This window comes from Protopterus annectens, chromosome 9.part0 (assembly GCF_019279795.1).
Source record: "Protopterus annectens isolate FY-2018-M chromosome 9.part0, PAN1.0, whole genome shotgun sequence".
NCBI lineage: Eukaryota > Metazoa > Chordata > Ceratodontiformes > Protopteridae > Protopterus > Protopterus annectens.
In genome coordinates, this window is record NC_056743.1 from 1,569,768,568 (window position 1) to 1,569,840,656 (window position 72,089).

The window sequence follows — 72,089 nt, forward strand, 5'->3', positions numbered from 1 at the left end:
CATTAGTATGAGAGTATGGGTTGTATTGGTTTTTATATGTATTCTTATGAATGCTTATTCACAACTGACAAGATTCAGAACCTTGATAAGTGTTATATGATTTAATTTAATGTAGTATGGAGTGATGTGTTTTGAATATAACACATTCATACTGCTATACATATGATAACCACTTCATAAGATTTTATCTATTATATATTCAATGTTTTTAGTATGTGTATTTGAATGCTGGATAACCTTGAGCAATGGTTTTTATTCTTAAATATTCATTGATTTACTGATGCTATCTTGAGGTTAATACATCTTTAAATGAATGTATCATGTTAATTGATTGATTGCCTTTGATTAGTTTGAAATGCATATATATATATGGGAGTGTATCCCAAGTAGAAGTGTCATAGATCTGATGAAGCCTTGTTGCGAAAGCGCTTATCTTTCTTTATAATAAACAGTATTTTTGATATCAGTTCCTAATGGCTGGATGCTTATTTCATTGGACTTTGCCTTTGAAGAGATTTGAGACTAGCACTTGCTTACGCTGGGGTCTGCTGGATTTTGGTTTGATAAAAAACAGTCCGACAAAAATATAGTTCTAAAACAATCCAGCCACAGGGGAAGGATGCCAATAATTTATTAAAATGCAGATAAAACCGGGTCTATATGACGCTATCGAATGGACTAAATAGTGCATGCTATTAAGTTGATCTGATACTGTCGAAATGGCAAAATAGCAAAGTCATGAAACATCGAATTTTTTCCCAGGGAAAAAATTTGGTGGGCCATCTTCAGGACTTTGTCATTTCCTCCACTATGGTGCGATCTCGAAGTTGGTATATTTAAGTAGGAGGGTGTGGGGGGGGGGGCAAAGTCCCCCACTTAAATTTGTGTTTAAGTTTATTTTTTTTTTTTACGGAGCAGCAAATTTTTTCCTTGGGAAAAAATTTGCTGTTCTGTTTGTTCTATATTTTGTTGTTTTGATATTATCGGTACGATGAAATAGTGTTCGCTATTTACATTGTACGATAATATGATATAGACACGATAAAACTATACAATGATGAGTACTTTCTTCTCATACTAGAGACTTTATCAGATAATGAATACCCTTAAATCCACTCTTTATATACCTTATACCAATTTCCTGCCATTCAATTAATCACTTGCACCACTTTATTAACCACTTGAGAAACCACTAAAGTCACTTGAAAGTTAAAGTGACACTTAATTACATTTTAAGAAACTTTCAAATGATGGCAGCCTTTTCCTTCAAAATGGGTTTCACTGACACACATTCATTCAAACCAGGAGAAAAAGTAGCATTTAATCTAAGCTGTCAAATTAATTCTTTCTTTAATAAAATTAACTTCCAGTCACCACCTCTAGGATTCTTTTTAATGATTTCAAGAATTCCAAGCTGAAATCCTGTATAGTTGGCACAATGTATGGAGTGTTTGTACAAAGTGTTGGTCTCCTTTTATATTTTTTTATCATGAAGATGTTCATAAATTCTGTTCTTTAAAGCCCTCTCTGTTTTTCCTATATAAAAAGCTGAACACCTTCTACATTTAGCTAAATAAACTAATTTATTTGTACTACAGTTCCCATTACTGAAATACACCTTACTGCCCAACCCATTTAATAAGGTTGTATAATCAGATCTTATAATAAATGGGCATTGTTTACATCTCCACAAGGAGTTGTTCCCTTCCTCAACCTGGACCTGGAAAATGTCCCCCTTTCCAATATCGGTTTGAAGTTTGTTCCAGTCTTGAAAGAGAATATAGGTTCATTTCCCACTAACTCATACAATTCCTTATTCACTTTAAAAATACTCCAGTTGGTCTTGACAATGTGATGACTGGACTTTGTATATTGATTGTATTCCATGATAAAGGCCTTTTCATACCTTCCATTCCTTAATGTCCTGTGGATCTCATCTAATCCTACAACTTTGTACCCTGTCCCTGATACACCTCTTCAATAATGTCTGTAACCAACTTGTTTGGGTATGCTCTGCTGAGGAATATCCCTTTCAAAATAGCCAATTCTGCCCATAGATCTTCTCTTTTTGATGTCATTCTAGCAGTATGAATGACTTGTCTCCTTACCAAGTTTTTTTTTCAGGAAATGGGGATGGTTGCTGGAGTAATGAAGATACCCATTGCAGAGTGTATCTTTCCTATAGATGTTAGACTTAAAACCTCCTATGGTGTGGGAAATAGAAACAACCAAGTAATTGATGTTGTCCCTCCTTGAAGGTAAACTTGAAATAATTCGAGCAACCATTCAAATAATCCATAAAACTGATGATACCTTCTGTGCCCCATCCCATAAAATAAATATGTCATCCAAAAATCTGACATATAGATATAGAAACTTCTTTACATGAAGATTTAGCCATGAGTAAGAACTATTTATATGCACACCCTGAAGAGACACCAGCCTGCTTAACAACAGGAAAAACAATACTCCTCCTTAAGAGTGAACCTGCAAGCTATCCTAAAAATTATAGACGAATAACTTGCCTTCCGACAGTGTATAAACTATACAATGGAACTTATGCCGACAAAGTTTATAGTCATTTAGAAGAAAGGTCTATTGTGGCAATAGAATAAAAGGATAGCAAAAGAAAGTCATTTGGAACAAAGAATAGTTTATTATTAAATAAAGTTATAATGGAAAACTGTAAAAAGGAGAATAATCTAAGTATGGCAAGGATAGACTACAAAAAAGCATTTGACAATATTCCACATTCATAGATAAAAGAGTGTTTAAAAATGTATAAGATATACCCTATACTGATCAGTTACATTACAGTGACCATGGAACAGTGGCAAACTACTTTGCAGTTAAGCCATGGTAGAGGACAAATTATTGTTTCAGGGATAAAAATTCAAAGGGGGATTTTCCAGAGTGACTCTGTCACTGTTACTCTTTTGTCTTGCCCTTAACCCATTAAGCTGTCTGCTTAACAGATTAGGTCATGGCTACAATTTGGCAACCAGAAAACAACAAAGTGTAAAGGCTTCTCATCTTCTTTTTGTGGATGACTTAAAACTGGTATTCAGATACTGCCCTCAGCTCCGAGTCACTGTATCCTCTGAGTCACTGTATTCTTTAAGATGAAGTGACCTCAGAAGGTAGTAGTAATTTAACATTCCTTGACAACTGATGATGAATATATGCTACACATAAATGTATGATATTGGTTAGATTGCGGCTGTATGAAAAATTGCTGAACACTAGACATATTAGTTTTTTTTAAAGATAAATATTTCTTCAAAGGAAAATGAGTCAGAAGTGAAAACTTTGCTTGGGTTACAAGAAAGATCAAAGACAAATTAAATGTAGGGATCAGTTGGGATGAACTTTTAAATGTATATAGCAAAAACACAAGACTGCCACCAAAGCTTTAGAACTCACTTGTCCTGCACAAAACAGATCCAGAATGAAAAGCAAAACACCAGGACTTGGGAGACGGCTGTAGAATCCAGTATGAAAATCTTTATTCAACACAAGCGCTTTCATGGGTAACCCCACTTCTTCAGATGTCTAATACATTTTAAAAACAGCTCTTAGTTTAAATATCCTCTTGAGACATATGATTAAAACCAATACATTGTTGTAGTGTGAACAAGCAAATTTAAAGCAACATCCTACAAGGTACATGCCATTAACTGAACTAGAAATCTGAATATGTATGTATACACTTTTAAAAGCCTATTTGTAAAGTAACTAGATTCAAATTTCCTTAACATTTCAATTTGCAGTCACAAGCACAGAATATATCCGCACATATTTACATTTTCCACTTCTGTTCTCCAAAACACATACAAGCCTGTAACAAGAAGTCAGTAATTTATCATACAAACAACTCCACAGCTCATCTTGCCTAAAAAGCTGACTAAGCTTTCACTTAGGACATTTCAATTTACAATCACAAACAAAGAATATATCTGCACATGTTTATATTTTCCTATGATGCTCTCCTGTAACAAGAAGTCAGTTATTTATCATATGAACAATTCCACAGCACATCTTACCTAAAAAGCTGCCTAGACTTTAACTTAGGAGGCAGGGGTATATGTTCATTTAATCCATGACCTCTTAAATGTATATACTTTGCTTACTTAGAATTTCTGTCGCTCTCTACTGAGTATAGCAAGTGAATCAAAATTCTAAAAGAATGTTCTCATCTTCAGTAAGCAGGCTTAATTGTTTCATAACCACTGACCATCCTGGCAATATGTGGACTACATAGGTCCATTGGTAAGTATGACCCTCTTCTGAGCTATTTTAAGACTAGCCAGTTATGTTAATATGTGAGAATCAAACCTGTCTGTGAGGTAAACACCTTATTAATTATACACAAAAATGGAATAAATTCCATGGTAGCAGGCAGAAACCAAACAAATAATAACCACCAGCGGAGAAGAAGTTAGATAAGAACCAGGTAGACTCACAACAGCTTTTTAGTATACTCAAGTGTAATCAATGCTTTTGCCCAGTAAAACCTTCATCAGAAACCTTAACAATTATGTTATCCCTAAGCCTGGCTAGGCCAAGGAGCAGGTGGATGTAAAGAATAACTGACTCCCCCGAAATGTGGAAACATCAGGAGTCCATTGTCATGTCTTCTGATTCCAGACAACCTCAGATAAACTATTTTCTCTTATGTCAAGAAATAAATGTCCCTGATTTTCATCTTATAAGAATTGTAATGAAGGAAGTTAAATACTCAGAGGGAAGTTTCCAGCTGGGGTACTTTAGGTACTGATGGTCAGCACCCTAAGCTTATCAGATAGCACTACTGGCACACTTCTATAACAGGACTGGGCTTGTCAGACTTCCACAATTAACTGAACACATTGCCCAATAAAAATGCAACAATAATTACTGCTTAAAACTGAAAAAAATATCAGTTGTTTTCTAATGCAAATCAGCCTCCAGCTTTAAATTATTGTTTATGTGTTAAACATGTTTTATATCTAAGTGCAATGAAATATTGAAATAGCAGTTTTAATATGGTGCATTTCACTTCAATATGGTGCGTTTTACTTTAATATGGTGCATTTCACTTTAATAGGGTGCGTTTTACTTTAATATGGTGCATTTCACTTTAATAGGGTGCATTTTACTTTAATATGGTGCATTTCACTTTAATAGGGTGCATTTTACTTTAATAGGGTGCATTTCACTTTAATATGGTGCGTTTTACTTTAATAGGGTGCATTTCACTTTAATATGGTGCATTTCACTTTAATAGGGTGCGTTTTACTTTAATATGGTGCATTTCACTTTAATAGGGTGCATTTTACTTTAATATGGTGCATTTCACTTTAATAGGGTGCATTTTACTTTAATATGGTGCATTTCACTTTAATATAGTGCGTTTTACTTTAATAGGGTGCATTTCACTTTAATATGGTGCATTTTACTTTAAGAACTAAATGCTACTTCATTTTTATTGGATGAATTGTTTAAGGATGCATTCAACTGCATCATATTTCTTGTAACAAAGTTTCTTTAGTCAGTTATTCTGATGAAATCCTTATATTAAAATAACACAAAAGTGACAGATCTTAGCAGACAAGGTTTCTGTGTTGGTGTTCTTGTTTTACTGACTTTGTTTTTTACATCTGTTATTGCCCTTATTTATAGTTGGTTTGCTCATAAATACTTGCTAGCTATTAGAAGAAAATGACAAGCAGATCTTTTGTTACCCCTGCCTAGGGCGAATAAAGCACTTCATTTGTGACAAATAAAATTAACATGGATACAGTAGGCAATTTTAAACATTTGCACTTTACATGAGACCCCAAAGTTCCCTTAACCATTCATGTTCATGTTCACTTACTTCTGATGACGGCTGGAAGCTGAATCAAACCATACAGAAGAGTGAGCAGATCCACTATTGTCAGGGTATGATTGGACAGGCAGAAGAGCGAGTAGATCCATTATCTTCAGGGTATGATTGGTCAGGCAGAAGAGTGAGCAGATCCATTATTGTTAGGGTATCATCGGTCAGGCAGAAGAGTGAGCAGATCCATTATCTTCAGGGTATGATTGGTCAGGCATTTGAAAAAATTATACATTATAAACACTGTAACACAGGATGTGTGGTTCCCTGATTGCTTACATCTTTAAGTGTTAAAAATGGTTCTGTATCTGAACTAACTGCTGATGTTTTCGTAACAAGAAATTTTCACAGATAATCATGTTTTTTTCATTCTAATTACTGCAGCACAGTTTGTAGGCAGGTGATATGATAGTGTAATAATTAATCGGGTCAAATACTCCAATTTTTTTTTTTTGCAAAAAAATCTAATTTACTAAGCACAAAAGCACAATCATAACACATACACAAAGAAAAAAATCTTAACTGTTGGTTGCAGTATTTCCTGTAGAAAAATATTAAAACTAATAGTGTTTAAGATTTTTTCTTTTGATCTTATATATAATATTTTGAAGGATGTTAGTGACACCTGTAGGAGGAAATTAATTCCATAATCTTGGCATTGTGAAATTATTTTTCATGGTTTTGCACTTATTATTATTAGTATTATTCTATTTTATTTATTTATTTATTTATATATAGCATTAAGTTAGCTGATCTGGTGCTGTCTTCTCCAGCATTGCATTCCAGGCAGACATTTTCAAGAAGAACAGGATCAGACAGTGCCTTATGGATCAGCTGAGGATTACCTCTACATACTTATAATAAACAGAATAAAAGCCTTTCCAAATAATTCCAATTTTACAGCTCTGTGACTTTTTCTCCTGTAAGGAATCATTGTACCTCTGAAGGTTTTTTTTTCAGGTGGCCTATTTAAAGTATACAAAATGGAGTCCTGTGTTCAGTAATGGGTTGGATCAGTGACATATAAAGCGGTACGGTGATCTCCCGAGAGTGAATAGACCAGGAGCTGTTTGTAATACTGAACTGCTAATCTGAAGATCCTCCAAATGAAAAGCATTCTCCTAAATGTTTTTTGGTTTATTTTTTTATTTCTGAAAGATACCTGACCTTCCCATTAACTGGACATGGAGATGGCACAGCAACACCATTATGTGAATGTGTAGAGGCCTCTGATTATGTAAAGAAAACAAAACGTTGCTGCTTCTGTAGGGCTATTTTTAAAATAGTCCCACATTTAGTCATACTCTCCTGTGGAGAATAAGGCAATTACATTTTATTACCAAATATATCCCGGGGGGGGGGGCTATAAATGGCACTTCAGGGTGTGGGCAAATTAGGCTAGTAGACAAAGCTTTGAGCAGTGACACAGGCTGTACCAAGTGGCTGGAATTTGAGACAGTTCAAAATTCAAAATTGAAAGAATGCATGGTACGTAAGTCCCCTGCACTGACAGAAATGGTGTGAGCACAGAGGGGAAACTGTTTTTGTTAAATAATTATTAATATTATTAAATAATACTTTGCTACTACTTGCCTTCTATTGTTCTTGACAACTTGGCAATGATCTGTTCAAAAGTGCCACAACTAGCCAGCCTGTAGAATGGTGCACATTTTTACACATTTAAAAATGTGTGTGTGTGTGTGTGTGTGTGTGTGTGCGTGTGTGCACATGTGTGTGTGTGTGTGAGACTATAAAATTTTGACCATTTCCAAAGTTGACCCTGCCATATTTTAACCCCACCCCATTCAATTTTGCACCAACAATTAAGTTGATTCCTACAGCTCTATTTGTCTTAAAGCCACCAACTGCCAGTTGGTTAGGGATGTCCTTTTAATTAGATGGATTACAGTGTATGCTTTTCTGACTTTAGCAGATACACTCTTTTGAAATTTAAAATTGTTGTTTACCATTGCCCTAGATCTTTAATGATGATATTATAGGATCATAGAATCATAGGAGGTTACTTGGCTAATGGCCCAGGGGCCCTTACAAGCCTAGCCAAGAGTTTATCCCCCAAAAGAAACCTCAGTCAGCACCTGTCACCCCTGTCAATGAGGGACACAGGTGGAACCCCTGGACAAATTTGTGGTTTCCCATCCACTCATCAAGGTTCGCTTGAAGAGAGTCAGCGAGGTGCTCTGTTTGACATGTATAGGAAGTCGATTCCCGAGATGGGGCAGCCTCTGGGAGATAAACTTGTCTGTCCAGCAGATTTTGTTGATGTTGCATATTAGATTTAGGCCTTTTGAGTGGGTAATGTGTGAGGAGTTAGACCTACAGATATGGAGTATCTCTAGTATGGCAGGGTCCAAGATTGCCTTGTAGGTGAGACACAGATCACTCCTGAGCAATCTGTACGATACCAAACAGAGTGATAGTGATTTAAGCCTGTCTGCATAGGACAGGTGTTGAAGGCCATGGATTCTCTTTGTGAGGAATTTTAGTGGTCTTTCCAGTTGGTGCAAATGTTTAGAGAGGTACAAACTAAATGGAGTGTTATACTCAATTATTGGTCTAATGAGGGAGGAGTATAAAGTGGTAATAACCTATTTTTTTTTTCTGGATGCAATCCCTTTACTTATGAGATGAACCAAGTAAAAGGCTTTTCTGACCACTGGCACTACATGATGGTCAAATGTGAGATTGTTGTTAGCCTGAGTGCCCAGGACTCTCACCACAGTTTGTGTGCTCTGGGGATTGCTGTTTATTTGGTAATCAGTAGGGTCATGTTTTTGGTGAATGGTATGATGATACTTTTTTTTTTTTGCATTTAGCTTGATGCCATGACTTTGGCACAAGTCATTAGTTGCTGTGAGACCCTCTTGCAGTATGTTAACATCATTTGGGGAGTCAATGACAGCATACAACTTACAGTTGTCTGCAAACTTGGTCAGCCACAGGGCTTTTGTCTTTGCCTGGACCTCTGAGAAGTAGATGTCAAACAGGAGGGGTCCCAGGACAGATCCCTGGGGAACTCCACTAGTGGCAGGTCTGCTATCAGAGGTAGAGGTGCCTAGTTTGACTTTGAGGGTCCTGTCAGTGAGCCAGTTGGCCACCCACCTAATGAGATAGGGATTTACACCAAGTTGTGTTAGCTTTTTGATGATGGGGGATTGTGTCAAATTGGCCAAGTGAAGGTAAGCTGTATGCACTGACTTTCCTTCATCCAGGGCCTTGGTGACAGTCTCAAAGAAGTCAACCAGGTTCAACAGGCAAGATCTGCCCTTGATGAATCCATACTGTGTTGGTCAAGTGCTTGGACATTGCCTATGTCCTTGTTTATGAAATCCATAATAATACTCTCCATAGCTTTACAGATCAGACTTGTCAAGCTAATGGGTCGATAGTTTCCAGGGTCAGTAGTGTCACCACCTTTGTGTAAGGGGATGACAATAGCAGTTCTCCACTCTGCTGGAATGAAGCCTGTACTTAGGCTGTGGTTGAATAGGGTGTTCAATGGCGAAGCTGGTTCTTGCTGGAGATGGTGCAGAATACAGGCCGGGATGCTATCAGGTCCCATGGAAGCTGTACTCTTTGCCTTGGATAGGATCTTTAGCACTTGATCTAAAGAGTTGTGAGGTGCAGGACAAGTACTGGGGATGTTGAAACAGCCTTTGGTGGGGACAAGGGGTGAAGTTTGCACTGAACCTGAACTCTGCTAGCAGGTTGGCTAAGTCAACAGGATCAGTGTAAGTGATACTGTTAAATACTAATTTGGAACAAACCTGGGCTTTGCCATAGAGGTTCCTGACATAACTGAAGAAGGCTTTGTGGTTTCCATTTGTTTCGGAGGCTAGTTTTGATTCATAATTGGCTTTGGAGGCTTTCACTAGTGATTTAATTTGCTTGTTGAGGCTAAGGAGAGAGTTTTTCCAATTTGGAATATGTTCCTTTTTACCCTTGGACAACAGTTTCTTTCTTCTGTTGTATAGCCTGATATATCTATTATGATTTGACTATTTATTTTGTAATTGTATATAATGTTATTGTTTCCAAGTCTGATGATTCCATACTAACTACATTAAAATCAGGTGTGCATTTTTACAGACCATCTCAGTGAACTTCATCATCTTTTACTGAAGTGATTATATTACCCAGTTTGCAATCATCTGCATATCTGCTTATTACTGAGCCACTTTTAACTGCCACATCGGAAAAGATCAGTCCAAAAAGGCATGGCTTCAGGATGGAGCCCTGTGGGATGCCAATAGCAACCACTGTTAGGTGACAGAAGCAACTGCCACCTTTGTTGCTCAGTTCTTTTGATTAACCAGGGTTCTGCTCATTGAATTGCATATAAATCAGCATTAAGTGCTATTAATTTGTCAATTATTCCTTTTTGTGGGATAGTGTCAAATACCTTATCATACTCAGGTTAAGTAGTACATAGGCACAGTCAGCATTGCCACAAGATCTCCATTAACAAACCCATTTTTTAATTATCATGTCTGTAATATTATAAGGGTTATCTCTCCGTTCCAGCAGCAACAGAAGAAAGGTAGATGAACGAAAACCACAAGACCAGTAAAATAAAGTCGATTTATTAGCTCTCTTGATGAAACAGACAAAACAATTTGTTCTCTCTCTAGCGCCTCGGCCACAGTAAGCCTTCAAGGAGTAAACCTACATAATTATAGAACACTTTATATACTTACATCAATTAAAACACTTAAAATTAATTTACAATTATACAATTAATCAATTACACTTTTCCAACAGCACTCTGTGTTCAATCCATTAGGCAACAAAGTGCCATATTTTAAAATAAAAATAGTTTCTTTGCTTAATAGTGACTTTTCAACCATATGGCCATTTGCTTCAGTATCAACTACTTGTTGTAAAATAGTAGCCTGCAAACTATCACTTGAGCCATTATGATATTCACCAAAATGTAAAGCTAATGGGCTTTCTGCTTTTTGATTCCTTATGTCCCTTAAATGTTCAAGTAATCTTACTTTGAACATCCTTTTTGTTTGACCAATATAAAACTTATTGCACCCACATTTTATAGCATAAATTACTTTTTGTGTCTTACAATTATATATACCATCTGAAGTAAACCTAACATTATTAATACTTGTAAAAACTTTTTTTATATATCTACAAATACTACAGTTTCCACATGGAAACGTTCCTAGATCAGAAATTTCATAATACATTTTACACTCTGGTTTTGAAAATTTTGTATGTACTACCATGTCTCTTAAACTTCTACCTCTTTTATATGAAAAATTTAATTTTTTCTCCATTAAATTATTGAGTTCCTCAAAATTTCTTAAAAATTCCCAAAAGTGCAAAATGCATTTTTTGATATCACTACTAAAAAAAATTATAAGTAGACACTAAGAAAATATTTTTATCCAAATTATTTATATTATTTTTATTTTTGGTATAACATTTATTATCATAACCAACATAACCATTATTCTGAGAATTATATCTTAATTCTACTACTTTCCGTATATCCAATTCAAGCAGTCTAGCATCATATTCTCTTCTCAAAAACATTTCTTTTGTTGTTTGGATTTCTTGTAAGAATATATTGTCATCATTACACAGACGCGAAATCCTTAGGAACTCTCCATATGGCAAAGACTGGATAGTTTGATTAGGGTGACAACTAGTAGCCTTCAAAAAATAATGTGGCATACCAAACTTTCTATGTATACTAGTGATTATTGGATGGCCACTTTGTCCTATTAACTTAATATCCAAAAAATTCACTGTATGTCCACATTGTAATCCTTCAAAGGAAATATTAAACCTATTTTGTTGAATTTCTTTTACAAATTGATTTATATTATTGAATCCATCATCACACAAAAAAATCAGATCATCTATGTATCTATAATATATTTTAACATATTTCTGTACAAATTCATTTTTATAGATATACTCTTGTTCAACCAAGCCCATAAATATATTAGCATACATTGGTGCGAATGGGGCACCCATGGCTGTACCTTGTATCTGATGAAAAACCATATCATTAAAACAAAAATAATTATTTTCTAAACAAAATTGAACTAAATCAAGAACATAATGTGTATAAGGATGGTCCCCCATACTTTTGTATATTGCTTCTAAACCAAATCTGTGTTGGATACTAGTATACAAGCTCTTAACATCTAATGTGATCCAATACATACTTTCACTCCATACAATAGATTTTATTTTATTCAAAAAATCAAAAGAGTCTCTTATATATGATGGTAGACAAACAACTTCTTTAAGCAATACCTTATGTAATACTACTCCCAAGTTGTGTAAAAAATATTTTCTCGCTGAAACAATTGGTCTACCTGGAGGTTTACTAAAATTTTTATGAATTTTAGGCAGGCAGTAAAAGTATGCTGGACCTACATCAGATGATACTAGTTTCTTTCTTACATCAGATTCTGTCCAATAACCTAGTCTCAAGCCCTTAGAAATTAAATTATTATAACATTCCTTAGCACATTCTATAACATCCTTTTGAACTACACAATATACAGATTCTTCATTAAGTAGATCTAGACACATCTTTAAATACTGCGTATGGTGCATTATCACAATTTTATTGCCCTTATCAGAGGGCTTAACTATTAAGTCACATTGTTTAGAAAATTGTTTTAACTCTCCCCATTCTTGTTTGGTCAAATTATATTCAATATTATTATACTGTAAATTTCTTAGCAAATACTCAATTTCAAAGTCTAACATTGCATGAAATTTTTTTATTCCTTCATGAATAAATGGAGGCATAAAATTGCTGGCTACACTTAAACCAGAAGTATCAATAGGGTAATAAGCATTTAAATTACTGACACAAGAAACAAATGACTCACAAGACTCATTAGAGTCACTATCACATTCTACACTATCCATATTAACACGCTCAACATCTTCACTAAATTTAACATTACATATGTTATTAAAATAATACCATAAATGCAACTTCCTTACAAATCTAAATACTTCTATTTTCCATTCATGTATTTTCGGCAATACTGTTGGCACAAATTTCAAGCCACAATTCAATATCGAGACAATATTATCAGACACATAACAGCCAGACAAATTCACCACAATATTAGTACAACAAATATTAGCACCATTTTGTTCTTTTAGTGTCTCTCCACTGACGTTGATGTCCTCCCCTCTGAAATTCCTGTTCTCCATAGCCTCTTTTCCGCTGTTGACCATTCTCACCGGCTGAACGAAACCGGTCTGGAAAGCGTTCATGAAAAAAGTCCCGGTTAGCAGGTGAGGGTAAATCAGGAAAGTCTCTTGATTCCGAAACATAGGCTTGTCTATCTGGCGTCTGATTAACCACATCAGCACTTGTAGTACTGGCCCGTCTGTTATCGTCTCTATTTGAAACATTAGGTAGACGCACAGAAGAGCGTGATCGTTGATTGGCTCTGAACAAGTAAACGTTACCTCTATCAAAGTCACGGAGGTCTCTTTGAATTTTATACATTTTTTGGTCTATGATTCTTTTTTCCAACACACTGATCTTGTCTTGTATGTCTCTAAGACAAGAATCCATTCTAGTTCTATCTAACAAAGTGGCAAGATTATTACAAACCATATTAATGTCTTTTTTTAAATTCAATAGTTTAATATTGTCTCTCTCCACTAGAATTTTTATCCATTCCTTTGAGCATTGATGCGCTGCAGATTCCCACTTATGCTGGAAAGTTTTATCAGTGGGGCAAGACACAATAAAGGGTTCTGATGGAAATTTTATAGCCCTTAAGCCCCTAGGAATGATATCTAAATCTAGATATCTTTGTAAACTATTACAGTTATAGAACGTAGCTGTTTCCTTGTTCATCAGATTAGTCAATTTAGAAACCATAGTCTTTACCTCAGAAGGGAAATCCATGGAGCGTTTTCCTATGTTCGCAAATGGGTTGTTAACACGTTTGCTCCGTGTTTCAGCTAGAAACCGCTCCCATGCTGGAATATCCCCATTACCATCTGTATTTGCAGTCCTTTCGGATCGATCAATATTTTGGTCAGAATTAGTATTGAAGAAACCATCCAGTGTTCGCTGAGAGGTACCACCGTTGTCCTCTCTAAACATACGTGGAACATTTAAGGCATCTCTCCATTCCCCCTTTAGCATCTGACATGTTGCTTTGGTTACTATAAAATTTGCACAGATTTCTTTTTCTGAAAGCACATTTGTTTTGGCCTATTACTGCATGATCACATCATCGATTATTGATAACGCATTACATTTACATGTTTCCATTCAGTTTTCTGATATAACTAAAGCATACTGGCAGTCTGGCAGTTAGCAAAGTGGACTAAAGCTCTGACCTGTTAATGAGCTGCTCTCTCTGCTAAGGGATACAGTGTTTGAATCTTTCCACCTTTATTTGCTTGCTGTGTGACCATCACATAACCAGACTTTGCATTGGGACAATTGGGTATTTGGGCTAGGCTCCTTAAAGGTCTACTGGACTGCATGTCTAATATACGCACAAAATGATTTTGTGATTTCTTTCAACCCTCTGAGACGAAGCCTAGTTTTTAGTAAGACCTGGGACAAATTATAAGAAAAGTAAATCGCTTCAATACTTGATTTAATCTTGCCTTATATTTTACAACTACAATAATTTCTGTAACATTTCTAGCACCTCTTTGTATATCTTTTTAATTTTGTGATTCAGACTGCATTTTTGTTGGATTTACCTGTATATTTCTGGTATGTGTCTATTAGAAATTGATGACATCATAGAATCTATTGGCAATATACCGCAATAACTTATGTTGGCCAATGACTGTAGTATCCCAATCTGTTTTCATAAATATACCATTCACTACCCCATACAAATTACCATAGCTAAATCAAGTTTCCCTGAAAGACAAACACAATAACACCATCCCCAATGTTATCAAACAGCAATATCTAGGCCTAACCCCTGATGCATCCTTAACGTTTAACACACATACAGAGCTAATCACCAAGAAAATAGTAACCCAACTTAAACTTTGCTAGAGGAGCCATCATAAACAACTCCCATTGCTAGGAATTTACTCATTTCCAAACTTGAATATGGCCTTCCAATCCTGTGTCTTCATTCCTCATACAAAACACATAAACTTCAAACTCTTGAAAATAAAATTTTTAGGTTTGCACTGATAGATGAAAAACAATCCTATCATTGCTATGTCTTACAAAAATGCAGATGACACCCTATACCCAGTTAAGCCAGTCTCCTTTTGGATTCCCTCCTTTTCAAAATACTAAACTTAGGCTACTACCCACCAGTGATGTACAATGCTTCCCATTAGGGAACCAGACTACTTTTTCAGACATATCCAAGAGGACAGCATCATCTTAATCAGATCTCCCTTCAATACTGTAATAGGGAAAATAACTTTTTCAAGGATAGGTCCTGTTACCTGGAGCTACCTGTCTGTAAAAAATCTTTAGGCATTATTGAAATTCAAAAAGGCCCTTAAGGACTAGGTGCATAAGGAAGCTGAGTGCACTGGCTTTATGGACACTGGTAAGCAGGCTGTTATGCATGGATGACTTCTTATGATTACACAGCTATGAAACAAACCGATTGTACTCCTTCTAATCGTAACTCAAACTATGCTGGTTTAGCCCATTCACAGAAAGTTTTTTTTTCTGTTTAATTGCATTTCTTACTGCTGTCAAATTTAATTCTACTGTATATATTTGAATATATATCTGCACATATTATTATTATTACTATGTTTCATTGGCTATTGTCGTTTTGTCTTTGTACGTTTGTCTACTTGTGCCCAGGTAGTGGGCTGAAAGGGGTCAGCAGAGCAACTCAGTTACCTGGCTATTAATAAATAAATTGCACCATATAGTTTCCATTGGCAAAGTTTAGGAAGGCTGGTTATTTATGAAAGAGTCTGATGTTAGTCTTAGGCTAAAGAAGATATTACTACAATGGTATCATGATGGTACCATGATCCATGTTAGGTTATAATCATCCGTGAGGATCAGTAAGATCTTAGCCTTATTAGTATAACTATGATACTGCCATCCCTAGCTGGATTATTATAATTTGTCCCAAACCATCATGATATGACAATTACTCTCTGAATCATGATGTATGTTAATTGCAGAGCGTGTAACCATGGCTCATGAAACATCCTAGATTTGGTAGTATGATATCTTAAGATATTGCATTCTTAGATGTGTTTTATACTACTTGTTACAAGCTGCTTTGAAAAAGTAAATTACTCTCTGTCCCTCTCAAAACTTAGAAATGCAGGTACTGGGATGGCATGGTCAGATGGCTGAAGAACTGCCAATGTGACAAAACTTTTATTACATCTAGCTTTCATATCTACAACATGTGTACTTTTACTGTTGGAGTCTCCCAAGGACCAGTACTGAAGCCTAATTATTATTGAACGACCTTGGTAAAGATCTTTCTGAACTGAATGTCACTATGTGGGCTCATGATTTCATCCCACTTACAGATCCTGCTGTAAAGTACAAAAGTGTCTTCAGAAAGGTTTAAGCAATCTATACCACTAGCTATATAAGTATAAACTAGTACCAAAGAAAATATAGTCTGTTCCTTGACACTCCTGTCATGCTCATATGAAACAAAATGCTTGTTTAGTGGCTTGTCCCATTCATATCCTTATTATGGGTGCCAAAGTGATTGCCAACAGGATATTGAAGCAGCTCGGTGTATGCATTAAACTTGCTAGTCAACATGCTTTTGAAGTCAGAAGAGCAACTGAGATAGGGATATTGATTCTCAAGATAGAGCATACCTTGCTGACTGTCACCTTGAACTCATTCCACAACATAAGCATTTTTCCAGTTGCCCTCAACAAAATCTGTAAGTATATCTTTGCAGGTAAAACACTGAGAACATTGTCAAACTCTTCAAAAAGGGCAACTGACTCACAGTTGCAGCTCATGGCACTTAGCTTTTTGCTTCACTAGTCTTTAAACTACTACATGTGGAGTACTGCCCCCTACTGGCCAGCTAGAAATTCTTACCCCTTGCCATATAGGTTGGCCTTTGGCTTAGTAGTAGGTGAAAATTATTTCACGACATAATCCCTGCCAGATAAAACCAGTTACCACAAGTCACAGATATGCAGCACCAGCTCCTGTTTGAAATGAAACTGCATGAATACTTAATTAATGTTTACAAATGTCAAAGTTACAGAGAGCAAGGATGATGTCATTGTTTATAATAGTATTAATCATAAAGTATTAAGCCTTTGCTGCCACAGTATGGGCCATGCATTTAGCACTAAGTAATTGTAGTACTTGGGCATTGATGGTAGTGATAGACTAAATCCGAGTGCAGGGAGTAGCTGTGTAAGTGACAGTATACCCTGTTGTCTATTATTTATAATAACACTATCAGCATAGTTGCAACCTATTAATTAGACTGTGAGCCACACTTTAATCAGCTGTTCTTCTACCTCTCATTAAGTAAATATAGCTGTTGAGTATGACAGTAGCTGTAGGCTAAATCTGATTACAGACAGTAATTGAGTAGCTATAGACTATTTGTTCATAGGTGTGTAGATTCATAGGTTCATAGGTGTGTACTAGGCTAATGGCCCTGGAGCCTTTACAAGCCTAGCCCATAGGATTACCCTGGCATCGTGCCACCCGACCTTAGTACCCAGTGCTTCTGTCGAGTAGAGCCATTGGATTGATCCCCGGGGTGAATTTTCTATTTCCCATCCACTCATAAAATAAAATTCCTGTTTTGGTACTTGCACCGTGAATGCCTCCATACAAAGCTGGGGCTCTAACCACTATGCTGTGATAATATGCCAATAGGTTTGCAGGTAAATACTAGGCTAGCTATCCTTGCAGGCTACTCTAAGACTAAGCAATTTCCTTTCATAGGTGAGAATCAAACCCTATAACTTATGTCTGGGAGGTAAACACCTTAACCATTATGCCAACACCTGACTTATCGACACGACCTGTCCTACATAACCAACTGTTCAGGAAGAAATATCCCTGTTAACAATGTTGGTGTTCAAGAACAAACATTTCTTGTAAAAATACCTTATGAATGTCTGATTGTAAAATCAATAATTATTTGTAATCATTGTTCCTCTAGTTGAAATGGTCTGTGGATAATTCCACCTACATGATTAACAAATAAATAAGTTTAAGTTAAGCAGACCAGCATATAGTTGGAGTAGGACTAATGTAGAAACTTTAGATTCTGATACTTGTTGTAGCTAGGTGATTGTTGTGTTTTGTTGGTATTCTGTATGATGCACAGAGCAAACAGTGCCCCTACCCCCCACACACACACACTCTTCCCAAAGGGATTACTGTGAGGTTTGATGGCTTACTAACACACACACACACACACACACACACACACACACACACACACACACACACACACACACACTATATCAATATATATATATATATATATATATATATATATATATATATATATATATATATATATAAAATGTATGTGTATGTATATATATTAAAAAACACACACATATATATATATATATATATATATATATATATATATATATATATATATATAGGAGCCGTTTATAATCTTGAAATACTGAAATGTCGAATTTCAGTATCTCGAGACTATAAACCCGAATGTTTAAAATAGCGAAAGTTCATAATCGCAAATTCAAATATCTCAAATTCGCAGTTATGGCCTTACGCTACGTGATGTCCGGGATTGTGTGTTTATGGTATGCAGTGCCGTGTGTGGATCTAGGTGTTTTGTCAGGTAAGTGAGTGTTTTGTAAGGGATTTGAGTGGGGGTTAGAGTGTCGGAAGTTAATAGAGCATATAGTTTAATTGAGAACAGCATTGAAGACATGTTTATAGAGGGTAGAATTGAACAAAATATTTACAACTATATGTCCATGTTATACCCTAGACACCCCTGCATGTTTGGTATACCAAAGATCCATAAAAATATAACAAATCCTCCCATGAGACCTTTAGTGGATGGTCGTGGGTCCCCAACATATTCATGTGCCAAAGTTGTCGATTCAATACTACAAAAATACTTGATTCAGGAACATCAAATTTGTAAAGACTCATGGTCATTCCTTAAGAAAATAGATGCTTTGGAATTTAATATGAATTATAATTTCCTCACAGTAGATGTGAAGGATTTATATACATGTATTCCTCATGATATAGGGATTGATTGGGTTAGCTTGGTATTAAAGAAAAATGGTGCTTCCATAAATGAGATTGCATTAGTTACTGAATTGCTAGAGCTTGTACTTGACAACAATTTTTTCATATTTGGTGACAACTTTTACTTGCAAAAGGTTGGTGTCGCCATGGGTTCCCCATGTGGGGCAAGTATAGCAAATTAGTTATGGCTTACTGGGAACTGGAATACGTGTTTAAAAACACAGGTCTTAATGACCAGATAGTTTTTTACACCCGCTATCTGGATGATATTTTCATCTTTCTTAATGGGGACAGTGAGATTAGTAATTCCATCTTCAATCAGTTCAATCGGTCAACTCAGTTTCTACAGTTCACTGCTACATACAACACGAAAGCAATAGCATATCTTGATATTTGGTTATCTAAGAACAGTGAACAAAGATGTTTTGTAGCTAATATCTATAGAAAAAGTTCATATTCTAATTCATTTTTACATTTCTCAAGTTGTCACCCTTATCACCAGAAGCAATCTGTTATCAAGGGTCAACTGGTGAGAGCTGCACATATTGTCAGTCAAGACTAAGATTTTATGGAAGAGTGTCAATTATTGAAACGTATATTCCTGCATAGGGCTTACCCTGAAAGTTTGATAGACAACTTAATAGATTAAGTTAAATACAAGAGATCCAACAGTATATATAAACCCTTATTATGTATTAAACAAGGGTTTACTGAGCAGCTAACAAATTTAGAATTAGATTTGTCAAATAATATAGAACACACTTCAGCTGTCTCTGGTTCTGTTGGGCCGAGTTTCATTACTATATTTAACATACACAGTTATTCCTGTATGGACATTATCCAGAAAAACTGGGGTCTGTTTAGAACTAACCCTAACATTTGTGTTAAAATGGGTGAAAGGCCTAGAGTTATATTTAGGAGAGGCAAAAACTTGAAAGCACTAATTGAACAACAATGTCGGACTTTCCCTAAAACAACAGGGATGTATAAATGTCAAAATTGCAATTATTGCAAGTTTGTGGATGTCATAAACTTGTTTATAGTGGGAGGGTTTCATTTCAGATTAAAATCAAAGTATAATTGTAATTCAAAGATGGTGGTATACTTAGCCAAATGTCAATATTGTCCTGCATTTTATGTTGGCAAAACGGAGCGGACGCTCCATGAAAGAATGTATTAACATCAGTATGCCATCAGTAGGAAGAAGCAAGACAATGATTTAGCTAAGCATGTTCAAAGTCATGTAAATCACAGTTTTAAATTTTTGGTCATCGATCAGATGCATCAAGACATAAGAGGTGGCCCTGCTCCTTTATGTCTGGAAGAATTGGAGTTAGCCTGGCAGATTAGATTAAATGCTTATAATTACCCAGGCTTGAATGAGACATGTTCTATAAGCAGTATTTTAAAACTGAAAGTTTTAAAGAGTTAAGTGGAGTTTAGTAGTATTAATTCAGTTGTATATTGATTGTATGTTTTTATATGTACTAATGAATCTAATGTTTTTATTATGTCATATATATTTTTATTCATATTTTTATTCTTTACATTCTTGTCATTTAGTTGTTATTTATGGACAAGAATAGGCATGCAATAATTTTGTTTACCGTTTAGAGTAAAGTACTATTACATCCAACATGCCTTTAAGAATGTGGTGAAGTGAGTTGAGCAATTTGATTGGTTAACCAGTAACAGCTGTGACTATTTATATGTGTTTTAAATGGTGATTCTGTTTCTGAAGAAGTTTGCTTATTAAGCAAACGAAAAGCGCTTCAAATAAATTCATCATTCTTTCTTCTTTGTTTCTTTGATAAATTGCTGTGACCTTTTTCAGTTGTTTTGTAGTCTGTTAAGCTTTCTTGGTTTTGGGGGTTAGAGTGTGTTTGAGTGTGCTGATATGTTTGTTGTGTGTGTGAGGGACTGGAGAATGCGCATGTGTGAGTTTGCTTTTGTTTCCTGTTTGTGCAATCTCGGAGTTAGTGTATATAAGTAGGGGGTGTGTGGGGGACGCATCCCCCCACATGGGGGTGCAGGGGGCTTCCCCCCCTGCTTATGTGTGTATGAGTTGTGTATGTGTGTAGTTTTTGTTTGTTTATGTTGTGATATGGGTGTTGTGGTGTATGTATGATGTAGTGTATGTGGTTTTTTCGGTGTTTTGAATTTTGCGGTTTTGGGCTCTGGGTTTTGTGGTTTCAGTGTTTTGTGGATTCGGTTTCATAGTCTAGAGATACTGAAATTCGATGTTTCAGTATTTCGAGATTATGAAGTGAATCTATATATATATATATATATATATAGATATATATATATATATATACACACACATGCATATGCACACACATACACACAAATATATATATATATATATATATATATATATATATATAGATAGATAAATAGCTAGATATAGATATATATAGATATAGATATATAGATATGTGTGTGTATTTAGGAAAACAGGAACAATATTTCAACAGTGATCATGGAGACCATAAAATGATTAGCTATACACCTCAGTAGCTTTTGCCTCCCTTTTTGAGCAATTAATAGTGTTCACCTCCGGAATCAAGTATGGCCATATATATTAACCCTGGGGTAAATCTGTGTGTACTTATTCATTTGTCAAGGCTAGCTTTAAAGTAGCCAATGTAGTATTTTGTTTGACCTATAGAGATAATCTATTTCATAGGCATGGAATGCATTAAGTTAGGTACCTAACCTCCAATGAATTTTGTCTATTTGATGGTGTGAATTTATATTCCTAGTATGACTGTTTGTAGGCTCGCTGTTTTTCTGAAGCTACAGGAGATGAAATAAGAGTGGGACTTTCATCACTTAAAAAGACAAGCATAGTATTGGAAACTAGAAAACTGTACATTTATTTCTCAGTTTCTGCAATTTCTATTTTCTTCTCACAAACAATCCAACTTTTTATAACTATGACATTATAATAAAAGTATTGAAAGTATTTGCATGTTCAAGTAAATCTAACAATAGTTCACAATAGTTTTACAAAATGTTGTAATGTCTGGTTTCATCATTCAGACTAAAATCACACGAGTCCTGAATTAAAACTGGTGTTTCAGATAACATTTCGGCGATAAAGAAAATTAAACAATAGGTATGAAAAGAGATGAAAAACTCCCCATTCACATGGAGGTGGCACTGACTAGAAAGTTTTGCTCTGTATAGACGATCTTCCCTGCTGCTAATGATTCATTAAAAATGTTAATTTAAAGACGCGAGAAGTTTAAATGGGTCGGTTGTTTAAAATGCTGAATATGTTCAAGGGAATTTAATTCAGTGATTCCATGCAAGTTTAAATTACCTAAAATGTAAAGACTATAATGATACAATAAAGCTACAGATAGCTATTCTGGTGCACTGTGCCATTTCCTGATCTCATGCCCTCTTTAACTTTAAGTCGAGCAGCAAAAAAAAAAAAAAAATCTATTGTGCTTGAGGACCAATAAACTGTTGCTTGGCAAATCACTTGCTATAGCTGATACTACACAAAAAGCACTGAAGAGCTTCAGCCCCGAGTACAAATGCAGAGTGAGCATTCATTTCTCAATCCTGGCTCTGCACTACCAACTGAACAGCATCTGCAAATCGCATTCCCTAGCATCTTGCACCCTGGATAGCTGCCCCTTCATTCTACCCTAGCTAATCTGTTGACACACATACTTCAGCACTTTTACTAATGATCATTTTTGTTCACTGCATTTAAGGAGTTTTGGAATTAGGAACATAAGAACATACTAGGCAAGGAATGATGGGAACCATAAGATGCCTAGCCATTTACAACATTAAGCAAACTTAAAATTCTTGCTACTCTTTTCAAGCACTTAATAATGTTCACTTCCGAAATTGAGCAGGGCTGCAGATTAAATTTTATTACTAAATACTTTCTGGGTGGAGGAGCAGCAACTCGCTGATGTATGGATTCATTTTTCAGTAAAATAGGCACAGGTTAGTAGTTTCTATTATAATCTGCTCAAGATGGAGAATCTGGATATATATGCATTGTACTGCTTGTGACATCTAAAGGGTTTGAAGATGCATTGTGTACACTTTAATCTGCACTGCATTTAAGGAAAGATGAAAATAATTGAACCTACACATGGCTGCACACCTGCCTAGTTAAGTAATACAAGCTGCAGCATGTAACAAACATATGAGGGCCGTGGGGCTGGGTACTGAGGTCTGTAATTTTTTGCAGAGTATTTCTATACTTTTTTTATAAAATTTTTCACGGTTTGCTAGTGGCCTTGGACACAGGTCACCTTGGATTAGTTGGTAGGTTACCAAGAATAAAGAGATTCATGCTAATCTATTGAGATATATGAAGGATTTAAAAACTTTAATTTTCTTAGTTAAAAATCTTTGGAGCTTTTCCAGTGCAATGATATGCTTGGATTTGTACATAGCAAAGGGGACACTTTATCCGATGTTCTGTTAAGGGAAAAGTACAATGTTATGATGACTGCCATGGACCTTAAGGATATTCTCTTGTAAATTAACTGCTCCAGTTAAAAGGATTTGCTGACTGTGGTGGAAACATCTTGATGGGATGAGATAGAGTTGTCCATGTAAGTATCCTGTTTTTTATGACTGTGTCAGAAGAGGATCACATTTGTAATGTATGAGGTGGAACACTTTCTTCCCATATGCTTCTGTGCTGCATTTTGTTTTGATTTAGCATGAGATAACAATGGAAGAATGAATGGATAATCATGCCCATCTGGAAGTCATCATCACACTTTTAAGATATTGGCTTGGATGTCTTCAAAATAATGCCAAAATGTAGATGGCCCAGCAATAAATCTGTTGTACATGATTACCTACAAATCTACATTCAGAAAAAATACCAGCAACGTACACAACTTTGGACCATTAGCTATCTAATTTGCAAGCCAATGGGCAACATGGTGGGGGGGGGGTACCTTAGGTTTATCTGAATGTTCAATAATAGCAGCATAGAGGACAGTATCAAGAGTCTTGGCCAGGGCAAGATAGGCAGCATGGTCAGAGTGACCACTTTCCACAACTCAGCATCCTTTACAAAGAAGCTTACTATGCTAAGGAGACCGGGCCTGCCCTTCAGAAAACTGATGTGATTGTGGTCTCGGTAAGTTAGTTTGAATTATTGAGTTCAGACTCATTCTATGATTTTGCACATAAGGCCAATGAGGCTAATAGACCTGTAATTACCTAAATGTGTAGAGGGTCCACCCTTGTGAAGGGGAATGACAGTGGCTGCTCTGCTAGAATCAATGACAAACACTGTCAATAGGCTGACATTGAACAGATTAACTAGAGATCAGTGCAAACTTAGCAGTGATGAGAAAATACAGCCTGGTATTTTGTTCGGTTCCCACCAAAGTATTATTTTAGCATTGACAGGAATTCTGAAAATTCTTTGAGAGTTATTTCAGAGGAAACTAAATTTTCAGGGATATCATTGCTGAGTCACATCCATCTACTGTAGAAACTCTACAAACAGCTGCCACCACCATGGAGTTTACTAGAAAAACTGGGAATGGAAGAAGTTGCCAGGCTTTTCTTCCATATCATGCACACACACACACACACACACACACACACACACACACACACACACACACACACACACACACACACACACACACACCTACAGACAATTTAGTGACACCAAGCCATTTACCACATGTTCTTGTGGTGTGAGAAGAAAGCAAAACCCATGTGAACACATGCACACTCCATACAGAAGGCATCACAGCTCAAAATTGAACTGAAGAACCTCATGTTGTGAGGTGACAGATATACTCACTGCACCACTCTGTTTCCCAGCTATAGATTCACTTGTGACTCATCAATATATGAATGAAATAAAAGGCCTAAATCAAACAATTTAAAGACACAGAAATCTAGTCTTTTATACTCCCCATAGCATTCTTGGAAGAAGTCATCAAGTCTCTTGTACACCCCATCTCATTCTTGGAACAGCTAACTGTCTAAAGAAGAATAAGGAAGCCTCTCCTGCTACATGCATCTCAGTGTTGGATGACATGCTATAGGACCCTGCTGTAACTGAGGCAGTTTTGGTTTATGAGTCCTCTCAGTCTGTCTTTAATGGCTCCCTATTGAAATGTGGGCACTTGAATCTATAATACCTAAAAAAAACAAAAAACAAAAACAAATAAACAAAAAAACACACGCAGGAGAAGTGTGAATCTCAAAAATCGCTCTTCTTCTTTAAACCACTTTTTTGCAGGGTGGCAAGCCACCCGGCGCCCCTGAACTTCTACATACCAACTCTGATGTCATTATGCCTTGGTGGGAAAAGGTAATATTTTGGAAATGGCATCTCAGACTTAGTATATGTAAGTCCATTTTTTCGACCATTCAGTTTGCAGTAAAAGCCACAGTATTGATGACAACACAACAAAACTCCTAGTTATCACCATACCATCAGTAACTGCACAGTCAGCAAATACATTTTAATATGCAAATCAACCTCTGCAAATGCAGCACAACAAAATATACTAAAAAGCACAAATACCTCCCTTACTTGTATATTATAGTTCACTGGATATACAGCCACCAGGTAGTGTGCAACACCATGAAGTGTGCAATTCACTGTCAGCTATTTGTTTTCATAAAATAGTAAATCTCATGCCTTGACACACTTTCACTTTATGAGGCACATAGCTGGGTGATCACAATTCACACAGTTAATAACTGTCTGCCTGTTAGCCTAATTGTGCACCCTGTCTCCTTCTCTCACTATCTGTCTGTCTGTCTATGGATCTTCCTCTCTGTAAAATTATTGGAGCAAGGAAGGCTAGAACAATACCTTTGGACTAGTGATCCCATTCTCCAAAAAAAGGACAGGAAGTTCTGTTTCAGTTACATAAAGCCCATGTACGTCAGATTCCCTGGTAAAGCCTAGGGGCTGGGAAATGAGACTTATCCAATAGGAAATGAGACTTATCCAATAGGAAATGAGACTTATTCAATAGGAAATGAGACTTATCCAATAGGAAATGAGACTTATCCAATAGTCACGTCTGATTCAGGAAGAACAATGCATTTTGTCCAGGACATGTTCTTGCACAGGCATTGTCAGGATTATTGCATTTTTCCAGTACAGTGTTTATGTGCTGTGTGGACCTGTAGAAGGAATAGGTAACTGTTTGGATGGTTGGGTCCTGCATTAGGTAGCCCCATAATGTGAATATTGAATTGCTGAAAATCCAGACTTACATATATGATAAGAGATTGCTGTTTCTCAGAATATTCCCTTTTCTCCAAAGTATGGTGATCTCAGAATTGTTATTTATAAGTTTGGGCCCCCACGTCAGTTGGTACAGCGGGGCTTGCACCCTTCAAAAAAATAATTCAATAGGGAGTTGTATGATCATATATCCCAAAATATCTTATGGGAGGAGCTGAAAGAATACAGGATACCAGGGCCACTACTGAGTGCCAGCTGGTCGCTGCATTTGATAAGTAATAGTTGTGTCTGCATTTCTGGCATTAACTTTAATAAAGCCAAACATACTCTGGCTAGGCTTATAAATGCCCTAGGGCAGATAGCCTAGTATGAACCTATGTACCTATGAACCTGTTGTGAGTCTGGGACTCCAGTAAGAGTGTGTTTTGAATACAGTCCTGCTTGTAATTTTCATGGACAGGGTATCAAGGCACAACAAAGGTCATGGCAGCATCCATTGTGGGGATGTGAAATTTGAATGTGTCAGATAATGTCCTGCATAGTACTGGCCTCAGGTGAGTATGATGCCCTGGGGTGCACTTTGCATTGACCTCAGGTGAGTCTGATGCCCTGGGGTGCACTGTGCATTGGCCTCAGGTGAGTCTGATGTCCTGGGATGCACTGTGCATTGGCCTCGGGTGAGTCTGATGCCCTGGGGTGCACTGTGCATTGGCCTCAGGTGAGTCTGATGTCCTGGGGTGCACTGTGCATTGGCCTCGGGTGAGTCTGATGCCCTGGGGTGCACTGTCCATTTGAGCAGTTTACTGCTCGATGTGAAATAGAATTAGTAGCCCCAAATCAAAGGTCATGGTTCCCTCTGTCTGAAAAAAAGCAGAGGCACCTCAGGTGGAAGAACTTAACACTATAGGCCTGCTCATGAGTTTGGCCAGAGGAGAATCAGATGCCTCACAAGCAGGCTTGTGCAATGGTAGTCATATAGCAGGCCTTGTACTGGATTGTGCTGGAGTAGAGAGAACTAAATCAGAAGACAAAGCTTTCAGTTTACCAGTCAGTCTACGTTCATTTCTCACTTCTAGTTACAAGATTTTGACAGTGCTTGAAATAATTTATTTTTAAATTAAATTTATTTTAATTTAGTTTTATTTCTATTTAAGGTAAACAGACTTGAAAAATGGCCCATTACCATCTATGATAATCAAAAAAGGAAAGTGTATGCAAGAGACAGTGTAATATATACAAAAACAATACATAATTAAGTGTTGCAAATCACTGAAGTAATGCGATTACAGATTCAATTGCAATGGTTAATATACCAAAAAACCTGAATGAAAGAGAACTGCAAAGAAAGAGCTTGTGGACACAAGGGTTGTAAATAAGGTTCCTTTGCAGTATAGCTGGACACACTGTTTATGAGAGAATGATGAGTTTGACAATCTGGGAGAATGTCAAGAGTATAAACTCTGTTCCTATGAGCTGAGAAAATTCAGTTGACATAATTCAAATCCTTTGGGAGGTGCCCCTGAGTACTGTCCAAGGGTGATGTTTCAGACACAGCCTACTGGGATAAGAGCCCAGGAGAGATGAGGACATGGTAGAGAGAGCTGAGCCTGCCTGTAAACAATTAGGGGTTTTACATAATGAGGTGGAGAAAACTGATGAGATTGGGAGGTCTGGCTCAGTAGTGTAACTTGGGCAGCGTGAGGGGGCAACTGCCCCGGATGTAAAGTGTTGGGAGGGGATGCGATCATCTGATCTCCCTTTAATGGAATACCATCTTTTAAAAGTCAGTGCTGCATTTTTAGGCAAACCTGAGCACTGTAGTGTTCCATGTGTGGTCTAAATTGAAGCATATGCTTGCTACATTGTTGCAAGCAGTTTACTACAGTTTAAAAGTGAAAAAAGGTTAATTTTTTTTTTAATTAAAACCAGATCACTGTTGTGCTCCCTGTGGGGTATAAACTTGTAGCAACTGCTTTCTAGCTTGGTATCATTGAAAATAGAAAAGATTTATTTCTTTTTTTTTAACAAAAATCTGTGTGCTGTAGCACTCCGTGCATGGCAGAAACTCTAGCAACTGTTTGCTAAATTTGTAGCAAGTAGTTTACAACAGTTTAAAAGAATAAATGATTTTTTTTTAAATAAAATGTGAAAAAAGAGGGTTGAGGGCGGGGCACAGAACCATGATCTGAATGGCCGGGGCAGGAGGGAGGGGGCATGTTGTATATCTGGCCACCTGGTTAGTGTGCCAGTAGAAGAAACATCTGTTTATTATTGTTTTGCTTCTTCAAGTGCTGCCGGGGTGGGGCATGTTTCTGTGTGACCAGCACAGGGCTTGTTGAGCCTGTTGTTGACTCTTCTGGTCTGGCCTACCTTGCTTAGCTTGCTACCACTGCAATCCTCATTAGGACAGGAGCTTAGAAAATGGATGGTTGAATGTACATCGTTAGGCCACACTGGGACCCCTTACTGTGATCCCAAGCAGCAGCCATGATACAGCACAGCCAGCTAAGTTCAGTGGTTACTGCCTACCTTTAATTATAGCATCACCCAGAGAACCCGATTGAAATCTTAGGCCAGAAACTGACTGTACCTTTTTAACTCTGCCTCTTTCTCTGTCTAAAGCTCAGAACTATTGAGTACGTTTTCACCTTTGCTACAGCTGTTATATGGAAAGCATTCCTACACATCTTCATGGATATACCTGACCTTCCATTTTTTCAAGACTGCTGTCATTATTCACCTCAGAGATTTGCACAAATGCCACCTGCAAACCTTGTGGCCATGTCCAGAACTGCATTTCCTAGGAACAATTACCTAACATGTTAGTACTGAGTAATATGTCTCTTTGGATTTATACTTATATTCTATCTGTTTAATTTATAGTTTCTCTTGTCTTTCACATACCTTATCTATAACTAAGTAGATAGATTTGCAACACTGCTGTTTTATTTTTTAGTTAGTACTGGGTGGTCTTCATTTGTAATTATGCTGTGGTTTGTAGACTGCAAAGTTTCATTACCAGCCATTGCCTGCATTGTTACTTATATCTGCAAAGTATATTGCCTACTGCTTTAATAACTTTGTTTAGAGTAAGACAATTTTATTTCATAGTGATTTCTGTTCTTACTAGCCTTAAGTGCCCTGGTGTGAGTCTAAAAAATTGTCCTGTGTTACAAACCTACCAGCCCATGCTTTATACAAATAAATACACAAACCAGGCAATAAAGGTCAGACATCAAAATACTCAGCATTTTACTATATTTGCAATACTTTAGAAGCTTATTAATTACATCTGATGGACATAGCATATCATAAAGTTTCCCTAGTATAAACCATTGCATACAATCATGCTGAGTTTATTTAAACAAAAGATAATTACAGCATTGTTTGGCAGAAATGATCAATATACAATTTAAATTGAGTCAACTATAATTTACTTTGCTAATCTCAAGCACAAAAGATGTAACAACAGTGTTAATCTAAGCTCAGCTAGAAGCTCATGGAAGACAAAAAAATATGCAGGCACAGGGTACCCTGAAATTGAATAATGAAATTGTTTAAAAAAAAAAACCTGAATAAGTAAATGCTAGCAGTACTTTTTGAAATCCAGTATCATAATAATTAAATTAATTTGTTAAAAATCTATCACCTACAACAGATTTTCTTGCTTCTTTTATTCTCCTGCAAACCCAGGATGAAAAAAATACAATAAAACAGAGAAAATGAGTCATATCATTTTTGGGTCTATGCAAAGTAAAAACACTACATTTTTATGGCTGCTGAGTTAATAAGAATATATACTGAGAGGCAGAGGCTAACAGCAGTGTTTGCCTTTCAAGCAGTTGCTAGGTTGTTAAGAACTGACCTTGAAAGCAAAGCTTGTGAGGTCACTTGTAATAACGTGAAAGCATGAGAAATGTTTATTTGCTAACCAAAGCCTCTCATCACCTGTTCCTTACAGTAAAAGCATTACTAAAGTCATTTACTGGGTCAGTGTCATCTTTCTTTGAGAGGAGGTAAACTGAAGTAACTAAATATAAGAACATCGCTGAAAAATAGTCATGAAGTTATATTCTGTTTTGTTATACTACTTTATATGCAGGAAACAGCATAAATGTGAAGCAGAATAACATTAGAAAATGCCGAGCTTGTTTGTAATCTCATGCTCCCATTAATAATATTTGAGGCCCAAATCTAATGCATTTCAATCACCTGCATCTGCTTTAGTGGAAGAGGATAATGCAGCTTCTCTAATGTGCTCTGTTTTCAATATGTATTGAGGGAAAGATGAGCTAAGTCAACAGGAAACTATATTTTCCCTTGAAAATTCATTTTTACTTAATCTTTATGATGAATATTCTGCATTAATTAGTACTAAGTGCATAGGCATCTAAACTTTTTCTTTTTGCTGTGGTTTATAAACATAATACTATGTTTATATTTTTACACTTGATGGGGTCACACACGACTTGGCATGTTGGAAATTGTGGGCATTACTTATTTAATAAGTATGACTTGGAAGGGAGAAATGCATACATTATGCTTTAAACATTTTTTATAAAAAAGTTAAAAAAAAGGCAGAATCTTGACAGTGTTAAGCCTAGGTTTCCTGCCTCTGTCCATTAATTCGGTAAGCCATCACATGGCCCTTGAAGACTGCCTGCATTATCATAAAATATTGTCTTCCATTGAATGGTCTGGAACAAATTCATTTTAAAGGTTTCAGAATTTAGTCTATAAGTATAATGAGTTGGCAGAAGCTAAAGCAATGTATAAAGGCTTAGATTTTTAAAATGTGACTGCCTGCATAATATAGCATTTGATTTAAGGTACTGTGTTGGCTCACATGACCTGTCTGCACCCAGGATTATGTATATATATATAAATATATATATATATATATATATATATATATATATATATATATGTGTGTGTGTGTGTGTGTATGTGTGTGTGTGTGTGTGTGTGTGTGTGTGTGTGTGTGTGTGTGTGTGTGTGTGTGTGTGTGTGTGTGTGTACAATATATAAAATAATTGCCCACTTTGATGCTGGTATTTTGAAAAAAAAACTGTTTACTTTTATGATTTTTATGATCCTATCACAAAACCCTAAAACTACCACTAGATCAAATTTATTTGACTAGCAGTAGTGTTATCTAAAGTTTTTTTTCCTAAGTTAAGGTGGGGGGCTTAAGATTAGGGGCAGGGGTTAACACACATTATTAAGTGGTACTGGGGGGCTTACCCTTAAAAAACACTTTCAATAACACTAACACTACAACAAGACAAGATCCACACTACATTCAAAAACAGAAATGCACAACACTACATCCATCTGTGTACCTAGTTCTTACTCTAACCCTAACTCACTAACTCTTGCACAGCCCTGTGTATCCCCTTACTGTAGCCCTTACTCTAAACCTAACCAGCAGACACCCACACACTCACTCCCACTCTACTAATGCTGAATCTTTCCATATACTGACCACACCTGCACTTACCTTTACAAACCCACAATCACCATTTTGACAACTCCACAACTCGTTTAATAGAACTCTTGATGATAAAGAGTGTTTTTTGAGGAAAATGAGATAGCAGAAAAGTTTTTCAAAAACCCATCTCAGCTTGGATTCATCAAGGGTAAGTCATACTTACTCAACCTGGCAGATTTTTTGAAAAGGTCACCAAAGCAATGGATGTAGGCAAAATGGTACACACAGCATACCTCGACCTGACCAAAGCTTTTGACACAATTCCCCACTCAAACCAAGAAGAAAATATCCAAAACAACGCCATAAAAAAAAAGGCAAACACTGGATGTCTTCTGTTAAAATCAGTATATTTAATCCAATTTTGTCACAATATTAAATTACAAGGAACTTCATCAGATAAGGCAGGAAACTACATCAGTGTGATTTAACTAGATGAAAACCAATCAAAATTCAATAATGGCAACACACCCTCCCCAAATAAACCTATCAAATGATATTAAAATCACACACCTACAAAGCGGAAATGCCTGTGCACAAGTTCACCGTAACACTCATTCAGGCTAGTTAAATTGAAAACACATGAATAGAAATAAAAAAATATATACATATATATATATATATATATATATATATATATATATATATATAATATGAATTCACTTTAGAAGCTCGAAATACTGAAATATCGAAATTCAGTATTTCGAGCCTATAAAGTGGAATCCTGAGAAGAGTGAAAGCTCAGAAGTGCGAAATTCAAAACCTCGAATACCAGATGTTTTGAATTTCATGCTTCTGAGGTTTTGCTGTGGTTATGGATTCAAGTAAGTGCATGTGTGTGTGTGTGTTAAGGGTTTTGGGTAGGGGCTGTGGTGTGTGTCAGTGTGCTTTGTTGCTGTGATGTGTATGTGTGAGGAGAATGTAGCTTGTGTGGTGGTGTTTTGTGTGTGTTTTTATGTAGTGTGATCTTGGAATGAGAATATTTAAGTAGAGGGGGTATGGGGGGTGCAGGGTGGCTTGTGTCTGTGTGTGAGGAGGGAGGTGTGTGTGTGTGGAGTAGAAGCACGAAATTCAAAATCTCTGGTGTGTGAGATTTTGAATTTCGTGGTTCTGAGTTTTCGTGGTTTGAAATCTTCGACTTTATAGCTTCAAAATACTGAACTTCGGCATTTCAGTATTTCAAGGATATAAAGTGAATATATATATATATATATATATATATATATATATATATATATATATATATATACACACACACACACACACATATATACAATACAAAAAGCCTAAATGGCACAATATAATGATATGAATAAACAAATATAATTCATTATTCACCTTTGCAGGGACTTCAATTTTAGGAGGCACTTGATTGATTCTGTTCTATTTAACCCCGGCCAAAATCGGGCATTTAGTTTAATCTGCCAAGTGAGCTCTATATAGCGTATACAATTCCCCACTCAAGCATAGTAGAAAAGCAAAACAAACTGGAAATAAACCACCATGCCACCCACTGGAATGCCAAATGTCTCACAGATAGGACCAGTGGTGGCTGGTGACTTCAAATCAAAGGGGGGGGGGGCTGCAGGAGACAGCTGAATGGGTGTGGTCAATGGGAAGGGGTGCGGCCAACTAGAAAGGGGAGGAGCTATGCTCAAAACCACAAAAAACTAACTAAATACACTGCCGTTGGTGCCAAACCGTCATTATGAGGAGTCCAATCAAGACAAAATGAAGTGTAGAAGAATAAAAATATTTCAATGCATTGGCTACATGACAGCTTACTTAATATTTAGATGGAAACAAAAAAGTTGTGAGACATGAAAAAATAAATTACTTTTTTAAATACATTAATGGAATGCCAGTCAAAATCATACTGAAAAACAAGCAGCACTCAAACTCAAACCACTTCTTGCACTGCAATTCTAATTTATATTCAGCTTTATTAAAGTTCCAAGTAACATGCTGAAAGTAGAAATCTCTGATGCCCCCACTTGCAAAAATGTTCCTTATCCAAAAAAAGACCTGCTGCCTGACAACTATCTACTTGTTTCATAGGGAAAACATGATCAAAGTAAAAAATGAAAAGCAAACAAGAAATAAGCTCAAGATACATTGCTTAAAAGGATTACTGTACAGGTTATGGACCACATGATTGGCATTCTGTTTAGTTTACGGGTAAAGCCTGCAGAGATGACTGAAGTCTCCAAGTGTAATGAGCTTCTTAAAATAATGTAATCCTGTCCCTTATTACAAATACTGTCATATGCATTTCAATACCCAAGGCTTATACATTATCTAGTTAAGTATTCTCTACATGGTAACAAAAGAAAGGCTTTCAATGTTGACAATTCTTTAACAGTATGCTTATTAAAGCTTACTTGCATCGTACAATCTCAGCCAAGCTTACCTGATGGCCATTAAAGTATTGCCAAACACAGAGCAACAGGCACTTTGTGTAATAAGCATAAATCAACAGTACAAAAAATTACAGAAACCAGACCATTCTGCAAAAATCAAGGACAGATGAAAAGCCACTGTAGTACTTGTGTCTACCTTGGATGGGGGGGGGGTACTCTGCACATTTACACTGCATAACTACTCCTTGCCTTGCTTCGACACATCCAGAGTCACTACATGGAGGAGTGGGGTGCAACAAGTATGTCACAATTTGAAATGTCTCTGGCTGACTGAGATGACCCTGACATTTGTCATACCTCTCAACCTCAGAGCAAGAAATCTGGACAAAGCCATACAAAGAAGTGGGACAAAGGCCCAAAAATAAGGACAGTTTTTAAAATATTGCTCTTATAAACTTAGAAAGATAATAGAATAGGTCTTGCATTAGTATGAATTTTCTGAATGGTATGAAATCTGAAACTCAAATGTCTGTCATTATTTTCTAACTTCAGTCTTTAATGACTTGTCACTAATTTGCCAAAAAAACCACAATTTTATGAAAAATGGACCAAAAACGTGATGTAAAAATATAAAATAGCCACACAATACAGCTGGGAACCTGTCAAAGAAGGGACACTTTAATATTAGTACTGCTAACTTGAGCAGCTGACAAAATAAAAGAATCTACATGCATTACTGAAATAAAAGTAATCTATAACTCTAATTATTACAGTTATTTCTTAATTGTAAACCCTCCATGTTTTCTTTCAAAATTGCTATTTTGCAGAAGGATTATTAGGGGAAGAGCAACATTTTGAGCCAAAATCAGGGACAGTTGAGAGGTTTGGCTATGCCTAATTCTATAAAGCAATTTATTTGCATGTACCTCTCAACTTGTTAATGCAATAAATTTGGACAAGGCCAAATATATTGGGGGAACATATAAACAGTGCTAAAAATTGCTCTTGTATAAACTGAGACAGTGGATAGAACAACAGGTCTTACCTTAGCATGCATTTTTCTGAAGGTTATGAAGTCTGAAACTCAATGTGTCATTGTTTAGTGACTTAATTCCTAAATGATTTGCCAGAAAACCACAAATTTTATGAGGAACAAACCAAAAATAAGAAGCAAAAATCTATTCATTCTTTGAGAATCTGGACAGTTGGGAGGTATAGTTTAGCTGGGGCTGTCTAAGTTTGCCGCCCTTCCCCCTCACAAAATCATGGTCGAATGGAGCCTCCCCCTGCAGACATTCCAATGATCCATTAATTGGCTATTTCACTCCATTTACCATAAACAGTAATGTGCATACTGATTTATTTCTATGATGATTTGGACTTAGCATTAAAACTTCTCTGCCCTTGAAACCCACATTCATTGAAACAGCATTGAAACCCACATTCAAAGAAAATACATTTTACTAGTGGCAGATAAAGATTAATTCTGGGCTGTTTTCAAATCATAGGCCCCTTGCATATGAAACATACATGTGCTCTTTGATACACCTTCCTATTGTTTTGAACATTTTTCCAGTAAACAATGAAACAAAACGCATGCACCAATAATGACAAAACTGCCCAATTCAGAACATTTCCATCATAAAAGTCTATTCAAACTTCTACAGTCCACCATTATCAGTAAATATGCACAATCTCTGAAGTAAAAAATTAATCTAAATTCCACATTAAATAAATGTGTAACTAATGAAGAGGTTGCTGCTAGCAAACACCTTTATATTTCATGGTTTCATCGAAAAATAAAGTGTCTGATGCCCCTGAGGAATAAATTGCCTATATTACATTAAAAATAAGCTAGTAATATTGCAATAGGAAATGGATGGCAAACTGATAACAGGCTCATAGTTAGTGTCTTAAGTTTTTCAGTATGGCAGCATTCACCCCTTGTGGGAGTAGAACCAACAACCTTCTGCATCAAAAGCAAGTACACAACCTGTTGTGCTATTAACAATGCAAGCAGCCCTAAACTTCTCTTCCCCTGTAGCTCTCAGCTGCTTGTAAAATCTACTCAATACTCAACTGCATCTCAACTTCGCAGCACAAGAAATCTGGAAAAAGCCAAATTTATTGGGGGTGGGGGGTCAAACGGCCAAAAAACAGGGACACATTAAACATTGCTTGTATAATCTTGGAATAGTTGCTAGAATAAAATGCTGTGTTACCACCATACATTTTACTGCCAAGGTCCCTGTGCAAAACAGTCAGAGCAACATACCACTACACCAAATCAGCTGCTTTGTGAAAGAGAGGAAGACTGAAACTTAAATGGCTATCATTTAATGAATTCAGTTCTCACCATAGCTGTCAACCTCTTAGCACAAAACACCTGGACAAACCCAGTAATGAGGGAATACAGCCCTCAGGCATATTCAGTGAATTCAGTTCTTGCCATAGTTGTCAACCTTAGCACAAAAAACCTGGACAAAGCCAATAATGGGGTAATACAGTCCCAAAAGTGTTACTATGTATTTTCTGAAGAATATGAAGTCTGAAAATCAAATGCCTGTCGATTTTACTTCTGATGGAACAAAAAAACTATTTTCAGCAGAGGTCCAGGAAGAAATAATGCAGACATGTCTTTATAACACGGGAGGACACAAAAGCAAACCCACACAAACACAGGGAGAAGATGCAGACCCCACACAGAAGGCACCCCAGCCAAGAATTAAACCAGAAAACCTAGAGCTGTGAGGCAACAATGCTACCACTGCACCATCAAATATACAAGGAATTAAACATTCATAAACCTGAAGTCTGAAATTCAAATGCTGTCAATTTTATTTAACATTTGTTAATCAGGACAATCTGACTTGGAACCAAACCCAAGAACCTGCATCTGTAAAGCAACAATGCTACCAGTGTACCATCAAATATCAAGCATTGCAATATTTAGAAACCACAGATATTATGAGGAACAGATCAGATAAAATATGAGGCAAAAATCTGCAATTTTTTACAAATGGTGGTGGGTAGGGAATTCAGGTCCTTAACACCACCATACAGGGTTCAAGCCTGAGTATCTCTACCCACCACCATTTGTTAACTGGGGCATTACAAACACACACACACACACACACACACACACACACACACACACACACACACACACACACACACACACACACACACCTTCACATTTCCAGCCAGGGAAGCCCAGCCGAACTGATTGATGTACACGACGCCCGCGAGAGCTGAGAGATAGGTCTCAGATGACATTTATCAGAATATCCCCTTTTCTCCATGGTATGGTCATCTTGGAGTTGGTATATATAAGTTTGGGGGGTGTTGCTTTCCTGCCACATGGGGGAATTGCACAGGGATTGACCCCCTGCAAAAAGAATATATATGTATATGTAGATGCCTACATATAAATACAGATATAGATGCACTTATTTATTCTTTCACCTCTCCATTTGCAGACTGAGTAATGGACCTATTGCCAAGGACCATACAGCCTAGAAAAAATACAAAAATGTTGAAAAAGTGTACAGAATCAAAGATCGTGTGTCATAATAATGTAGGTTATCAAACAGATATGGTTGGTGTTTTACGTTGCACCTCTGATGGACAAACTCAATGACAGAGTTTAGTAAAATTTTGGCAAATTAAGGGGGGGTGGTTAGTTATAGGGCTAGTTATAGGGCTGAAGACCAACGTATCAATACATATGGTGATAACAGTGATAACAAGAGGAGAAAAAGGGAATAACAGTCTCTAATATATATTATACAACCACAAAGTAATAATCAGTTAAGGAAATATACATATTCATTTAGAATAGATGGAAAATAAATAGAGCTGCTGTGTTCTCAAAACTTGTAGTACCACGATTTCTCCCTACTGCAGAGCTAGAAGGTAGACAAGAGAATTTGTCTAATAACTGAAGAAACAACATGATGGAATAAATGAAAATCCTTTGGATAAAATTGAAATGTGTTGTTCTTTCAAAGAGAATTTACTCAGATTCAGTATTTCCATACCATGGATTAATTTCTCCTTCTGTTTCTGCCCCTTTCCCTGCCGGATTTTTTTCCATTTGTTGTTCAATTTCAAAATGTTTCTCTTCACTGGTGGATGTGTTAAAAAATGGGCAGGCGAAAGAACAGTGGCAAACTCTGGCAATTACAAGATATAGTTAGAGTGCCGAAAGTCTGACAAATCAGGCTTAATGCTGACAAATTTCCTGGTCTGTATGAAAGTGTGAATATAAAATGCTTTTTGATAGCACAAAACATATAACACATCAGACAGCCTTAGAAGTGAATATTTATGTACATATTTGTTTAAATGTTTATTGAATTGTCTTTTCAAGTTGTTTTCTTTCTGTTGAGTGGTCTTTTATTTATTTTATTTATTTATTTGCAGTTTGTTAACTGGGGAAGTCCACTGGGCCATATTGAGCCTGTTTTCAGTGGAGGGCTGGGGAGAAAAACCCCACAGTAGTAGAAAAGTTACACAGTACAAAAACAGTAGAATCTTAAAGGAGAGTTTTAGATATCTTTAAACATTAATTGAAGATTGATGGGGAATGGTTATTTTGAACACATGACTTGTTTGGTACCATTTTTTTAAAAGTGGAAACTCGATTCATTAGTTTATTTTATTTATTCATTTTAAATTTGTATATGGGGAAAGTCCAACTGGGCAAGGATCCCATTTTCAGCGGAGGCCCGGGGAGAAAAGCTACACAAATATTAGTACAGCAAATACGGTAAATACAATCCACATGTTAATAAAGTACAGTACAGAGTCAAAAGTTAGTAAAGTATAGTTTCAAGGTGAAGAAAGGAGCAAAAACTAAATATACTATAAGGAGCACAGTGTCTTACAATAAACAACACAGTTGAAAGGACATTTTGTTCAGTCATTTGGTTACATTCATCAGTGGCTAGTCCAATAAACACACATTGATTAAGAGTATAGAAAGGAGTTGTTGCAAGCTTTCATAGAAGGTTAAGGTACAATATGATCTAATTAAATGAAGCTACCCAGGGTCAAAACATTAGTTAACTCTGATGAAGTTCTTGGTTAAAAACAAAAGTGCTAATTTTATAAACAGGTTTGACCCCTTTCTTACTGCTTGGTGGAACATTAGTTCAGTTTATGTTGATTTACACGACAAAACTGAAAACATGCAAATGCTGTCAAATTTCTATTTCTCTACAAGATATGAAGGTTACACTGTAGAATTTTGCCTAAGCTGTCTTCAGTTTGTGGTGTGATCTCATTTTCAGTGAACAAAATATTTGCAACTCTTCTCACATAATATCTATGAAAGAAGTCTCCCAAATGTTTTAGATTTACATTCTGCTGCACATTCAGAATTTATCCTTCACATTATCAACAGCGAATGGTATAGCAAACTGCATCTTCCAAAAGGCTAATTAAACTTTGGAAATAAACAAAATAAATCCATATTTACAAGAAGTAGCTTCCTTAGTCTTTATTTCAGTTTTATATTATAGCTCAATAGCTTTGAAAAGTCTGACATTCTAAAGCTTCCAAAAATCCATTTGAGCATTACTACTAAATACAAAATGTATGGGAGGTTGTTTCACATCATGCCACGAGTGGATATGAAATACTTTGCAATAAAATACTTTCTGCCTTCTGGCCACTCAGTGATCCATGACTTTTCACTTTAATAGGAAAACCCTGGCTATCTCAGTAGATATTGCCTGGACAGTTTTTCTGAACTGCTCTAAACAAATGATAAATATTGTTGTTGTGTGAAGGCGATTAAAATCAATACATTGAGGACAAGACCCAGGGGAAACACTGCCATAGCAGTAGTAGTATTACCTTTCCTGAGATATCACATATACACAGGCCCGCCCGTACGTGCATGCGTGCGAGCACACACACACACACACACACACATATATATGAGTATCCCTTCATGCATATGCACACACAAATGAAATACACCACACTCATGCATACACGCACATAATATATACATACAAACGTATATCCACACACACACACACACACACACATTGCCCTCGTGTACATGCACATACACTTGAAATGCTACACTCTCATGAATGCACACATACACACACATACCGACCGACCGACCTGCATTCACATTTCCACCGACCTGCATTCACATTTCCCACACCGACCTGCATTCACATTGCCCACACCGACCTGCATTCACATTTCCACCGACCGACCTGCATTCATATTTCCACCGACCGACCTGCATTCACATTTCCACCGACCGACCTGCATTCACATTTCCAGCCAGCGAGCAGCCAGGGAAGCCATATAATCCAGCAAAAACATTTCCAAAGCCAGGGAAGCCCAGCCGAACTGATTGATGTACACAACGCCCGAGAGAGCTGAGAGATAGCTCTCAGCTCACTCCTCATTGGCGCGAGAGCTGACAGATAGCTTTCAGCTCACTCCTCATTGGCCCTGACTGCAAGGGAAGCAGTCCGGAGCCCCTCTGTTCTGTGTGGTCATCGACCGCATGACCTATAGCACAGGGGTTGCTGGGTACCTATGTCTCTGCATTCGGACTGCCGATAAAGGCAGTCTGAATGGATTTTGTGGGGTTTTTTTTGTTTTTTGTCTAGGTGGGAGGGCTGCAGACCGGCAGTCTGGTAGCACGAGCCGCCCCTGGATAGGACACAGATAATCAAAATGGGGAAGTTACTTCCACAAAGGGACCACTCACCAGTGGAGTATGTAGTCACTGAATCCCCAAATGACTTAGCTATCCTGTAGTAAGGTTGGTCTCAAATTAGTAACTGGTGGCAAAATCATGGACTGAAGCTAAATGCCACAAAATAAATTACTATAGCCTTTGGGAAGTCTTTTTCCCCAGGGAACTACTAAACCGACAATACACACCTAAGAGTTGACCCAGATGTTTGGGATTTGGGAAATTATGTGGACATTGACCTAACTTTTGATATATTTGTCTATTGTTGTAAGAAATTATTTCTATATTTCACAGCTTATAAACAAAGGGATTCTGTCTAGATCTAGGGATGTCATTGCCCCCCTCTACTCAGCCCTCATTAGGCCAATCATTGAATATAATGCCCCTCTTGGCATGTATCTGTCAAGACACATACAGCAACTGGAACGTCCACAGAGATACCCTACTAAAAGGATACAAGGCCAAACAGCATATCCTTTATGGACTGACTCAGCGCTCCATCACTATAGTTAGTATCCTACAAGCTGCTGACAGGTGACTTGTGTCTGCCATACAAGGCATCCTCTGACCTATTATAGATGGATTTATTGCATATCAGCATGTCAAATGGCATTAGAAGTACACAGTGGTATAGGGATCTAAACCTCTTCTGCAATATCAACAGAACAATTTGGAGGTACAAGAATATCTTGCAGAGGATAAGGCTGCTGTGGAACAGACTTCCCATCCACATAAAACAAAGTTAAGCCATGTTTATTTTCAAGAACAACTAAGATTTATGGATGGGAAACATAAAACTTACCACAGGACAGCCACCTGTACAACCAATGCACAGAGGATGCTCTTAAAGGCTTCATCTCACGTATGGGTCCTCTCAAATGATCTGTGATCCCAGTTGTCCTCATTAGGGGTATTATATAAATATTAACCATAGGATAGGTAAGGCCAGTCTCTAACCAAATGGGACAGGTTATTTCAAGCACAAAAAGGGAAACTGGTTAAGCTTAAAATGGCCTGCAAGGGCAGCTGGCCTAGTTGTTACCGATGACCCTCTAAAAAATGGATGATAAATTGAGTGAGAGGAAAACACACACACACACACACACACACACACACACACACACACACACACACACACACACACACACACACAAAACACACACACGTGTGTGTGTGTGTGTCTGTGTGTGTGTCTATATATATATATATATATATATATATATATATATATATATTATATATGTTTTTTCTACATTTGATCGACTGTTTTGGTAAAAACAGCTTTTGTTATATCAGATTACTGTTTCATTGAATCTTGTCTACTCAACAGATGGAGATCTTAACTCATTTGGGAGGATACAGAGATTTCTTCTTTCTACCACAGTCTTGCAGATCTGTATTACCAGTTCAAATGTTTAGGTTATCGAACACCTAAACATCGAACTGGTAATATCAAAACTAAAAACTGTGAACAGTGTAGGGAAAGACTTCTGTTGGCCACAAAATAACCCAACTTTAAACCCAAACAAGGTGGGTGGCTTTGCCCCCCCCACACCCCTTAACTAAATATAACAACTCCGAGATCGCTCTACAGTAGACAAAATGGCAAAATCCGGTGTTCGATAACCTAAACATTCAATCTGGTAATAAAGACCTCAGTCTTGCAGTCTTTGAGTTAGAATATTTGGAAATCTGGGAAATGAGGCTGCAGATAGTTAAATCCCCCGCAAAATTATATTTTTTCTTACTGTTGTCTCAGTGGGTCAGAATGGAGTTCTTTAAATTTAATAGAACAGGTTCTAATCAAACATTAATTTGCTTCAAAGCTATAGTTGCGCAACACACACACACACACACACACACACACACACACACACACACACACACACACACATACATATATATATATATATATATATATATATATATATATATATATATATATATGAGATATATGTATATATGGGTCCATATTAAATGATAGAAAACTCATTTGATGGAAAATCATTTGGTTGAAACCAAAACATAGAAAGCTCAAAATACTGAAAACTCATTTGAGTGAAACTCAAAACACTGAAAATGCTATATGCCCTTTTCCCCACAGTAGTGCGATCCTGGAGTTAGTATATATAGTTAGAGTGTGTGAGGGGCACAGCCCCCCACAATGACAGAAAGCTCATTTGATAGAAACTAATTTCACTGACACCATAAGATAGAAAGCTCAAAACACTGAAAACTCATTTGACTGAAACTCAAAACACTGAAAATACTATATGCCTTTTTCCCCACGGTAATGTGATCCTGAAGTTAGTATATATATATAGTTAGGGTGGGTGGGGGCACAGCCCCCCACAATGGGGGTGTGGGGGGCATAGCCCCCCACATAGTTTATGTAAATATTGTTTTCTTCAAACAGTTATTCATTGTAGTTATTAGTATCCATGTGTAGGGTTTAAAATGTATGACTTATGTGGGGGGCTACGACTCTCACACCCCCCATTGTGGAGGGCTGTGCCCCCCACACCCCCCCTAACTATATATAGTAACTCCAGGATCGCACTACTGTGGGGAAAAGGGCATATAGCATTTTCAGTGTTTTGAGTTTCAGTCAAATGAGTTTTCAGTGTTTTGAGCTTTCTATGTTTTGGTTTCATTCAAATGATTTTCCATCAAATGAGTTTTCTATCATTTGATAGGGACCCATGTGTGTTGTACGTTCGGGATTTTGAATTTTGCGCTTCTGGTCTTTCGACATTTAGGGGTTTTGGCTATATAGTCTAGAGATTTTGAAATTCGATATTTCAAAATTTCGAGATTAGGTAGTGAACCTATATATATATATATATATATATATATATATATATATATATATATATATATATATATATATATCAAGAAGCAAAAAATAAGTGGTAATGGTAAATAGTGCCTCCAACCAACAGTCAATTCGTAAAAGCAGAAAAAGGAGGCACCAGACCACAGCTGTAAATAACATAAAACACTGACCTGATATCTGTTTTTGGATTAAAAGTATTTTATGTTATTTATAGCTGTGGTCTGGTGCCTCCCTTTTATCATCATCATCTTCTTTCAGCTGTTACCGTTAGGGGTCGCCACAGCAGATCACCTTTTTCCATTTCTTCCTGTCCTCTGCATCTTGATCTGTCACACCAACCACCTGCATGTCCTCTCTCACCACATCCATAAATCTTATCTTAGGCCTTCCTCTTTTCCTGTTACCTGGTAGCTTCATCCTTAGCATCTTTTTCCCAATATACTCAGCATCCCTCCTCAGCACATGTCCAAACCAACGTAATCGTGCCTCTCTGGTTTTGTCTCCAAACCTTCCAACCTGGACTGACCCTCTAATATACTTATTCCTAATCCTGTCCACCCTCGCCACACCCATTGCAAATCTTAACATCTTTAATTCTGCCACATCCAGCTCAAACTCCTGCCTTTTTGTCAATGCCACTGTCTCCAACCCATATAACATAGCTGGTCTCACTACCCTCTTGTAGACCTTCCCTTTCACTCTTACAGGTACTCGTCTGTCACAAATCACTCCTGACACACTTCTCCACCCACTCCATCCTGCCTGTACTCTCTTCTTCACCTCTCTTCCACACTCACCGTTACTCTGAATTATTGATCCCAAGTATTTAAACTCATCCACCTTCGCCACCTCTACTCCTTGCATCCTCACCATTCCTCTATCCTCCCTCTCATTCACACACATATATTCTGTCTTAGTCCTGCTGACCTTCATTCCTCTTCTCTCTAGAGCATATCTCCATCTCTCCAGGGCCTCCTCCACCTGTTCCCTGCTCTCACTACAGATCACAATGTCATCTGCAAACATCATAGTCCATGGGGACTCGTGTCTGATCTCATCTGTCAACCTGTCCATCACCATTGCAAATAAGAAAGGGCTCAGAGCTGATCCTTGATGTAACCTCACCTCCACCTTAAACGCATCTGTCACTCCCACCGCAGACCTCACCGCTGTCACACTACCCTCGTACATATCCTGTACCACTCTTACATACTTTTCTGACACTCCTGACTTCCTCATACAATACCACAACTCCTCTCTAGGCACCCTGTCATATGCTTTCTCTAAGTCTACAAAAACACAATGCAACTCCATTCGACATTCTCTGTACTTCTCCATCAACACTCTCAGAGCAAAGATCGCATCTGTAGTGCTCTTTCCTGGCATGAAACCATACTGCTGATCACTAATCATCACGTCCCTTCTTAACTTTGCTTCCACTACTCTTTCCCATAACTTCATGCTGTGACTGATCAATTTAATCCCTCTGTAGTTACTACAGCTCTGCACATCACCCTTATTCTTAAAAATCGGTACCAAAACACTTTTTCTCCATTCCTCAGGCATCCTCTCACTTTCCAAGATTTCATTTAACAATCTGGTTAAAAACTCCACTGCCATTTCACCTAAACACCTCCATGCTTCCACAGGTATATCATCTGGGCCAACAGCCTTTCCATTCTTCATTCTCTTCATAGCTGTCCTTACTTCCTCCTTGCTAATCCATTGTACTTCATGATTCACTATCCCTACATCATCCAACCTTCTCTCCCTCTCATTCTCTTCATTCATCAACCCCTCTAAGTACTCTTTCCATCTCCTCAACACACACTCCTCACTTGTGAGTATGTTTCCCTCATTATCCTTTATCACCTTTACCTGCTGCGCATCTTTCCTAGCTCGGTCCCTCTGTCTAGCCAATCGGTACAGGTCCTTTTCTCCCTCCTTAGTGTCCAACCTTTCATACAACTCTTCATATGCCTTATCCTTAGCCTTCGCCACCTCTCTCTTTGCCAAGCACCTCATCTCCTTATACTCCTGTCTACTTTCTTCATCTCTCTGACAATCCCACTTCTTCTTTGCCAACCTCTTTCTTTGTATACTCTCCTGTACTTCCTCATTCCACCACCATGTCTCCTTGTCGTCCTTCCTCTGTCCAGATGTGATACCAAGCACCTTTCTAGCCGTCTCCCTTACTAGCTCTGCTGTAGTTACCCAGCTATTTGGTAACTCTTCACTGCCACCCAGTGCCTGCCTTAACTCATCCCTGAACTCCACCTCACAATTACCCTTTTTCAATTTCCACCATTTGATCCTTGGTGCTGCCCTCACACTCCTCCTCCTCTTCTTGATAACCAACGTCATCCTACAAACCACTATCCTTTGCTGCCTAATTACACTTTCTCCGGTCACCACTTTACAGTCTCCAATCTCCTTCAAACTGGCCCTCCTATATAAGATATAATCCGCCTGTGTGCATCTTCCTCCACTCTTGTATGTCACCCTATGCTCCTCCCTCTTGTTAAAATATGTATTCACCACAGCCATGTCCATCCTTTTTGCAAAATCCACTACCATCTGACCTTCTGCATTCCTTTGTTTAACACCATACCTACTCATCACTTCCTCATCCCCTCTGTTCCCTTCACCAGCATGCCCATTGAAATCTGCTTCAATCATCACTCTCTCTCCCTTGGGTACAGTCATCACCACTTCATCCAATTCACTCCAAAATTTTTCTTTCTCATCCATTGCACACCCAACTTGTGGAGGATATGCACTAACAACATTCATCATTACACCATCAATTTCCAGCTTCATAAACATCACTCTATCTGACACTCTTTTCACCTCCAGAACACTCTCAGCATACTGTTCCTTCAGAATAACTCCTACGCCATTTCTTCTCCCATCCACACCATGATAAAACAATTTGAACCCACCTCGGATACACCTAGCCTTACTCCCCTTCCATCTGGTCTCTTGCACACACAATATACCAACCTTCCTTCTGTCCATCATATCAGCTAGCTCTCTCCCTATACCAGTCATACTGCCAACATTCAAAGTTCCGACCCTCACTACTACAGTCCTAGCCTTTCTCCTCTCTTCCTGCCTTTGGCCATGTCTTCCGCCTCTTCTCCTCCTTCAGCCAACAGTAGCCCAATTTCTGCCAGCACCCTGTAGGCTAACAGCACTGGTGGTGGTCATTGTTAACCCAGGCCTCGACTGATCTGGTATAAAAATGTTTCTTGGTGTCTGCATGAAATGTTTTGGTGAAGTTTTACACTAGATGCCCTTCCTGACGCAACCCTCCCCATTTATCCGGGCTTGGGACTGGCACAAAGAAATGCACTGGCTTGTGCATCCCCAGTGGCTGGCCTGCCTTTTATACTTTTACAAATATATATTTATATATATAGATATATGTATGCATGTGTACATATACATATGTAAAGGAGACACATTATGGTAGGAGGCAGAAATTTAAATGGCATAAGCAAACATCATCAAAATGTAACCTTATGTTTGTTGGGATCCTGCTTTTCAAATGAAAATATTTTGCAACCTTTGGTAGAAAAGATTATGTTTTTTAGGATCTCTGAGAGAAGTTATCTTTATGAGTTACTTGGAAGGGAATGCAATCCAAGCAGTGAGTTTATAAAACAAGATTCCAAAAAGAGGCGACATGCCTAAATCCAACTTTTTATTTTTTAACTGCATGCTGTTTTCAATGGTATTTGTTCTACATTTTGCATTTAGCTTATAGTTTTAGTTGTAGTGTATGTCATTACCAAAATTTTTCACGAAACCTTTCACATCTGTTTCAAAGTGCCAGCTGTAACAGAACTGTCGATAGCTCCTACAGTGTCCCCAGTTAATGAAAGACTGTGCCTCTTTTCCTAGGTAAGTAAAACAGGAACTGTAAAGTACCTGTTGTAACACTGTAGTTTACACGTCATTGCAATATGATTATTTAGCAGGGTATTCAAAAAAAGAAGGGGATACTTCCATTGGAATAGAGTAAGCAAGCCTGACAGCTGACAGGATTTGAGAGTGACGGGAGTGCAGAAGTGTTCCTTTTTCCCCTTGCTCATAATTCATAGTTATATGGATGAGTCCAATTAGATAAAGATAAATTAAGGCCACATTAACAAGCATCATCAAAATGTGGCCTCATACTTGGGGAGATGCTGTTTTTCATATGAAGCACTTTGGTACTCCTCAGTGTAGATGCAAAGAACTATGAACACAAACATTTAGGAAAGGAATAAGGCACATCAGCTTCATTAACTGAATATTTACAAGAAAGTATAAAAGAAAGCATGTGAATGGTATAATCAGTAGTTCTGTTTAAGCTAGCAGCAAGGAGGCGAGAGGGGTGCTACCAGTTAGGAATGAAGAGATCATCACCAGAATTTAGAAATACAGATTGCTAAAATATGAAATATTTGAAATCAAGGAGTGAAAGGAATGATTGGAGAAACCCAAGCAGTAGTGATCATAAGTGAAAGAATACAATGCACAGTAACAGAAAACTGCTATAATATTTTAAGGAAGTCACATGCTTTGCTTTTTTATGGTATATTCAAATTAAGATGCTAGTTAGGAAAAAGAGTGGGCATAAATGATGAAAGCAAGATAATAGCCAGGCTCCATTCTTAATATTCTGAAAAAATTAAAGGGAAAATAATCTAGCTGCTGCCCAAGCAGATGTGTGAACTATTCAGGTAAAGTGATGTCTCTGGAGTTGGCAGCACTTATCAGAAACCTCAGGCAGCTTTTCTTTTTCAGCAGTTTTGTATTGATTAAGCTGGAATAGGAAGTGAATTCTGCAGAAATCGAAGTATAGCTAACTTCTACACAAGGGACTGATGAAAGAATAAGAACTGTATGTCCATAGTAGTTAAAATATGTTTTCAGTCCCTTTAATTTTTTTATACGGATCAGGAATATTTTTATTAACCTGAGAAGTTGTAGATAGTAATTAACAAAGAAACCGCAAAAAAAGTCAAACACAACAAAACTTCAGTGATGAAGTTTGCTTAATACAGTAAACAAAAGCACTATTTTTTTATTCCTTGTGGCTCGGAGTCGTTCTTCTTTCATTTGGTGTTTCGTAGTAATTAACAAACAGTTGAAGGACTATACTTAGGATGGAAGAGGGCAAGCGTCATATGTGATAAGATGATTCTTCCCATAGAACAAGGTGGATTAGGATTACCCACTTTGAAAGGATACTTTAGAACTATGTAGTTAAGGCTCATATAAATAGCACAAGCAGAAGGCTATAAATCAAAGTGAAATGGGGTGCTGATAAAATGGAGTTTGAGAAATATGTAAGGAGAATAATTTTAGATGCAGATCCTTAAGGAAAATAAAAATCTTGTAGACCATTATATTCATAAAGTGGCAGAACGTATTGTAAGTACTAAGTCCCCACAGAGACGGAGAAAGGTAATTTCACCAATAGAAATGACTGCAAGTAAGGCTACAGAAAATAGGCACAAGGGAGCTGAAACATATCAGAGAAAATTAGCAAAGGAACAGACGTACTTGGAGCAAATAACAAGGAAGGAAAAGTTAATGGAGTGGAATGAGGCCAAACAGAAGTTTGGTCCACAGGTTAGAAACTGCTTAACATACCTGGGACTGATGATAAAAGAATATAGGCAAAGAGTACGAAACCAAAGTGCTAAGAGAAAGACCAGCTATGGTAAAGTTTTTAATTGAGTTTGGAATAGAAACAGTTGTTAAAAAAGGGGGTGAATAGTAGGGGGTATATAATACTGTATGATAATAAAAAGAGTCAGTCAGAGGAAGTTAATAAAAAGATCGGGGAGAGAGACTGCTAAGGCAATTTACCAAGCAACAATGGAAACACATCTGTATGGCTCTGAAACATGGAACAAAATCCAGAAGGCTTAGGGTTATTGCATGGACGTATTTACATGGATATCTTTCTACCCCAAACTGACTTCAAGGAAATTTTTCCTTAGACAGACTGAAAATGCTGGAGATATGATGGAAAAGAGAGGTAATTGAGAATGTGTTCTAGGAATGTAATGAGCTGAGAGAGTATAAAAAATCTCTGTTGAATGTTTTGTTAGAAATAGTCGGAGAGGAAAGTGTAACTAAGGAAATTATTATTTTGATCTAGGACATAGGCTCTGAATTGCCAAGACTTAGTAAAGCCTTATTAAGTTTAATTCTACTGGCTTCCAAAAAAGCAATTACTAGAAAATGGAAATCAAAATCTTAACCAACTGCAAATTTAGTACTGTGTATCATAAAGGAGATAAAATAAACTGGAAGTGGGATCTTTAGGAAAAGGAAGAGCAGGTTACACAGAAGTAAACTGAGTCTGTGGGAACAATACATGCAGAATAATGTTCAAAAGGAACATTAAGGTTTAAGAGAAGGAATTGAACAATTTCTGCAATGTCAGAGTGAATGATTATTAAAAAGAAACATATTTGTATACTGCATGAAACGTTACCATGTTTTTTTTTATTATATCCATACATGTGTATCTGTCTCACAATTTTATTTGTGATTTTAATAAAGAAGTTTATTAAAACAAGTACCAAGTCTGCCTGTTCTGTCTGGATACAGAGATTTTGGAAACCTTCTCCAGGCATCTCACCCATCTGAGTGAATGCTGCTCATTCAGTCACCTCACCAGTTCACTTTATAGCTTTCCACTCCTTTCTCCTATCCCCTGTCAAATGACACAATGCTTCCACTTCAGGCAAAGCCTTCTGGCATGAGACAATATGTGCTCACTACCCATTCTCTAAACAAGTGTCTCGTAAACTGTTTCCTGAATTTTCTTCTGAAATGCCAGTTGTAGATTATTTAAACTGCACTTAATGGATGCAAAGGTACCAACAGACATAAGTAATATACAACTGTTTCAGGATTACCACAATGGCAGATGTTCGAATAGATCACTGTTGCAGTAATGCTAATTGATGGGATGCATCTTGCCAGAGATACCAGACATCTGTTCAGTCAGCAAAAACATAGACACACCTTTCTCCTGCACTGTGCATCTGACCTAAGACCTATGCATGAGGCTATGTGCTAGTACTTAACAGACAAATGGGTGCAAAAATCCTCAGAAATTTCTTGCCCCAGGAAAAGGACTGAGGCTACTGCTGTTACAGGATAGATTCAGATAAGAACAGAAAAGGAGAGAGGAAAGGAAAAATAATTTAACCTCAGCTTAGGACATGGAAGGAGACAAAAACAGGAACAAGGCAAATATTGGGAAAGTGGATATACTGCAATAGTGATCTATTAGAACATCTACTCTTATGTTAGGTTCTTATACAGCTGTACTACTTTCACAGTTATAGCACTGTTGCAGTAAAAACTGTTATACAGCTTCTAAAGGTCTATGATTTTTTACCTTTAAAGTCTTTATGGGTACATTGAGGTAATAAAGTCAAACCCCACTAGCTGCAGACATACATTTTTAATAACATCATCAGTACATCAACGCAGATTGCTTGACTGTTATTTAGAAAAACAGGGCTTTTAAATCTACTGATGCACATAAAAGTTATGGTGCCTGCAAAATATCCAAACTAACATCCAAACCAAAGGGTAAAAAGGTCACACAGACAAACCATTCATAAAAAACAAAACAAAAAAAAAACTAGCTAAAGTTTTCACTGTGTGATACCTTAAACTTCCTGTAATGGAGGCCCCTGGGATTTATGCAGATGACCCTTTAAGGACATCACGTATTTCAACTACATGACTTCTTAATGCCAATGACTTTTTACTTTGTAGTTTTTATGTCTTTATGGGTATATTCAGGCCAATAAAGCCAAACCCTACTAGCTGGAGGTTTAAGGTTTTACACAGTGAAACCTCTAGCTTGACTGTACAATCAGACAAAGTTTCTAAGTATGGGCTTGTGTGTGTGTGTGTGTGTGTGTGTGTGTGTGTGTGTGTGTGTGTGTGTGTGTGTGTGTGTGTGTGCGTGTGTGTGTGTGTGTATATATATATATATATATATATGCATATACATGTGTACATATGTATATATATATATATATATATATATATATATATATATCTTTCTCTCTCTCTCTATATATATATATATATATATATATATATATATATATATAAATATATAAAGCAATTGCAGAAATAGCATATAGTGGTTATATCACATCTAAAAATTTTGTGTGGGGGGGGGAAGATTATATATCAGTAGAGAAATTGGCATTGCAATTGCCTGTTTGCCTGGCAAAAGAGAGTTTCTTCACAGTGACCAGTATTGCCCATTATAGACAGAGGGATTCTAGGTTTCAAGGAAAATACTTATTAGGGAAGCAAGATCTTATCAGAAGCCTGTGCAGATATTTAGGCCTGTCTGCTGTGATGGGATGGGTTGTTTAGAAAGATAATATCACAGACACTCAACCATGTTATACAATGGCAATCATGAAACCACTTTTGCTGAGGGAAGCAAAATGGGTTTCTGGTATGGGGGTGCCAATCACCTGAGGTCTATGGAGAAAAGAATAATTAAATGATACTACTCTCTTGCACAACCTTACTATGCATAGTACAGCCCAACTTGGAAGACTTAATATAAAATTTTTATGAGGTTAGGATTTTGACTTACCTTTCTGACCAGACCACAAAATAAGCAGCATTAAGTCAAGCTAATCATGTGTGCTGCTGATTGCATTCATAAACAGTTTAATTTGCTGGAGCATGAAACTTTTTTTCTATGATTTTGCATCTATTTTTGATGTCTTTTGACATGTACAAAATGGATTCATGTTGATCTTAGTCCAAAATCTTTGAGAGTTGTAATATGAATATCACAGATAGCATAGAGCGTAACTTTTAGCACAAAACTGATAAAATAAGTTAATTTTATCAGCACTCTTTTTGTCAGTATTTGACATTTTTCTATAAATATATATTTTCACAGAGCAACAGAAATGAGCCACAGCTGAAGTTTACACAGATAGCAGCATCCATTTTTATCAGGTTAAGAATCAGGACCATAACTGTGAAGAACACCCTAAACTGCCTTTATATTGCTCAGATGTGGATGCTTGTATGAGAAAAGGAACATGTAAACTTGTTTCCTTGTTTCCTTTGTCACAGTTGTGATAAGATGGGGATGTCATTGACATTTGTAGTTCTTTTGTAGCTTTTTTCTTTATGCTCTAGGGATAACCAAAAGCTTTGGTCAGGTTAACTGGCTTATCCAAAGTAACCGACTGTATAGATGAAAGCCATAGGAATCAAACCCAGATATGAAGACTATAACTTATTCATAGTCCACTACCTGAAGCATTTAAACATACCTACCAGTTGTCCAACCTCAAAATCTTATAATTTATCATGCAAAGCAGTATTGTATTTGCAGTCAGAACTGAAGCAATTTGCACAGTTTAAAAGAAGAGCTGTTTTTTTCTTTTGCTTATCAAGTCTGAGGAGAGGAACTTTTTTCTTTGTAACAAACCAAGTGAGGACCATCCACAGCCAGTGTAATAAAACTTTATTATAAAAATAAAGAGTAAGCGCTTTCACGAACTCCTGGCCTCTTCTTCAGACTCAAACATAGCAAAACCATTATCAAGTTACTTAAATAGTAAGTTAAGCCAATTAAAGCAACTCACTCATTACTAAGCCTTAAAGACATATAAACACAGTAAAAAAAACAAAAGTACTACAGTAAAACATATAATGCCAATCAGTGGGGAAGCATGCGTACATGTAACACTGGTTTTAAGGAGACAACATCATTAATTCCTGGTGCTTTATCTGCATTAACATATAATATCCATCTTAATTCTGCTAACTCCATTCTATTCCTAATATCTCCCCTCTAACATTCTTCTTTATGATCTCAAGTACAAAGAACCTAAATTCATGGTGCACACCATACATCTTCGTATGTTTCGCCAGTCCATTATTGTTGTTCCTAATATCTCTTATATGTTCCTTAAGGGGGAGATATTAGTGTGTTTTACTGTGTTATATGTCCATATGGTCCTCACTTAGTTTGTTACAGGGATTTACAGTTTCTTGTACATTGAGGACCTTTACCCAGGAACCATACTTTTTGTTGACCTTTTTTTCATTTTTGCATTTTTTATTTGCTCCTCAAAGATGTGTGTGTGTGTGTGTGTGGGGGGGGGGGGTGCACCAGATCTGGGGATGACACTGGGTACAAGAATAGCTAGCTACACCTCTGTGTATATGTACTAGCTCCTTCATTTTTCTTTCTTTCAAATCCCCCCCACGCCCCTGCAAGCTGCTGCACCAGAAATCTCCTCCTCATAGGACAGTCCTGCAGTGGCAGTAATCCACACCCTCTTAAAAAGACAAACAGCTGGCGTTTGTTAGCTTGATCTGACCTAGTCCCTCCATCAGTCCTATGAGCTGTGGCTCACAAGGTCAACCCTGGTTGCTAGCAGCAGTTGGGAAGCAAACCTCCTGAGAAAACAGGCTACTTATAAATCAGGACATTCTGAGACAGAAATACTCTATTCATGCAGCTGTATGTTCAGATTATGCATGAAGATTTAAAAAAATCCTGCTATGTCCTTGGTTCCAGCCTGCCTCTATAATAAACAGTTAAGCTACCGTTTCTAAGGATTTGCAACTCATGTTTGGTGTGCTGCAATATATTACTACTATTTTGAAATAAGTATACTTTTCTTGGATCTGGAACATCTATGAACCATCATTTCTGTTTTTTATATTACCACACTGTTTTGTGTTTTGTAAAATAGTTTGTAGGGATGTAAATTAAAGCAAACAAACAAACAAACAAACAAACAAACAAACAAACAAACAAACAAACAAACAAACAAACAGACAAACAAACCAAAAACTGTTCTGTAACCCCTTCCTTGGAGTTGAGAATATGACATGTAACAAAGAGGTGAAAGGTAAAAAGTTACATTGTCAGTGCACTGATTTTAATGTACCTGATTAAAAAAAAAAAAAAGAACATCAAGTGCTATAGTTTAACACCTGCAGACTTGTAATGGATCTGCGCTCTCGAAGTTTCTGCAGGCACTTAGAGAAATGTTGTACCATCATTTTTTGTGATCCAAATCTAATTCTTAATCATAGAAACATAGATTAAAATCAAAACAGTCCCTCATGTACCATCGTGTACACCATCAGAGTAGTCAAAGTTTAAGAAAGGCTTAATATGATCTGTTTTATTTTGAAAGCAAGCATGGAAATGTTTTATGCTGTAAGAAAAAAAAATATTATCTATAGAAGAAGGTGGGGTTTACTAATTCCCATAGAGGTGCTCCATTAATTTAACATTTATTTTTATTTTATTTATGATTTGTTCACTGGCACATCTGACTGGATCATGCCTATTTCCGGGAGAAGTGGAAACGTTTAGAGAGTGCAATTCCAATAACCAGTAATGTGAAGCAAACAGGGCAATTATTTTTTGTTTAAGGCATCAAATAATTATACCAGCATTAAACATGATTCTAGATGATAGATAAACTAACATCTAACTTAAACAGCAAATTTTAAATTATGTATCAAATAATTCCCAAACAGAAATAAACACATTTCTAGAAAGCAGTTAAAGAGAAGGAAAAATATTCCGGTAAGTAAAATATTCAAATGTTTATAGGCTCAGAAGTTTGGTGAACAAGCTCAAAGCCTATTGATTACCATGGAGTTTGATGTTTTGGATTCCATGCTGGAACTTACAGCTACCAAGAAGTCTTCTAGTTCCATCTTGATAATATGGATTGATGAACTGTGTTTGATTATGAAGTGGAGTTCATTCCATAGGTACTGGAGTCATTAATATATGAAGTTGCCTTGTTTCACATATGGTTTATGTATTAATTTTTATTGACACTTCATGTCATCAGGGGCTATTTTAAACAAAAGGTTTCCACATCCAACCAAAGTACATTTAGAAATTATTCCAAAGTAAACCACCTGCTACTGAGTGGCACCCTGCCAAATTTCAAGTCCCCCCAAACCACATGAACACTATTGCCAATGTGGACGTTTTCACAGAAACCGTATACCATTATGTAAATAACTGCAGTGAGGTAGCTGCACTTGCCTGAAATAACCACATCACTAACTCAAAAAAACAAGCCACCCTGGTGATGTCAATTTATATAATAAAAGAAAATAAACCATGGCCAAAACTAGGAAGTGCAATGCCCAACAAGGACAAAAAAGCAACTCAGGAGTCTTATCAGATCTACAAAAGATATGAAGTAAAGATAGCTTTGCAGGTGAAGGACAACCATAAAGCCTTCTTCAGCAATGTACACAACCACAATGGTAACACACATTAGTGTGTGCTGAACCAATTGTAAATGAAATCACCCATGGAGTATATTGCAACCCTATTAACTAACACATTTTGCTCTAATTTCATCCCACTGTCCCCGGTACCACCCAAGAGATACTCTTGACCATAGCTCCCTCAGCTATCACATCCTGAATATGTTCTCCAGAGCAAAAAATACTGCATTTATATGCACCTATGATATCTAGTGTTGCCTCCTGGATAGCAAGAAACATAACCTGTCTAGCCCTTTTGGGTCCTTGTTCAACCTTAGTCTCCATACTGGCTCTTTGCCTAATGAATGAAGGAATGCAAAAGTTATTCCTCCGCACAAAGGTGGGGTCATCAAATGACCCAGGTAGTTACAGAGCTGTAAGTCTGACTAGTCTCATATGTAAGGCCATGGAAAGAATTATCATAGATATTATAAATAAAGACATAGGAGAGCTTCAGACACTAGATCCAATGCAGAATGGAGTTGTCAAAGGCAGATCATATCTGCTCAACCAGTTTGACTTTTTCAAGAAAGTTAGCTAAGATACAGACAAGGACAAAATTATACCTTCTGCCTAAATTGACCTGATCAAGGCATTCAGCACTATTCCTCATGCAGATGCTGTTGACAAAATCATGAAGCTAGCAGTAAACCCCTATATCACCTATTGGATAAACTCGTTCACAGACAGGACATAGCAAGTCAGGATAGGGGAATCTACCCCACATAAAGGCCAGAAACCACTGGAATCCCTCATAGTTCAGTGATGGGGCCACTCATTTTTAGCATCTACTTTTCTGAAGTCAAAGCTAATGTTAGAGGCCTCTAGCTTGCCAACTTTGCAGATCATTGCAAGCTCAGAGCGATTATGGAATCCTCCAAAAACATTACTATCCTCCAGGGTTTATTGCAAACTTACAATTGGTGTCAGTGCCATGGTCTAAAACTGAATGGCAAAAAATACATAATAGCATCTTTTGGAAAATTGGCCTCTCCTGGGAATAACCACATAGATAATACAACCCTAACAGTAGGCCCAATGGTTAGGGATTTGGGAACATATGTAGACAGTGACCTGGTCTTTAACCGTCACGTGTCTACTATTGTAAGGAAATCATTTTATATTGCACAACTCATTAGCAAGACTATGGTATACAGGTCCAAAGATGTCCTTATCTCACTCTACGCACTCCTCAATAGACTAATCATAGAGTACAATGCTCTTTATAGTATGTGCCTTAGCAGGCATATGCAACAACTATAATGCCTAAAGAGGTTTCTTACAAAAAAGAATACAAGGTGTAAACTATATGGAATATGCAGACTATCATTAATGCCTTCACTTAGTGTGCGTGATCTGTATTCAAGAATATCCCTACCACATTTTTTGTGCTTTCCAGTTACTCAGAAAGATTATATTCAGTGTACATGCATTCTACACTTTATGGTAACATTTAAAACCCTCCTCAATATTAAGGCTGCAAGAAAATCAGTAGGAAAACTAAAATTAGGAGAAAGAAGGTGTCAGTTATGCTTGTATTGTCTGTTCACTCAGAAAGGTATACACTTATTGTAGGCGTTAATGAATCCCAGGGTTTCTTTTTATACTCAGTTTCCTTACAGACTACTGAGAGATGATCTGCGCCTCATTTATAAGGCATCATCTGATCTTGTTCTGATGAACTTACTGCACATCAACAAGTCCAAAAGCATTAAAAATATCCAATCCAAGGACCTGAACCTTGTTTGTAACATAAACAGATCATGTTGGAGAGACAGATGTGTGTCTCAGAGATTGTCCCTACTTTGGAATAAGATTTCCATCCTTGGAAAACAGCGCTTCTCACTCACCTTATTCAAATGTAATCTATACCAGTGGATGGGAAATTGAAACTTTATCCCTGGACTTGCACCTGTCACCCTGTTGTATGGACGAAGACTGTAAATTCTTTGCCACCTAAACACAACTATATGCCTTTGGATAATGTATGCTGTCATCTATAAATGGAAATACATGGCTGGGTGTAGAAAGACACTTGGGGGATGTTAGCCTAGTAATCACCTATGAACCTATAAATACTGAGGGGTCCTTTAATACTCTGTATGTCAGGTACTGGTCACCCCTTAGAAGGTGATAAGATACTGACAACAGAGAAGATTGCTGTATTTTTCTGCTATAAGATAAGCCATGAATCTCTTTGACTCTGTTTGGGAGGACTCTTTGTATCTTCTTCAACTGGATCAGAATAGAGTTCAGAATTCTATAATTTGTCTGATATGAGCTATATGTTATACAGTAAACTCTCAGTTAACTGGCATTCATGGGGATTTGTAGATGCTGGATAATTGTAGTTTCTGGTTGTTTGAGCATTACTATAAAAAAATAGGCCTAATATTGTACCCTATACTATTTGTTTGGTTTGACTCATTCTCAGGTTGGGGAGAGGGAATTTATTCCTATCAAAACTCTAAAACTCTAAAAACGTAAGGTATGTTTCTGCGGGGGGGGGTGGGGTCAGGGGGTGGACATAAAGTGCAACACATGAACATTTTACAGTATTTTTTGCCGGTTGCTTGAGAGTGCCAGTTGCTTGAGTTCCAGTTAACTGAGAGTTTACTCTATGGTATATGTTAGCTTTGGGTTATGTCCCGGAGGAGTGGAGAATGGCATTTGTGCTGTCCTTGCATAAAGGTGTCCCATGTACTGAACTTCAGAATTACAGGCCTATTAGTCTCACTAGTTGTATTTGTAAGGATGTGTAATTATAGCTTAAATACATACCAGTTCATGCCTGCTCAACCTGGTTGAGTTATTTGGAAGGGTTAGTGAAGCTATGGATAAAGGGCATACAGAGTCTACACTGATTATCTGTGTCTTGCCAAGGCCTTCAACGTTATCTGTCATGTTGGGATTATTGACAAAAATCTCCTAACTCAGTATTAACCCATTAATAGTTTCCTCGATTGGTAAACTGATTGTCTGACAGAATCCATACTGTTAATGTTGGAGGTAATTGCTCTAGATTGAAAAATGTCACTTGTGATATCCATCAAGGCTCTGTCTTGGGTCCCCTCCTAATATCTATGGACTATGGCAAACACATTTTGTAGATGATTTGTTCTAGCAAGGACTGAAACAAACAAATACTTGGTGTATTAATCATGGGATTACCCTCAATATCAAGAAAAGCAGTACAGTTTATTTTCTTTTGGTAAATCTAGAATCTCTGCTGCTTACTATACAGATAACATTCCACTTAAATTTGATACAGTCATTAGGGAATGGAGTACATTTATTGATATGTTGATATGTTGATAACAGAATCTCCTTTGACCACAACATCTCTATGGTGGCTATAAAATCCTTCTACCTTGCTCAGCTTGTCCTGCATGGTATCATCTCAAAGTCTAAAGACTTATAGTCCCACTTCATTCATCCCTTATTAGGCTAATCATTGAATATAATTCACCCTTTGGTGCTTACCTCACCAAGCACCTAAATCAGCTTGGGAGACCTCAATATTTCCTCATCAAAAAGTTCTTAGATCTCAGTGCCTTTGGCTACTCTGATAAATTAAAAGATCTCTTCCTCTACTCAGTGTCATACAGACTCCTGAGAGGTGATCTCTGCATAGTTTTCCATGTTATGAATGGCCTGTCACTCTTTAAACTCCTTCACCTAAACTGAATAAGTGGCAAAGCAAACACCCATTCTAGAGATGCAAACCTCCACTATCACATCAGATGGCTTGACAGATAGCTAACCCAACATGTACCCCATTTTTGTAATAGGCTGTTCTTATCTGTCAAGCAGACTAACCTTTAACACTAGTCTGGTTGACTGGATGGATGATCACAAATTTTCACCAGTGGTGTATGAAGAAAGTCTGCTTTATGGGGGATACTGTTAGTCTCCCACATTATTGGGTGATATGGCTGAGCTTCTTGATGGTCCATTTGTCTGCAAGCTTAGTAAAACTGTCTGAACCCTATGAAGCTATATACAGGGGTACAATTATTTCACTGACATGGTGCTCGACTCCATGGAGGATGAGGTGGGCAACTCCATAAACTTTGCAGAGAGAATTAGCTATATGGGAATATAGATGAAATGTCAACAGTTGCAAAGACACCAAGGTTGTTTACTATTTATTAGCAATTATTTGTTATCATCAATGGTATATAAAGCTGGTGGGGTAGAATTTTGCTAAATGCCAGAATGTTGCCTTTTTTTTTTACATTGAAGATAACGTCATTTCGTCTGCACAGTTCATGAATGGTGCTACATTTGTCAGCAAAGTTAAGAACAATTATTTCAAATCATCTTTTTATTTGATGAGCCAGACACTGGAGTCAGTTTTAGTATCTAAGAAAAGGATGCCAAAAAGGATTCTCCCTGAGATCGAGCCTTAAAGAACTACACCAGTTATAGGAGACAGTGAGGATAGACGTTCTCTTATTCTTATTGGTTGTGTAGAGACATGCAGGCAGTTTTGGACCTAAGGTTGTTATGACTTCACTTACATTTAGATCCCTGAGTTCAAATGTGAGTCCATCATGGAGTATAGTGTCAAACTCTTAGTCAAATTGTATGATTACATCATGGCAAATAAAAAAATAAATAAATCCAAGCCACTGGTATGAGGAGGGAACCCATGGCCTTATGATATTTATGATATTTTAAGGCAAGCCTGACATTTGTGGAGTCACTGATACTGATTTTAGATGATGTTGTCATAAAATTCAAGGCTGGGAAATTATATATATATTAGCATCTGATGGCAGATATAGATGTGGCAGAACACTGATATAACTAAAACAATAGCAGGTAATATTTCTGAGAAACAATTGACATCTGATAACCTTGGATCTAGGAGATGTAAACTGGAGATTAAATCATTGCAGCCAAAGCAGAACCATTGCAGAAACATGTCATAACAGTATATACTGGATATACAGATGGGTGCTAAGCTTGATGGGAGATGTCTACTGCTTGGGAAAATTAAGTTGTGAGATGGGTGTTAGTATGTTGCTACTAATGAGGGAGAAAGAGTGGGATGTGCCTTATAGGTTCATAGGTTGGTACTGGGCTATCTGCCCAAAGGCATATATTAGCCCAGCCACATTGTGTGGTATTCACCGCCCCTTTAGTAGTTCCCTAGACCCTTGTACTAGCAGCTAGTACCCTTGTCCCCTATCTAGTAGTGCTGTTGGTGTGATCCCCGGTGTGAACTTTCTGTTACCCATCCACTCATCAAGGTTCCTCTTGAAGAGTGATAGTGAGGGGCTTAGTCTTATGTAGATTGGGACCCTGTTCCATAGTAAGGGAAGTCTCTGTGAAGGGAATCTGTCCCTCCAGCATGTTCTATTCATTGTTGTGTTGAGGTTTATATCCCTAGAGTGTGTAGCTCGAGTAGATTTGGTTTTACTAAGATGGAGCATATTCAACAATTCTGGGTTGGACATGGCTCTGTACGTTAGACAGAGATTGCCTCTGAGAAAGCGGTATGCAACAGAGAACAGTCTTAGCTTTTTCAATCGTGCTGCATAGGGCAACTGTTTGAGGCCAGTAATCCTCTTGGTTAGGTACCTTTGTGGTCTCTCCAGCTGCTGGAGATGTCTAGCCAGGTACATTCCAATTGGTGCATTGTATTCAATAATGGGTCTGATGAGGGAAGATTAGAGGGGCACTATTACATCCATAGATCTTGATGCGAACCCTTTCATGATCAGATGGGTCACATAGAAGGATTTTCTAACCACTTTGGCAACATGGTTATCAAAGGAAAGCTGACTATCTACTTGGATCCCTAGATCCCTTTTTTCTTCTTCAGATTTCAGGGGATTACCTCCTATGTTGTAGTTTGCGGGTACTCTGTTTTTTCCAAAGGGGATTACTACGCATTTTTTTGCATTTAGCTTGAGACCATGGCTTTGACACCATGCATCAGTCTCATTTAGGCCCTTCTGGAAGATCTCCATATCGGCTGGAGACTCTATTATTGCACCCAGTTTGCAGTCGTCCGCAAACTTAGTCAGCCACAGCACTTCCGTGCTTGCCTGTACTTCTGAGAAGTATATGCCAAACAGGAGGGGCCCCAGGACAGAGCCCTGAGGCACACCACTGGTTACTGGTCTGGATTCGGACATAGATCCCACTACTCTTACTTTATGGGATCTGTCTGAGAGCCAGTTTGCGATCCATCTTGTGATGTAAGGGTTTATGCCCAGGCTGGTGAGCTTATCAATAATACCTGAATGGGGAATGGTGTCAAATGCTTTAGCAAGGTCAAGGTAAGCCGTGTGTACCTCCTTTCCCTTATCAATAGCCTGAGTAACTGTCTCAAAGAAATCCACCAGGTTCAGGAGGCATGATCTGCCCTTGACGAAGCCGAACTGTGTGGGATCCAGCGACTGGAGGTTCCCAATCTCTCCATTTATGAGTTCCATAATGATTTGCTCCATAGCCTTACAGATCAGACTGGTCAGGCTTATTGGTCGGTAGTTCCCAGGGTCAGTTGTGGCCCCACCCTTGTGTAGCGGGATCACCATTGCCGTGCGCCATTCTATGGGTGCATATCCTGTGGAGAGGCTGAGACTGAACAGATGAAAAGTGATAGGAGACTGTAGCTATCTTTGAGGCAGATGCATGTTGCTGACTCTGTACTGCAGGACTGTGGTTCTGGATGTGAATATTTCACCATGCATTCAAAACATTCACCAGTACATGCTGTGCCACATACTGGTAAGTATGCAGTCTCCAGTCTGCCAGTGAAGTATATAACTGTTTACCAAGTTCTGACTACTAGCCTCTTCACAGGAAATTCTGTAGTGTACAGACATTTATCTCTGGTCAGCAGTCCAACAGAGGATATATTATTCCTTTTGTTTATCCATTTGCCTTTGGCCTTTAAAATTGTAGAGGGCATGTGAATCGTTTTGCCTATCCATTTGACTATAGCCTACAATCCCACAGAGGATGTACAAGTCCCATTGTATATTGATTTGCATTTGGCCTATAATCCCAGTGAGGACACATGATTCTTGCTATTAATGTGTCAGCAGTCTTCAATCCGTCTGTGGTGGCAGCGTATTGTTTATAGATGAGTCAGCACTCAGTAACCATCAGATGATATGGCATATTTGCATAATTTCAGAGTTTGCAAGGCCTGAGAATATGTTGTATGGTTTATTTACATTTGGAAGCTGTAAGAAGTAAAGGTAGCACATAAACACATCCATGCTGCTGCTCTTTGTTATCTTGAATTGCACTGTTACCTATATATTTTAAATCAGTGGTTCTCACCACATCAGTGCACATATTTCATTGTTTATGCATGTGTTAATGAACTACGAATCAAACAGCTGAAGAATGCTCAGCAAATTTCATTCATGGACCATAACATAAACTAAAAGACATAGTTCAACACAGATTTTCTTCTGCTGCTGCTCAGTGAACCCTTAGCTTATTGTCTTCATGGCTTTATTCCTTTTATTCTGCTTCAAATCACCTCCCAATACTTTTGCCTTTGTGGGACCCCACAGATGCAGGCAGCATTTGCACTGAGGTCCTGAGAGCTTGGAGGTAAATATATTTTATTTTTGTATTCATTTGTTAAACGGGTAAACTCACTGGGCACAACCTCTTTTCAGAGTTAAACAAGCAGCACTGTCTGGTTAAGCAACTTGCTCAGAGTCACACAGTACACAAACATAGGCTGGGGGAATCACACTCTGGACTACAGAATAAAGCTTTCTAGCGGCTCATAATCTAAATTATCTGCTATAAACTGTCAGGTTACTGTATACGTCATTGGAAACAAGGTGTTATGGTGTCAGTCTGCACATCAGATATCTTATTTAGAGTTTCAATGAATACCATTTTTTGATTTATGCACCTAAACACCTCACATTTAGACAAAAAGAAATTCATTGCACTGTCCTAGTGTCATATAGGTATATGATATCTGTAGTCATTATTTGTCCATAAATCATTTTGCCACACAAAACACAGTACGTTCGTTATTTGTGATCTGTTGTACATCCTATTATCTCCCAAGGAGTATGCAGCAAGATTATCACATGAATTCATAGCAGGTAATGTTCCAGCTATCACTTTTCATCTGACGTTTAGACTTCCACAGAGAAAACAATGCAGTGCATATGTATGGATCTGTCATCTTCAGCCCATAGATGACACACACTGTGCTATTTATCAGGGAGTGTTGTCTTGTGGCTTTCCCTTCATTTATAATGGTATCCTGTAAAACACTGTTATAGAATAACTGCAGGTGTCTGTTCATTACTTCCGCAGGACCTAGCTTCACTTGGGTATCATTACTTGAATCTGTCTGCCACTTGCTCCCCATCCCTCTATCCTCTTTGTGAGTCTGCTAACAATTGTGTCACTACATTAAGTGACAGGTTGTTTCAGGGTTTCTGGATATGATTGCTGTAACAGTGCTTCTATAAAAATGAAGCTATTAAAACTGTCCCTGCTGACTGACATTTGTGTCACTACATTTAGCAGGGGCCTAGCATCCCATCTCCTGTATTCTACTTCTGTCACATTTAGCAGAGCTTTAAAGAAAGAGGTCGATGAATGGCAACTTATGAGCTTCTCTTTTTTTAACAGTATTTATACTTTAAGCTAGCAACTTGTTTCTACTGTTATAGCTTAAAATGCATAAATTAATACAAAAGGCAGAAATGCTAACTTTATATATTTCTATATTATTTTGGGAATCACAATTATATTGATTTTCTTCACTAGATTAAAAAAATAAAATAAAATAAAACAAACAACTATATGTAAATATCAGTGATTTATATTGCTCTACATTATGCTCACAAACAAGCTAAAACTATGAGCACTTAATAAAATGAAATAAAGTGAAATTGACTGCAAACTCTTTGTGTGGTTACTGAAACTAGCTTGTGGCTGTACACAATTCACCATGGTCCAGTCTGCATAGCCATAAAATTAGCAAAATAAAAACTATTAGTTTTATAGTAGATGTTTTATATTTTGCAAGATTTGCTAACATCTCTTTCAATTTTTTTTTTGTACAGGTTGCTAACATGGAGAAAGGCTGTCTGCCTAGGGCTCTCGTTGTGACAGCTCTCCAAGTTGCTAGCCTACTGTGGTGATTTTAAGCTTCATTTCACCTTTTCAGACTCCTGCTACAGAAGCAGCTTTGAAAGTGTCTTTGTCAAGGGGAACCAAAGTTAGCTACAAGCCATGCACATTCCTTTCCGCTTACTGGAATTTGCTTATCAGCCTTTCTGAAAGTTAATCTATTCACATACTCCCACCTGCAATACCCAGGATTTAAAATGGTAATGCAGATAAAACTGGTATGTAGATTTCTTAGATGGTGTGGTTTCTAGGCCTAAATACATCTACATAATGTTCTTCAGTATAACAAGTCTGAAATGTTGATGCCTTTGGCTAGAACCCTCAAACTAAAAGCAACAACACAAAATGATATATATAGTGTTTTATTTCTTGACTTAGAGAAAATGATACAGTAGGCCATTGGAGAAACCAACTAAAATTCACATACAGAGCTCTAACACCATATAATCTAACATATCTAATCCAGTTTTCAGGCTGAAAGTATCACTGCAGCAGATGTTTGGCAAAGGCCTTCTGTTAGTTCATTTGTAACATATTTAGGACAGACTGTATCTGCTGCAATTTAAAACCACATGCTGTATTCCTGTTCCCAGATTCATCTCGCTCTTAGTGATGGAGTAGATTGAATTTAATTAAGGAAAGGGCAGGAAGCATACCTCTCAACCTCTTAGAGCAAAAAATCTGGACAAAGCCTAAAATGATGGGGGGACAAATAGGGACAGATTTTAAATATTGCTCTTACAAACTTAAAAAGTTGATAGAATAATAGGTTTTGCATTAGCATGAGTTTCCCAAAGGATGTGGATTCTTAAACTCAAATGTTTGTCATTATTTAATGACTCCAATCCTCAGCTTTTGCCAGAAAGGTACAGATTTAAGAGAAACGCATCAAAAATATGAGGCAAAAATCCAGACATTCTGCGAAAATCTGTACAGTTGAGAAGTGTGGCAGGAAGACATTTTACAGTGTTTGCCCTGATTCTTGGGTACAAACTGTCAGGACGTGGGTGAGGCTGAACTTTTTGTCTATTGTTATAAAATGGCATGCACATTGAGGCAAGCTATTTGTAACAAGTATAAACATTGCTCACATGCAACTGGATTTGAAAAGCATAGTCACGTAAATAATTTGCAAGAGTCTGGAATACTAAAGGCACATGTACTTTTGTGACCTCTTATTTAATTTAAATTGGAATTACACTGTTTGCTAAGTACTTAGAGTTAGAAAGCTTGCATGCATAATTGAGAAGACAGAGTGTAATTAAACACCACTAAAGCTACCCTCATTTTTGGGCATCAGTGTGCCCCTTTCCTTCTGAGAGATTCTTTGATTCCATGTCTATCTCACCCAGATTGTGCCCTCAAATCTCAAGAAAATATACTACTGTCTGTATGTAAACATCTTATTCACTGCTGATTATGGCAGTGTTTTCCACTGTGTTATTTAGTATCTCTTACCACATGCGCGCACACACACACACACACACACACACACACACACACACACACACACACACACACACACACACACTGCAAAACATCAGCTATTCTGCAGAAGAATAAACATTTGTAAGGTGCTGCTTATATTAGCCACAGTAACTATTCTTCGATGGCCCTAAAGAATTAGCATAGGGCCAGCCTGACTTTTGTAACCTTCTGTTATAGTGCTGATGCCTGGAACTGACTTTTACGTGGTAATATGTAAACATTTTTTTACTGCATCAGGGTATATCTTTAGAGATTATAATGAAGCTTTCAACCATCCAGATGGTTCTCAGATGTATGACTGCATCATTCTAAGATATCCCTGTAGGGTCAAGTAGATGAGAACAGATGCTGTTGTGATGGGAGGGCCCTCTAGGGGAGTTATTAAGTAAGTCACAGGTTGGAACTTGTTTGTCTGTTCTAGAACAACAATTACCCCATTATGCTTGCCTTCTTCAACAAAAGATATGCCATGCAATAAAGTCATAACATCCACTGCGTCTTTCCCCATCTTAAGGTCAGAGGTTAAGTAACTTTGCAATGCATTTGCTAAGTAGCAATCTGTAACCAGTAATTCCCACACTCCTCTTCAGAAAAACTAGTCATCTTGATTGCATGCCTATCTCACCCAGACTGTGCTCTAAGGTCTCAAGATAATATATTACTGGCTGAATTTAAACATCTGACTCCCTGCCAAGCACAGCCATGATTTTCATTGCATTATTTAGTATCCCTTACACACACATACACACACACACACACACACACACACACACACACACACACACACACACACACACACGCACACACACGCACACACACACACACACGCACGCGCGCTGCACATGCACACGCGCACATGCACACATGCACACGCACACATGCACATGTGCGTAGACTTAAACATAGGTCAGTTTATAGATTAGGGTCACTAGCAGCACAGAGAGGCAGCCAGACCATGCCACTGAATTGAGATCAATACTAATTTTATTATATCCTTACTTTATTTTCATTTGAGACTATTATGACATATTTATATGCATTTATTAAGACAGAGTGATAAGCATTCTTTAGGGGTGAGTACCCTTTTACTTATACAACTGAAACTTGACACCACTGCACTTCCCTGAACCATTTTAATGAAAATGAAAGTCCGAGAAAAATTACCCTAAACCTAAACATAACTTAACCAGAGTATGGAAACCTCAGAGTAGCATACATAGTAAGGGTGGTCATTTTGTGACATGGGTGGATTATATTTGAAGACTGAAAATGTATGTGTCAGACAAGTGGAATGCAATGTTTTGTTTATGCCTTCACTGGTTAAGTGACAGGTGGTCATTATTATGGTTTTCCGACTAATGTTCCAAAAAACAAATCTTCAGCATGAAAGTACAAAGCACCCCATCCGGTAATATGTATGACTTATTTGATTTTATTTATGTTTGTTTGCTCACTGATCACAAGTGACCATTACAACAAAGCAGTTCCCTTGTTTTCACATTTCAGTTGATTATTTTATAAAAGACTGAAGATAATACAAATCAGTAGTCAGATAAACAGATAAATACAATTTTTGTTTGTTTTTGGAAATGTATTTGGTAATAACACTGTGGGATGCATATGGATATTGTAAAATATTCCAATGGAAATTAAGCATTCTTTAATGAAAAACAAAAAATATCAACCAAAACAAGAGCTGTAGAAGCCTGGTACTGCTGTCTTGCTGTACTGCTATGAATTTAACAACTAAAATAAGTTAATTGCCAAGATATTGTTATTGGCGCTCATATTAACATGTTTCAGCTACCTGATCCTGGAATTAAGGATCACATGCTGTTGTCTTCCTTTCAATAAGTTATATTTGGGATCTACTCTTACTCATTCTGTGGCAGATACTTCCTTTATCCCTCAGAATCTTGTTTATAGTTAAGGTGTACCTTCATCCATTTATGGCTGTCAGAAACCAATCATTATCATCACACCATCCATAAATTACCCTTCTTGGCAGCCTCAGGACATCACAGTAGATACATGGAATGGTGACATTCTCTTGAGACAAGTATTCCTCATTGAACTCAGTGACCTACCCTTCATTACTTACCTCTGTCATCCTATCTGCAAGCTGAGACTTTGGTTTTCATAAGGACTGGCCTATAGTGCAACTCCAGGCCAGCTGCAATGATGTAGCAATCTATAGACATCTCATTTACAACCCATTAGAAAGCCCCTACTGATTATCTGCACATGCCCATTGCCCACCACTGTTACCCCTACAGAAATGAATTGTCTCTGTATCATACTTAAAGCTAAAATGCTTTTCACACAACCATACATTAAATGAGCTATGAGCTACATGAAGTTTTATCTAGCACACTAGATGTTTCTTTTTTCCGAAATGTAGAATGAGGCTGTTTGCAGTGCTGTCTCACTGTACGTTTGGTAGTTAAGACCAGGGTCATAGTCTTGGGCTTTTAGCCCTGTTTACCAGCATGAAATCCTAATCCTCAGCCTCCATGCCATAAAACCAAAAATATACATGTGGCAGATGGAGGATACAAATTCATTTAACAGATAAAAGCTGTATCTCTCCACCTCTGGAGAGATAATTACGTGCAAGTAATTTATTTGTGCATCAGCTGCTGTTTGTACAATAGCTTGCTCTATTGTGTTCATAGGAAACAATTTCCTTTGAGAAACAAATGAAAATAAAGTACTTTCACTTTAGCCTTAGAAGCAAAAGAAGAAAGAGCAGTTGTCATAATTAGCCAATTATGGAAAAACTGTGCATGGAAAGGTATTTAGCTTTGTGACACATTATGTTTTTAATGTGCCAGAGACATGCACAAAGAGATAGACTTTGTTATGTACTCTAATGCAAAGCTGATTGAGAATGGTATTTGTGAATAAATGCTGGCATTGTATCCATGCATGATCATGGCTATGTCACTCAAGTAAATACACAAGAATCTTTTTTTGTTGGAAAATGATCATCTTTAACCAGTGCATCTGTCAATTGCTAAAAGTTCAATAAGCAGCAGTTTATCTTGCTAAATTGCAATCTTATTTTCAACTGCCTTTTTGGACATTTCCTATTTATGCAAGCAATAATATAATCATGCCACTGAAAATATATTCTTAGCAGCATTAGATAGGACACTGGGCATTTTCAGTGTATTATTGCATCTCTTAATCTTCTCTGCAACAGTTCCAGTAAATTATTAAATGCATATCTGCACGTGCTCATTGCCCACAAATGTTAAAAATTACCCTTTCCTAGCAGAATGCAGTTAAAAAAACAACATACAATATGCCACATATTAAATGTACAATAATTAGAATAATGTTCATTGCTGTTCTTTACAGTTTTGTAGACAACTTGCACTGACTACTTATTCCCTGGTGCAGAAACAACAATATGCAATGTGTCCAACAAAGTATTTGTTGCCTTCATTACAGATATTAGGTTACTAATGGCTCATAAATACGTAAGTGGAAGCGTCAAAGAATTAGCTTATTTGCATATTTGACTTTAGAGGTTATGAAGGGGAACAAAAACAGAATTTGTCTTACAGCAAAATGCAATAATTCAAAGCAAGCCCTTAGATGCCTGTAGTTTGCTATAAATAAACACATTTAAAATGGTTTCCAATGACTCAAAAATAAAAACAATTATTTTATGAGTACAAACAGTATAACATCATAGCAGTGAATATAAAATCTCAGACTATCTGTTAATTCTGACATAGAGTGAGAATCAGCATTAGCTTATGTATGACTGATTTAAGTGCTGATGAGCAAGATATGAAGCATAATTCTTGGAACTTCAGTTAGAGTGAGTTCTGTTATTTAATTGTGTATTGTAAATTGTATTGTAAAATGAGTTTAGTATTGTATTTTAAAATGTAAATCAATTCTTTTGAAGAATGTGCACCAACCTAGGCAGCTATGAAATTGATGTGGGGGTGGGAGACATGATACATGGAAAGCCTGTTGTAGTCCAGGCTTACAACAGACAAATGGAATAAAGCTGTCTTTCCTAAAAGCTGGCTTAGAATACCTGGCCATAGTTGCATGGGTTGGGTTTTTAAAAATGGAGGAGTTTGAACAGAGAAACAGTTGACTGGAGGAACCCATCACAAGTTTATGAAGTCTCGTGGAAAGTAAGATTGTCTTGACTCAGAACAATAAACGTGAACAAGCTGAAACAGAGGATGACCTTTGTTAGTTCAGTCAAAGCTGTTGGCTATCTGGAATAAACATGTACTTTTTAAATGTGAGAGAAAGCTGAAATAGGAGAAAGTACTCCGTGGTTCAAGTTGTTTGTTGCCTGTTAAGAAAGGCATTGTGTCAGAGTGAGACAGAAACAGGCTGCACTGCTACAGAGCTGAATGTAAGAAGCTAATATGCAAACATTGTTTATATTTGCATTGTGAGGATATCAGAAATTGTTATCTGTGCTAGGATGACTGTCTGAAGTTTTGTAAATAACTGTAAATTACCCTGTGGTACATATGCCAACACGACTAGCTATAATTTTGTAAATAAGTTTATGTCTTTTGATTATCACTCTGATTTATGCAATATGTTGAATGCCAAACACTGTTCGTCTGAATGACTAAATGTATATTTTTTTAAATAGAATTCTGAACCCATGTTATGCCAGAGTCAGCTGACCTAGATGTGATGTCATTGTGTGCCAGAGCTTGGAGAATAGAATCTTCACTGCAACTGTTTGTTTACTTTTCAATGTCTGATATGAGAGAGTAGAATTCTCATAGCAGCTTCCTGTTATTTTAAAAAGAAATCTGCTATAAAAGCAGGTTATGAGCCAGTTGTTCAGTTATCATTCAGTTGTTTTCCAGAGCTGTTCAGCAGTAGTAGTCCAGTTGTTTCCAGAGTAGTTGTTCCAGGTGCTGAGGCCCGACAACACCCTGGAGTGAGGATGTAATTCCTCATTTTGCCTTTCAGAAGTAAGATTATAATCTTGCCTTGCTGAGTTGTTTAGATTAAACAGGGACAGTCAATCTTCAGATAGTCAGAGAACTACAGCTAGTTAGTTTGAGGTTTTCTAAAATCAATGTGAGATCTGTCCTACAGTGTTATTTTCATATTTCCTGTGTATGAAGCTCTGTTGTTTATTGGAATCCATTATTCAGTATTTACATGTTTTAAATCCTTTTATTTTATTTATTTATTTTAGATTTTTTATTGGGAGTGTCCAACTGGGCAAGAAGCCAATTTTCAGCAGAGGCCCGGGAGAAAAACTCCACTAAGATACAAAACTGTACATTTAGAAACAGTACAATATATTACATTACTAGCTCATTTGAAATAATGCAATATGATTAATACAGTATGTGGAAAAATTAAGGAGAGAACATTGCAATGGATATAGCTGTTACAGAAAAA